Raw genomic sequence first — 72,089 nt, 5'->3', positions numbered from 1 at the left:
GCTTCCAAGCTCTCTGAGGTACATATGGCGTATTTCTGTGGTATATTTTCTAGCTCAGGCGCAATGAAAAATCAAACTGATTAAAAATAATTCTTGTTAGGTGCTTTTATGGTGTTCATAATGAATAGTTTGAATGTTTGTGGGGGCAGTAGATGATACGCTAGCCAAACACGCAGGGTACAAATAAACTGATTCAACCATCATGTAGGTTTGTCGTGCACTTTTATAAACATACTATAAATGCTTTTAAAATTTAATCATTGGCTTGCGTGTAACACCCGTTTTTTGTGCGAATTTTAATACTGTACTGACGAATGAAGCCATCATATTGATAACGATTTTAACGCAATCCATTTTTTGCATGCCGAGGTATTAATAAAATTTACTTGAACCTTTATTATGTGATTAATAAAGACCATGTCTTAGCCCCTCCACTAAATCGCTCAAAAAGCTTTGATTTTTTTGTTAATTGTAGAAGATCATGTCTCTTAAGGCACGCATCTGCTCTCATTGCATAATCACTGATACACTGATTTCAAAATATCCCTTTTTCAAAACAACTTCAATGATGAATACAATAATTACTCATCTGTCAAACGTTCTATCATATCATTTATGTGTTGTATACCATGTTTAAAATATATGTATTAATAATATTCTTTAACCCTCAGAAAGGCAAGTGGTCACAGAGGCACGGCTGGTTACAATAATTATCCTCTAATTTGAATAAACTTGTAATTATAAACAGAAATGATGGAGCTTTTTCGGGCTTTCAATTCTCTCACTGATAGAAAGCCAAAAAAGACTTAATATCACCGGGTCTTAGGAGCAATGCTTGTTGAAGCCACGATTTTAGCTTGCCTTTTTGAAGATTAAGACTGTCCAAAGAAAAAATAGACTGCACAATGATGCGTGGGCGGCACTTGAAAACTTAATTTGCTGTAATGAACACATAAAAAGGAGAGATGCACAGTAAACTGGCTTGAGCTATTTTAGCTTTAAAAAAATCGCAATATAACAAAACGAGAGAAAACATAGATTTGAACTCACGTCCTTTAAGTTGATCTGCTATAACGTTACTAAATAAACTATATATACATTTCGAAATCGACACAATATAGCCCATCAAGTAAAGTATGAAAGTATTTTATCATTCATTCATTTCAGGTGTTCGGCAAGGGAGAGTTGAATAGTAACAGCAACTAAAGAATACGAAAGTTTAGCAACTTTGATAACCATTGAAGTATCTAGTTATTCAAACGCGAAGACGCGACAATTGCCGATGATCAGCAGTTCTATCAACTTCCTCACACTTTGTGATGATGTAATATTGTAACTTACAACTTGTAAGGCAATGCAGCAATGTTGTTCTTACAGAATAGTTTTGTCTCTTACTGGCTCGATCGACAGTCACTCGGTTTTCATGTTTTCTCGAGCATCTGATGCTTAGAGCACTTGTCAACTTTTCCCATTGTTACAACGTCTTTCGTTGCGATTTTAAGTTCCAATTCTGGGTGTTCAACATATTGAATGTAAAATGAATTCTAGGAAAAATATATCCAGTATATCCATCTATAAGAAGGCCCACTACCATCACTTTTACAAAGGGTAAATTGCCTATTTTCATCCTATTAAGGAAGGTACCTCACTAATTCATTAATTACTCGGCCTACAATCGATGGAATGCGTATGAATTGGCATCAAGAGCTTTGCTTCGTTGATTAGAATCAATCTAATAACACAAATGCCCTGAAAACAATGAAATGCTCGTGTTTGAGCGCAACGAAAATTCGGATTTAGTGCCTCAATTGTCGCCCAATGCGTTGAACAAAGATGGCAAATAGAAACAAGGTGAAAATAAACTCATTACCCTATAAGTTAATGGTATGGGCAGGGCCGTCGAGAGCCGCGCCGGGCCCCGGGGTTCGAAGTACTGACGGGCCGTACCATATATGACTTCTTATTTCAACATCGATTAGAGGAACTATACAAATGCAACCGTTTCAATTAAATTATTTTTTATGAAAATTGTTTATTTGATACGATTCAATGCGTTAGCTTACCAGAGTCGTCAGTATTTTAAATAAGTAATAGATGAAAAAATAAAAATAATAAAGGAATATTTGTTTGTGGCTGGCCATTAGAATGACTTGCGTCCGATTTGCCATTGCAATTGGAAACCTTTTTTGCGACATTGCCATACAGTCCATATCGCCATCGTTCATGCTCCCTTGACGCACGTTAATGCTACCATCGTTAATGCTGCTCAGAATCCGAGCTTAGAAAAATTAACCACCCTTCGTGAGCTTGAAAGAGAAATAAAATTCTATTTATGCCCGCCGCGATGAATCGAAGGTTTGTTTGTTTTCCTCGTCCGTCCGCTCTGAGATCATCAAGCAAAAGTGCACCAGATATAGATTATGCAGTTCAGTTATGCTCGAAAATGTAAAAGAACTTCTGCCTTCAAACTGTCCACATAATAACAAATGAATGCTTTGGTTTGTGAATGAATTTATATTTCCTCTGCACTCAACCATTCGATTCTGCATAAAATTTCAGTCAGTTTGGAAGTGAATGAATGAGGGAAGCATTGAAACTGAATATTGAATTCAGCAAATTCATCAGAAATTGGCAACTGAATGTAAAATTTCGCACCACCGATGCTGCCTTGTTTCTTATTGTTGGTACATGTTGATGATTTTGAGGCACTGGATGCAGCTATTGCAGTTGTCACTATGACCTGAACGAATTTTCTTTATTGGTTTCTGAACATGGTAAAATCGGTTTTGGAATCAGTTGTTACATTTGCGCCAACATTCAGAGAGAAAACATTCCGAATGCGATGAATGGGATCCAACAGCGAAGTCTGCTGTTAGAAAGACTGAGACAGAGAGTTGTGAGAGAAAGAGTTTCAACTTTTGGTGAATACTAATAGGTAGAATAAGTATCTAGTTCAATTCCCACATTTTTCTGCATCAAATGTGTACATTGGAACCTCTATTTACGGACCAAGCCAAGGGTTCGTAAATTGAATTAGTTCGTTTTTTGGGATTTAGATCGTAAAAAATTCGCTTCACATTCTTATCAAAATTCGTTGGTTGAGCAACATTATCGATAACCCTAACAATATGGGTATTTCCGGAACGGGCTTAACAAGTACATGATGAAAATGGATATTTGGCACCTTTTTGAAATCCAGAATGGAGACTTCAGATTGAACAATAATCTCGATAACCCTAACAATTTGGGAATTTTTGAAACGGGCTTAATGAGTAGATGATAGAAATGGTACCTTGGAGCTATTTCAAACAATATCTGTATAAACTATGAGGGTATTTTTAAGCGGGTTTGCCGAGTAGATGAGCGATGCCCTTTTGAAGGCCAATATAGCGTCTTCTGGTTCAGAGAAGGTTTCTATAATCATATCATCCGCATCACAAATCAATATACCTATATCTATTCTATGATTATCTTTTTTCGAAAATGTCAATATTTTAGGTTATAGAGATGTCTTAACTGGAATTCGCCATCTTGGTTTTCAAAGTGGCTTCATTCATTGATTTTCGTCATCTACTCGTCAACCCCATTCCGAAAATATCCAACTTTTATTAGTAACATTAGCTAAGTATATGATAAATTGTAAACAACTTCATACTGTACACTTTGACAAACACTTGCGATAAATGAAACCAGAATGGTTCTATTGCACTGTTGAATGAATCTAATTGGGTTACGTTCACGTACTTCAGAAAACCGGAACGATTGGAACGTAGTTATTATTATTGAGAGGGAAAAACCCGCGGGAGTGGATTTTCAAAAGCTCCTTCTCCCGTAGGCACAAAACCTCTATCTTTTAGGTATCAACATTTAACAAACAAACCAAATGATACAATGACTAACACTAAACACTGCTTAAAATAAACACTTCTTAAACTCTATCTTACATAGGTAAAGTATTAACATTAACATAAATAATTGGCTAACACTATCAGGTTTGGGAAAGGGTGCGCGAAAACAATTTTTTTAAAGAAGTGCGAGACAAATTGAAGTCAAAGACATTGTAACATTGATTGAACACTCTACACATGCTACTGACGGGTTCATTTTTGCCATAATTAGTACGAGACACTGGAAGACGGACAAAAGAGTAGGAACGAAGGTTTCGGAGGCGAATATCAATGTTGAGAAGACGGAGTAAATCAGGGCAGTCAATGCGAGACAATAACAGATCAGAGACAAAAGACGCTTTGGTCACATTGCGGCGCAAAGACAGTGTTTCAAGACCAATGAGGTTGCAACGATCTTCGTATCTGGGCAGATTGTAGGGATCGCTCCAAGGCAGGTGGCGCAGCGCAAAACGCACAAATTTACGCTCAATACTCTCGATGCGTTGAATGCTGTTCTTGTAGAAAGGAGCCCAAACAACGGCGGCGTATTCCAGTGTGGAACGAACGAGCGAGCAGTACAACGATTTTAAGCACTGTACGTTAGTGAAATGCTTAGTAACCCTAAAAATAACTCCTAGATTACGCGAAGCCTTAGACGAGATAAAAGCAATGTGATCCTTAAATGTAAGCTTTGAATCCACAAGAACCACTAAATCTTTCACTGTAGTTTCTCTTTTTAATTTGTTTTGCAAGATAGTGTAGTCGAATGTTACGATGGAGCGTTTTCGTGCAAACGTAATCACAGAACACTTCGAGGCATTCAAAACCATCCTGTTAGTCATGCACCAATTAGCGAAAATGTCTAACTGAGATTGCAAAAACAAAGCATCAGAGTAACTTTTAACTATATGGAATAACTTATAATCATCGGCATAAGACACCTTGAAGCACTTAATCAATGAATCCAGATCGTTTATGTATAGAAGGAAAATATAAGGACCGATATGGCTGCCTTGAGGTACGCCGGACGTTACGTCGAAGGATGAGGATAAATGATTCCCGATTTTAACAGACATTTTACGGCCAGACAACTAAGATCGAAGCCATTCCAAAAAACTGCCGCAGAAACCGAGACGTTCCAGTTTCGCAATCGTAATTTGATGGTTGATTTTATTGAAGGCGGCCGACAGATCGGTGTATATTGCATCAGCCTGCAATCGATCCTGTAGCGAGCGAGCGATAAATGAGGTGTAGGCTACTAAATTAGTGCAAGTAGATCGCCTGGGAATGAAACCGTGTTGAGTTTCTGATATGTATCTAGAACAACAATGTGTCAAAAACTCGAGAACGATGAGCTCCAATAATTTCGATAGTGCACATAAAGATGCGATTCCTCGGTGATTGGGAACTTCGCTTTTGGATCCTTTTTTATAAACCGGAAAAACGTAAGATGATTTCCAGATGGTAGGAAACACTCCGGAACTTAACGATATATTGAAAACGACGGACAGAGGTAGGCAAAGCGACGACGAGCATTTTTTAATGATAGATGATGGGATTCCGTCAGGTCCAGGAGTGTTGGAACACTTGAGTTTTATGCAAGCTTTTTGTACAATATCGGAAGATATCGTGAAATTAGGTCCAATACTAGTCCTACGGGGAATGTTGTCGGCTGCTGCGGAGACTTGTTGATTATTAAGAGTATCATTGGTAAAAACACAGCTGAATTGTTGGCGAAATAACTCACAGATGTCCGGCAATGAAGTCGCTTCTAAATCACCCAGCGACATAGAAGTGGGTAAACCTGACTCACGCCTCTGTTCATTAACGTAATTCCAAAACTTTTTTGGATTGTTACGAAGGTGGCTCTGAATACGATGAAGGTAGGAATTGAAGAGAGACTTATTAAGTCTCTTGTAACAATGATTTAAGAAGATTCTGATTCTTTGGCATATCGGTATTTCGAAAACTTTTTTAGAGCTGACCTTTTGGCCAATTTAAACTTTTTTAGTGTATGATTCGACCATGGAGGATATTCACAGCCATGATTGAGTTTTTTAGGAGTAAACTGGTCGATAGCATAAATCAGTACGTTCGAAACAATTTCAGCCGCTGCGTTTGAATCAGATTGTGGCAAGATTTCATTCCAATTGATACGAGACAAGAAAAGGTGCATTCCTCGAAAATCTGTCTTGCGATAGGCATATGTCAGCTTCTCAGCGGTATCTTCGAATGTACAAGGTACACATTTTCGGAGAAAACAATGAAGAGCAGGGTGGTGTTGGCATAGTTTAACGAGAGGAGCTGGAGCACGACAAACGGCAAAGTGATCGGATAGCTCCTGGCTTCCAAAGCAAAGATCCAAAATACAGTTGTTGTCATTAGTGACGTCACATAGTTGAACTAGCCTCGCGGTGCTGTAACCGTCGAGTAGCTGAGTGATACACGTGTTAGTTGATGAGTGTGATGAGTCTGGGTACAGAAATGATGTATTATTGCGAACCCAATTAATGCCGCTAAAGTTGAAGTAGTTGATTGTAATATATGTGCAGTGTCGACAGAAACAATAAACTTCATCAATTAAATTAAAATAAATTTAATTCAGTTAAAAATGCGGGCCCCCAAAATAGACCCGGGCCCCAGGGTAGTTGCCCCCCCTGACCCCCCCTCTCGTCGGGCCTGGGTATGGGTAACGGGGCGTTGGAGCGGGACAGAACGGTTCGAACGGTACATATTATAGACAGCAACGCAATGTTCGCGCTAAAATTATAAAGGTGAGGGCGATTGAATCCCAATAACGACCAACAAAAAAAATTTTTAATATAATTTTTTTTTCAGGGTGAATAGGCAATTTTGTTACCCTAAAGGGTGAATTTCTGCAGAATTCCACAAATGGCGCGCAGTATCTCAAAAGGTAGACAATCAGTGTTTGCCTCTAGTAACGTTAGGAGAAAGGTGACTTTTTTAGCCTCACAAAATCATGTTTCCATAAAATCATTTTTAGTGACTGATTCTATTTAATAAGTCAATTGTTATTTGGAATATTAAATACGACCTAGGCCTACTATTTCGATACTGTAGACTAATTATTGTGATATGACAATCTGATAAAATTAGAAGTTAACAAAAAGAATACTGGGCAAATTCGAAAAATTAGATTCCTCAAAGTACAATGTCAGTCAATTAGATCAGTTTGAAGGTATTTGTAATTAATAAACAATTTCGCAAATGCAAAAATATATTACATAACATCACATTAATATATTGACTTGCGGTTTGAATATTGAAAAAATCATGATTTTGTCATAAAGCCCTAAAGCTTTGGCGGTCTGAGGGAGTGGGAGCTAGAAAACTGGAACTTGTGCTTCTAATCAAACAAAACATTACGCTGTTCACTACACTACAGTGATTAAATCATGACAATATTTTAACCGATTTGGTTAACCCAACATTTATTCATACATAGAATCTCGACATCAACATACCATGATCAGCCTCTTCATGACTTTACAAGTGTTCTCAACAAATTCCTTTGTTGGTATTAGAATAAGCTACAACTTTACGGAATAGAGTAAGTCTCTATTTGAATTTGTTTGGAATCGAAAAAACGCGTTTGGAAATAACGAAAATTTTCCGAACTAACCGCAAAACCAATGGTTTAGACGCTATTAATACAGAGCACAAAAATAACATTTTAAAACTCAACACTGTTTATGTTCACTTACCAACCAAAAGTTTACAATTTCGTTTACCATAAGCAATTTCGAAAAAATATTCTGCTTAAAATTTCAGATATAGTAAGTATCTCAGAGCTAATGAGTATTCAATAGAAAATTCAGCCAAACTGCAGCAAGTTCTACTGCCCATGATCACAAATCATTTAGATAAAAATTAATAATCCCAAATATATGACAAATATGTGATCATGAGCAGTATATTGCAGGTGAGTAAGTTTGGCGATATGTGTCATTAAACACCAGAAAGACAGAGTCTGCGGACCTGGAGCGCATTTTGATTGAACCCAAAAATGTTTGAACGGAGCATCCAGCGATAATGATAGTAATACCAAATACAAATTCACAAAACATATTTGTATTTGGTAATACCATCATAAACCTAAAAGCTTAGAATATAACTTTGTCAAAAATGCAATAACAGATATGCCATAACCGGGAACTTTCCCTTATTAATTAATACTATCGATTCCGCTTACAGGCAGCAAAAAAAATCAAGAGCCAAAACTAACCTTCAAATCTGGCTGTTTATGACGATAACATCTGAACATTAAGGCCACTTATGTTGCTATGCTAGTTGCATAAGTCATTTTACAACAATTTGAAAGATACCTGTAAATTTTCATTGAATCTGATGTAGTAAAACGTGTCGTTCAAATATATCTCTAACAAAAAGCATCTTTCAAATATAACAACGCGATATGAACATCATATCGTAATTAGAAAAAAAAGAACCAGAAAAAAACAGGGAGGTAGCGGAATGGGCTTAAACCGGCCAATTACCACCAACCATTTGTTTACTCCGTAGCGCGTTTTCGAACCATATCGTACCAACAGACAGTCACTTGGTTGAAATATAACATACATGAACATCTTCTGAGTGCCATAAGTTCACCGAGTTACGACTAGTAATTTTAGGGGAATTACGAATAAAACCGATCCCCTGCGACTTTCTCCATAAATAAATTTTTTCTTCATTTTATTATGACAGGTTATTATTTGTTCGATTATGTACAGCATTTGAAGACAAATTAAACTTTCATTAGTACGTCAAATGTCACAAAAAAAACAAAACAAACGACAGCAATGTTAATCGTCCGGATGTTAGATTTTGCTGGTGGATGTTATGGTTTTAATCAAATTAACCCTCTAGTTCCCAACACCGCTTCTAGGCGGTCTCTTTAAAAATCTAAATAAAACTACTAAAACATGATTGTCTGTTGTCATCCGCACTAGTATTTCTTCCCAACGCTCACACCTTTCATACACACACATTGTTTGAATAATCGTAGCTTTCTGTTAAAGGAAATTGAAGCTCAAAGTTGAAAATTCGCTGAAAACGTGGAAAAAAAACTATTTTGTGTTTAGTGGTAATCAAATTTTAACTATTTTTGGAAATTTTAACAACAAAATTTTTTTTTGGGTAGCCTGTAGCATTTTCCTTTTTTTTGTTTTGCTGAGCTGTAACAAAAACATGCTATCGTCGAAAGCAATCATCCCTGCAAAGTTAGGCTCCATTTAAAAAATTCCATCTGGTGATTAGGGACCATTCATAAATTACGTAACGCGTTTAGGGGGTACGAAAAGTTGTGACATATGGGGGAGAGGGAGTAAGCCAGATCGTTACGAAACAATTTTTTTTCGAGGAATTTGTTACGTAATAGGGGAGGGGGGATAGAGAAATTTATGACAACTTGTTACATGGGGGGAGGAAGGAGTCAATTTTGGGCAATTTTTGCGTTACGTAATTTATGAATGGTCCCTTACCTATCATTGAGAATGGCATTGGCTTTAAATTTCCAAGCACAAACGTGATTGGAACACTTCAGTGAACCACCTGTTTCTTCTCTTTTTTCTTTTAGACAATACGGTGCACATGCGCCGGGCATGTCATGCTTGTGGATAAGGGCCATTAATAAATTACGTAACGTGAAAATTGCCCAAAATTGACTCCCCCCATGTAACAAATTGTCACAAATGTCTCCATCCCCCCCTCTTCTATTATGTTATTCATTGAATTTTTTTTCTTCGGTGAAAACATATTACGTAACGATCTAGCTTACTCCCCCTCCCCCTATGTCACAACATGTCACAACTTGTCGTACCCCCTCCCCCCCTAAAAGCGCTATGTAATTTATGAATCGTCCCTAAACAACTGTTTTCTTCGTTCCTTAGAGCGTTTCAGTAGTTCTGTGTAAGGGTTGGGGTTTAGAGATAAAAAGAGGCATGAGTTCTCGCTCCTCCGAGTTTTGTTAATATTTTTTTCATCAGCTTATATGTCAAACATAAAATTTCAGAAACAAATAATATAGGGGAGCCCGGGGCTAGTTGGCGGTTGGGGTAAGTTGGCGGAACCCCTTTTTCTCTGTTCCTATTAGACATAAAGCGTCTCTCGTTGTGTACCTTAAGTAATGTGAAACGCATTATCCAATGTGTTTTTGTTGCGAAACATTATGTTTTGTAGAAGCTGTGGACGAAATTGTGTTTTTGAGCATAATTTGTAAATTTTCTTGATTTTAAACATTTTGTGTAATTTAAGGTCCCGAACGATTATATTTTTCGGTAGTGCGTGAAAAGAGGCTTCAGCATCCGTATAGATATTATGCCTATTCATACCCAAAAGTAATTTTTTAAATTCTTTTTTATAAAATATGCGGTTGGGGTAAGTTGGCGGTAACGCACACGGGGTAAGTAGGCGGTACTATTGATAGTGCAAAAATAGTCATCATATATTTTTATTTCTGGAATTCACTCCAAAGTAAGAGGAAACTTTTTCTTGTGTCTCTCGTCAATGAAATGGACAATTATTTCAGTAAAACGCCTGAAGAATTTCGTAAATTTGCTTTTGAATATGGAGTACGCGTCGAAGTCAAAATGACAGGGTATTGAAACTGAAATATAATGAGATATGCCGAATACTATACAGTTATATTGAAAAGACAATCGGCACATTCCATATGGACCACTTATTTGATTGTATTCCTAATGAATTGCTTATTTTCTGGCAGTTCGCCAACTTACCCCATGCATACCGCCAACTTACCCCGAGGCTGGGGTAAGTTGGCGGCTTTTCCGCGTTACTTTTTTGTCTCTAGATATGAAGACAACGTATCAAACATTTTAATAAAATTCAGAGATGTTGCCAACAGTCTACTTTTTCATGCAACGTGTTCTATTTTGCAAGATCTACCAAAGTCAAAGCAGTAAAAAATGAAAACTGAAAACACCGCCAACTAGCCCCGGTCTCCCCTACCGTTAGTAGCACAGCTGGCTGGTTGGCTGGCTTGATTGCAGAGGGGAAAGGAGCTCTCTGGCCCGGAACTTCATTCTCATTCAAAAGTTCGGTATGGCTTGACGTCGCAGGTGAATAACTCTTACGTATGCGTTGGTGACCAACTAACATAAAAATAAATTCGCGTTAAACAATTACCAAGACTTGAACCGACAATCAATATCTCACCAAAGAAACCCCTTTACTAACTGCGCTATAGCAATACATGATAGTGTCTTCGCAAAGTGACATACATAAGCTTCGCTTGAGCGTGAACGATTCAAGCGTATTGAGCTGCGGCCCGTGCATGGCATGGGTATCGGACATTGCAAGTTGACGTCATATGAGTAAAAATGCTCGAAGATATGACACGCTCACTTGCACTGAATCGGAATAAAAAAAATTCGAAGTCCATGTAAACAAGCTCGCTGAGCTGTCATTTTTTCGAGCATTTTTACTCATACGACGTCATCTTGCAATGTCCCATACCCATGCATGCACGAGCAGAAGCTCTGCGCTTAGATCGTTCACGCTCAAGCGAAACTTATGTATGCCACTTTGCCATCACGCTGTTATGTTTCGCGTTAGCTCAGTTAGTAAAGGGGTGTCTTCGGTGAGACAATGATTGTCGGTTCAAGTCTCTTGGGTAAATTATTTTAACGCGAATTTCTTTTTATGACAGTATGGTCACCAACACATACGTAAGAGTAATTTGCCTGCGGCTTTAAGCCATATCGAACTGTTATGAGAAATAAGTTCTTGGTCAGCTAGCTCCTTCCCCTCTGCAATCAAGCCAGCCAGCCAGCCGGTGCTGTGCTACTACGCGGTATGTTAGTTGTTTCTGAAATTTCATGTTTGACTATACTTATACAGCTCATGAAAAAAAACAAAACTCGGAAGCCCGAAACTCATGCCTCTTTGTATCTCTAAGCTCAAACTTTTACACAGAACTACTGCAACGCTCTTTGGAGCGAAGAAAAAAGTCGTTCAAGAACAAACATGACATGCCCTTCCCCCAGCATTGGAAAAAAGAAAAAACAGGTGGTTCGCTGAAGTGTTCCAATCACGTTTTTGCTTTGAAATTTAAAACCAATACCATTTATAGTCTAGAGAATTCGTTGTGGTGGTTCTGACATTGTGCCCACCAAGTCCGCTCCCGTCTTTTTCGCGTTTGCACGCACGATTAAATTAACCCTTGTGAAGGCAAGCTAAAATCCTAACATTAAAGGGCAAGCCGGGCCTCTCAGGCCCGTCTAAATTCAAGCTCCTTTTTGCCGTTCTCATATAAAAAGGTTATGCAATCGGTCGAAATTTCGACTTTTTAACCGAGACCCGCAGGGCCAAATCTCTTATACCATTCGACTCAGTTCGTCGAGATCGTAAAATGTCTGTATGTGTATGTATGTATGTATGTATGTATGGATGTATGTATGTGGCAAACAATCTCACCGATTTTTCTCTGAGGTGGCTGGACCGATTTGTACAAATTTAGTCTCAAATGAAAGGTGCAGCCTTCCCATCGGTCGCTACTGATTTTTTTATTGATCTGACTTTCGGTTCTGGAGTTACGTGTTGAAGAGTACAATCACACGGCAAATTTCCATAGAAACTGATACCACCATGATGTCCAAATGATGCAATATATATTAAAATATGTGACCCATTACATGGCTTTGCATGTCTAGATCATTAATGACCTACCGAAGGCAATTCGACCACATTGGCCAGCTATGGCGGTTCTTGATGCCCCGGGGGAACTTACCAAGTTCCTAAGATAATGTCATACCTATTTCTCAGCGAATTCTTTACCGATTTTTACAAACTTGGTTTCAAATGAAAGGTACAGCATTCCCATTGGCTGCTGTTGAATTTCTAATTGATCCAACTTCCGGTTTCGGAATTAAAAGATGATGAGTACGAACACGCAGCAAATCCCGATTTCAGCGTATAAGGCGATGGATGTAAAAAGGTCAAATTTTTTCCAAAAGGTGAGTACTCGGAAGATCACGTCGAGTATCGATTGGTTCTGAGCTCTATTTCGTTTGAACACCAATAAATGTTTCTGGGTTGCTATTAATTTCTTCTGATGCATAACCGGAATACATATTCATATTTTTCTGCATCAGATTCATAATCGGAAGCAATATCATTCACATCTTCTTCCTTGCTTTGCAAATCAGTTTCGGAATCGTCTGCTGTTGAATTTGCTCGAATTTCTTCCATTATTTCAGATTCTTTGAGACGATTGAAAACATGGGCATATCGTTCTTATAGCCATTTCAATTTTTTGTTGCTTTTACATCCTACAATTTGAATAATTGCGACAACTATAACACAAAGAATGAACAACAAAAATAGACAATAACGACAGAGTTAGGTTATGTTGTATCCAAATAATTGTCAAGTAGACTACAGTGGGTGAAATAAAAGTATTTACCCAAAAAATATGACACACGTCATTATCGTATGCTATTTTTACATTTCTTATAAAAGAAATGTATAGAATTCGCTCAAACTTTCAAGATTTTTTTCTTATAAGAAAAGGTAAAAAGATAAAATCAATCAAAACATGAAAAAAATTCCTGCTAATATGAAGATGAACTCATCAAAATGTTTTTTTTCAGATAAATATTAATGTATAAAACCCGTGGTATTCCTAGTAAATATTGCATGCACACCGGGCCTGCCAGGCCCGGCTTGCCTTTTTGTGCATGTAAAAAATTCAAACATAGCTGCGCATCACTCCATAGATGAAAATTTCACAATTCTTTATTTTTGTTATAGATTTCAAAGCTACTTATCAAAATTTCCATGCCCAAGCTTATACTGCATACACATTTTTTTGTAACTAAAAAATTGTAACGTGCCGGGCCTCTGAGACCCGGTTGCCTTTTTGAGGGTTAACTACGTTTGCATGATCGTCCTATACGATGGAATTTTTATTGAGAGGTTCACTGAAACGTACACGCCGCACCAACTGCTTCTTAAATGCCGCTGTAAAGTTGCCAGTAAGCTTTTGGTGTAACTAGCAATTGTATTTGCTATTTGCGCTTGAAATTTAGTATGTAGCGGTAATAACAAGCCTCCCATTTTGTTTTAAACGCAAGCACAATTTTTAAAACAGAATTTGATTGATTAGTTTATCTCATTTAACCAATTTTATCAATTCTGTAATCTAAAAGGACTTTTCAATCCAGAATGAACGTTGTGAATTTGGCACCATTTGCACCTGGTGTAATCAACCTGCACAAAACGTTGCATAATGCAGTGCTGTTTTCTGGAACAATATGTGTTATCCTTTAGCCCTTCTCCTTTTGTGGCACAGACCTGTTGGTTCACATTTATTTAGCCCTTCGTTATGCAAAATCGCGATATTATGACAGATGGGCTAAGCGCGGCGTATCATGGAGCGCGGCCGTTCCTTTCAATCGGGAAAGGCCGCGTGGAATTTTGGGGAAATTCGCTAATAATTAGGATGAAAATAATGTTTTATGCTTATAAAAGTTATTCATCTTTGTATGCAAAACCCTTCGTTCATAATTTAGGAAATATTTCTAAACAAATCAATCGTGCGAATGCTCTGTGCACGATTACATTTTCACTGGATACATTTCAAGATAAATGCCGTAGCTTCGTCAGTTTTAACTATTTTCACATACATGTTTAACAAACATATGACTACTAGGGTGGCACAAATTTTCATATTTAAATTTGTGTAGACAGTTTCCTATGTGTTCTAAAAAATGTACAATGCTAACTCCGGCAGATACTAGTACAGTGTACAACTTTTCCAAGAAAAGTAATAGGCTACGACTTCTGGTTCAAAATTTCTTCTGTATACTCACAGTGTCTATATCGTTCAAGAAAATTGAATTTATCTGAATACCCTGGCTGATATTGCAAACAAGTTAACCAACCTCTCATTATAAAATTATTATTATGACAGAGGAACAACATCTCATAGTAATTTTCTGGCTAATAAAATTTTAAATGGTTTAACCTGTAGGAGAAGTATGATTAAAACCGGTTTAATCCACCGTGCAGTGAGATGAGACATTTCTTACACATTTCACTATTGGATTCGTTTGCAGAACTCACGAGAAGTAGGCACCCAACTAGAGGTGGGATGAAAACAGTTTCTAGTCTTGCACGAATAAAATCTCGAATAAACTGAATAAATTATAGAAATCAACAAAACGAACGAAATAAAAAAGTAAAGCAAAAAATGAAATAATAGGTTTTTAAATTCATGAAATGAGTAGAAAAATTAATGTAAACCAAAATTATAATATACACGAATCAAATTAGATTAGGTTATTAAATAAAAATTAAGATTATATTTAGAAATAGTTATAAGATTAATAGAATAAATTGAGTCATACTAACAAATTGAATGAAATAAAACGAATAACTGAACATGAAATGCATAAAATTAAAGATATGAATAAAATGAATCAAATGAATCAAATGAAACAAATGATTCAAATGATTCAAATGATTCAAATGATTCAAATGATTCAAATGATTCAAATGATTCAAATGATTCAAATGATTCAAATGATTCAAATGAATCAAATGAATCAAATGAATCAAATGAATCAAATGAATCAAATGAATCAAATGAATCAAATGAATCAAATGAATCAAATGAATCAAATGAATCAAATGAATCAAATGAATCAAATAAATCAAATGAATCCAATGAATCCAATGAATCCAATGAATCCAATGAATCAAATAAATCAAATGAATTAAATGAATTAAATGAATTAAATGAATCAAAAGAATCATATGAATCATATGAATCATATGAATCAAATGAATCACACGAATCAAATGAATCAAATGAATCAAATGAATCAAATGAATCAAATGAATTAAATGAATCATATGAATCAAATGAATCACATGAAGCACATGAATCAAATTAATCAAATGAATCAAATTGATTTAATTCATCCAGTGAATACAATGAATCAAATTAATGAAATGAATCAAATGAATAAAAAGAATGGATGAACAAAATGAATAAAGTAAAAAATAAATGAAATGCATAAATAAAACAAACGAATCAAATAAACAAAATGAGCTGAAGTAATAAAATGAATAAAAAGAAGAAAATTGGCAGAATTAAATGCATTGATTAAAATGAAAAATTGAACAATGCTAAAAGGTTATAAATTATTATAAAGAAATAAATTGAATCAAATAAATTATTTGGATGAAATGATTAAAACTGAAAAAGTAGTCAGATTATTAAAATAAAGAAACTGAACAAAATGAATAAACTGGAAAAAATGAATAAAATGCATACAATGAAAACAATGAATAAAATAAGTTAAATTAATGATATGAGTAAAATGCACAAAAAGAATAAACTGATCAGAGTGAATCCAAAGAATGAACCGAATAAAATAAGTAAAATGAACGCAGATGAACAAAACGAATAAAAAGATGCGGAATGAAATAATTAATTAAAATGAAATGAAATATTTGAAGCTAAAAAATTTTTGAATTAAGAAAATGAATAAACCGGATTGTACGAATTTGAGAACCATTGCATCAAAAAGTTTTGAAATGTTTTGAAAATCCCATCTTCTGAGAAAAGGGTAATATGCAATGGACTTTCTAGGGCTTCCATCTTTTTTTGGTTTTATTCTTTTTGTTTTCATGCTTCTTTACTTGATAGCGTTTTAAGATTATCTGGTGTTTCTACTTTATTGTTGGACATTAATTATTTATCAGGAACCTGGAACGTTCAATTTGCTTTGGAATTCGAAGTTTACTTTTTGGTCACATATTCCCGAAAAAAAGATTTATGTACAGAATAGAATTTACTGGTACAGTATTTTAACACGCAATTGAATATAGTAAAGTGAGACAAGGTCACATGTGCTTTCAAACCCCTTGAACAGATAACGACAGGGAGAATGCGATTCGTGAATGAGACAGGTAGATATTTCAAAATTTTTATTTGCATTGAAGTAAATAGTGTGAAATGTCTAGGCTATGTCGATAGCATAAAAGCCGTGCATTCAGTTGATTGCAATGCAGTCTCTTTCCATTCATCCTTATAGCTTTCATATTGTTTCGTTCGAAATTCTCGTGCAGAAAATATGGATAAATAAGTCCTATACAGACCAATACTGTGAAAAAGAAATGGTTCAAACTACTCAGTATATCCAGATATGGACGACGATAAGTTAGAAGACACATTGTAGTTGCATCCCCCATCGAGAGTGGGTACTTTGGGAGACTTCTTTTCCTGGATCTGATTTGTGGATATTTTTGGTCTTTGATCCGTTTTTTTTCATGAAAGTTCGTACCAATACAACGAATGTGCAGCTGATATAACTCATAGTTCATTCGCCTACGCAACGTTCCGTCTTCCATCTGCAACACCTTTCGTTCGAAAACTCCAAGAGCGCGTTGGTCCTCCACGAGCATAGTCGAAGTGTCGTGGCCGTAGAGGACCACCGATTTAATCAGCGTCTTGTAGATAATCAACTTCGTGCGGCGTCGAATTTTGTTCGACCGGAGCGTCCTCCAGAGTCCAAAATAGGCACGATTTCCCGCCAAGATCCGTCATTGTCATCGGTTACCAGTGAGCCCAAATACATGAATTCGTCGACCATCTCGATTTCGTCACCGTCAATCCGAACTCGGGTGGGAGGTTCACATTGTCGTCTCTAGAACCTCTTCCTCTCATGTATTTTGTCTTCGAAACGTTGATGGCAAGACCAATCCTGCTGACTTCAGCTTTCAGTCTTTGAGCATATATTTCATTCAAAATTCAATAGAGATACGAATAGTGGAATGTCTCTTTTGAAAATTTTCATCGTCAAACTTTCATATTACCCAGTTAAGGCTCAAGTTACCTCAAGGCTTGGTAGTATGCGTAAGAAAAATTGTGTTCAGCTTTGCCACCAGATTATCCATTTAAACCTTTTCAAAACTCTAAAAGAAGAATATCAGTCGATTTATTAAATCATCACGATTCAATTCATGCAAAATACCTGCTGGAAAAACCATCGGCTTAGCTAAATGGTGCTTTTGAAAAAGTGGCTGTGATTTTTTATCACACTACCACACCGAGCTGGGGTACGCAACACAACTGCGCAATGAAAAAATCACAGCCACTTTTTCAAAAGCACCATTTAGCTAAGCCGATGGTTTTTCCAGCAGGTATTTTGCATGAATTGAATCGTGATGATCTAATAAATCGACTGATATTCTTCTTTTAGAGTTTTAAAAAGGTTTAAATGGATAATCCGGTGGCAAAGCTGAACACAAATTTTCCTACGCACACTACCGAGCGTTTAATTCTAACACATGCTTAAAAAAGGTAACTTGAACCTTAAGCCAAATATTTTTCGGATATAGCCATGAATTTCCTTAATTATAGTGTAGATACAGGTTTTGAATATAATTGAATTAAAATTGAGTTGATATAGCAGCAGACAAAAAATAGTTTTGTTTTCTCAACCTTCGCAATTACAATTAATAAATATTTCACATAGGCAGATTATCACACAACTTGGATACAAATACAGAAATAGCTAGATAGATGCGATACAAAAGAGACAAAGCGAGAAAGAGAGAGAGAGAGAGAGAGAGAGAGAGAGAGAGAGAGATGGGGGGGCGTGTGAGGAATGGCAAATGATGGTTAATGCAGTGACATTATTTTTATAGGTATATTATTATGATATATTGATTTCTTTCATTCTTGTCATAATTAATGTGAGTAGTAAAAGAAAAAGAGCTAAATTTTCGCTAGAGTTTTGGGCTTCAAACATACTTACTACTTTACTTTCGGTGACGCCACGAGTATAATTATATGAGAAATCTTTTATCTCACTACTAGGTGAATTACTTGTTGATCTGTGTATTGATATACCCTCCAACATATACCTCATGATTGAACGCAATGCCTAATCTAAGGGATAAATACTAGAACTCACTGTTTCTTTATCAACACATTATTTTGTCTTTGAAGTGAACTTATATATTGATTTTTGAGAAATAGTTAATTTATTATAAAGGTAATTCACAAAATGTTCTCAACATCGAATTCCTTGAATCACGTAGATGTGTTTTCATACCCCGATATTCAAAATCGGTTTAGTTTTGCCCCTAAAACACCAGTAAAGCAATACTCTGTATGAAACAATCTCATTTTTAGTTAGTGGAAATTGGTAAGCGAGGACTAAAAATACAAAATGTTTAATATCTCCGCCGCTCGTGCACGTGCATTTAGACAGTCTATAGCTTGCTAGAAAGGTATTTTAACAAGCTTTCTATTGATGTGCAGTTTGTCAGATAATATTGCAATTTTCAAAAGTTATTCGTAAAAAACCTGCTGTGTTTTCACAAAAACGCCCATATCTCAGAAAGTAAACAACATATCGAAAATCAAAAATAATAGTGTCAAATGGCAACGTTAGGGCTTTTATTTGAAATTAATTTAATTAAGAACGGTTCAGCCATTGCTGAGATAATTACATGACATTTTGTACATACATACATACACACATACACACACACATACAGACATTGTCTCAATTTGTCGAGCTGAGTCGATTGGTATATGAGACTCGGCCCTCCGGGCCTCGGAAAAAGTTTTCAAAGTTTGAGCGAATCCTATACATTTCTTTTGTAAGAAATGTAAAAACGAAACACTTCACCAGTTGGTTCCTGACGAGCTGGTAGGTGAATTGATCCTTCGTTTGTTTTATCCGTCACCCGCGTGACCTTCACACAAAAGAGAGCTGATATAGCTCGTCTAAACAAAGCCGTCTTTCAGGCAAGAAAACTGTTTAGTAACGCACTTCACTGCACTACCTTCACCGATATCGCAGGTAATAATTATCACTCGCGGGATTTTTTTAGTAATGCTTTACTGCAGCACCTTCGTACTACCGAAAAAACTAAACCACACCGGAGAGAACAAAAAACACTTGTTTCTCGGTACAACGTTCGGTTACGAATGTCCCTATTGTTTACATGATTTAGTTAATTATTATTAAGTTATAATATGCTTTCGCAGCTAAGTATTTTTTCAGTAGGATGTTTTAAACCTACTTGTCTTCCGAATAAGGAGCTAAACAAATCTTATAAACTAACTTATAAACTATAAAGAGAGCTAATCGTTGCAATTGAAGATTGCAACCAGAGTTAAAAATAATCGAAGCCTTTTGTTGACGACTGAAAATGAACCTGTTGCGGCTCGCGGTGAATAGAAAAAATATTCATTCAACTATCCATCTTATTCATTCAGTTGAATATCGTACAATATATTCATTTCGCTAATAATCTAGAAAAATGTTTTCAAATGCCGGTAAAACATATGAAACAACAATCATCATCGCTTACATTGTGCCAGGGCCTACTTTGAAGCGTTTGATTCGTTGCTGCACGGTTGCTTCGTGTAATAATCGGAGACGAATGAAAATGTGCATGGATGAATGGGCGTTTGTTCGTTTGACGTTTTCAGCTGCGTCACTGAATATTGAAAATGAATGCGGCTGAATATGATCAATTTTCATTCAATGAATTTGAATATTTTCAACTCTGATTGCAACGATTTTTGTCGGAAGTTTCTTATAATACTGTTGGTCATAATTTCTAATGTTTCTATGTTTGCGAGTCTGTGCAACTCATTTGTGCTAAACCAGGGAGGACGCTTCAAAATCATTTTCAGAATTTTATTCTGAATCCTTTGAAGCGTTTTCTTCCTAGTAGCACAACAACTTGCCCAGATTGGCACTGCATATAGCATTGCCGGTCTAAATATTTCTTAATAAATTAATAGTTCGTTCTTTAGGCAGAGCCAAGAATTCCTATTTATAAGAGGGTATAAACATTTTATATATTTGTTGCATTTTGTTTGGATTCCTTCAATGTGATCCTTAAAAGTGAGTTTTTTATCGTAAATCAAACCCATGTATTTAACTTGATCTGACCACGTTAAATTCAAACCATTAAATTTAATAATATGGTTATTATTTGGTTTAAGAGAAGAAGCTCTTGGCTTATGCGGAAACACAATCAATTGTGTTTTTGCCGCATTAGCGGAAATTTTCCATTTTTTCAGGTAATCATTGAAAATATTTAAGCTTCGTTGCAGTCGACTGCAAATAATACGAAGACTCCTACCAGTGGCTGAGATGCTAGTATCATCACAGACTTTTTACAGGCTGTAGGTAGATTTGGAAGATCAGAGGTAAAAATATTGTATAGTATTGGTGCGACGCTTGATCCTTGAGGGACGCCTGCTTTAACGGGTAGCTTATTAGATTTACAATTGTATTAAGAAACCTGTAGGGTACGGTTAGTAAGATAATTTTCAATTATCTTTATTATATAAATTGGAAAATTGAAATCCCAAATTTTGACAATTAATCCTTTGTGCCAAACACTGTCGAAAGCTTTTTCGATGTTTAGAAGAGCAACTCCAGTGGAATAGCCCTCTGAGATATTTGCCTTTATCATGTTAGTTACTGTCACAAGCTGATGAGTAGTTGAATGTCCAATACGAAATCCAAACTGCTCAGGAAGAAAAATAGATTTCTCATTGATATGAGACATCATTCTAGTTAGGATGATTTTTTCAAATAATTTACTAATAGAAGAGAGTAAACTAATTGGTCGATAGTCGGTAGAGCATGAGACTCTTAATCTCAGGGTCGTGGGTTCGGGCCCCACGTTGGGCGCCAATGTTGCATTTCCACATACCAATAAAGAACCACAAAATTTGCTCATACATAAATTTATTGTGACACAGTTTCACACGCCCCAAGTCATGCTCTTATCTTCTACACTCTTCCTCTAATCACTCCTCCTTCACTTTATTCCTCCACCATTTTCCACTTCGATCTGAACCTAATCTCCGCTCACTCTATCAGCTCACTCCTCGCCTTCATCCCCAGTGATGGAACGTACTCACCATCGACATGTCTGCACTCGACGTCACACGGTATCGTAGGATCGTCTCCGTCGGCTCAGGAAACAGTCGTTCGATACGGGCGGCCAATCCCCCGTCTTTTCACTCCAGTAGTGGAATGCTTCCACTCCTTGTCTTACGCCGACGCCCTGCGTACCAACGCTTGGCTCGTTCGTGTGAGTCGCGCCGAGTTGATCTGTGCCGTCGTTTATCTCAGGGTCGCCAGATGCGTTGGCTCGATCCCTGTCGAAGTCCGTTGCCTGCGCGATGAATGTGTCTGCTAGATTTGCGCCTTCCTTCGCGCCTGAAACAACAATTGTATCCACTCGATGTGCGTCGTTTGTCGCTGGCTTGACAAGTGTATTAATCCGATCCGTGCCGTTGTTTGTTTCGTGCTCAGCCCGTGCAGGAGTCACCCGGTATTTGGCCAAGAAAAACGTCCCGTTCCGTGCCGTCCGTCTCTGGAGAAAGAAAACCAAGAAAAAAAACCGCCCTACAAGGAACACAGTCAGCTAGTTCCTCTACTGATATGGTCTGATTTGGTCTTACCCTTGCCTTGGGGCGATTTGTCTGATGGTTGCGGTTCTCGCCGGAAATCAATCCTTTCTTTCAGACTCTTTTTCGGCTCGCTGCTTGCCTTGCACGTGGTTCGTGCTGAAGCCTTATTTGTTTTCTTTCCGTGTGCTTTTGCATCACTCCTCAGCGTCCTTTCTGACAGGTTGCTCTCGCGCAAGGTTTTTGCCGGCCGAACGGAACGAACTCTTCCTGTCTTTATATCAATCTTTGCAGCTTATATGCCACTTGGCTTTGTCGCATGTGCCAAGACTATGTTTGGCGACGGAGACTCCAGACACACCCGCACGGCTTAACACTGGCACATGAAATGACGACGATCAGCTTTTCTTGGTCTTGTGTCACTGCTGATTCCAGCGGAAATATTCCTCTCCATTTCTCTATGTGACATTTGTCGATGTAGAGTTTAAGCGGAAATGTCTCTCTCATTTTCATTTTCGTTTGTCGTTTGACATTTCTCGATGCGTCATTTTTCAGTGCATCGTTTTTGCAAAAGGGCGTGTGACGGTTTATTTGTAAGATGTGTCAAAATGTGAAGTGTGTTTAATCTTTGCATTCGACATGTACACGCAAAAATTGAAACGTTACAATAAGTTAAATAAATGATATGAGTAAAATGCACAAAAAGAATAAACTGATCAGAGTGAATCCAAAGAATGAACCGAATAAAACAAGTAAAATGAACGCAGATGAACAAAACGAATAAAAAGATGCGGAATGAAATAATTAATTAAAATGAAATGGTCATATATTTGAAGCTAAAAATTTTTTTGAATTAAGAAAATGAATAAACCGGATTGTACGAATTTGAGAACCATTGCATCAAAAAGTTTTGAAATGTTTTGAAAATCCCATCTTCTGAGAAAAGGGTAATATGCAATGGACTTTCTAGGGCTTCCATCTTTTTTTGGTTTTATTCTTTTTGTTTTCATGCTTCTTTACTTGATAGCGTTTTAAGATTATCTGGTGTTTCTACATTATTGTTGGACCTTAATTATTTATCAGGAACCTGGAACGTTCAATTTGCTTTGGAATTCGAAGTTAACTTTTTGGTCACATATTCCCGAAAAAAAGATTTATGTGCAGAATAGAATTTACTGGTCCAGTATTTTAACACGCAATTGAATATAGTAAAGTGAGACAAGGTCACATGTGCTTTCAAACCCCTTGAACAGAGAACGACAGTGAGAATGCGATTCGTGAATGAGACAGGTAGATATTTCAAAATTTTTATTTGCATTGAAGTAAATAGCCGTGCATTCAGTTGATTGCAATGCAGTCTCTTTCCATTCATCCTTATAGCTTTCATATTGTTTCGTTCGGAATTCTCGTGCAGAAAATATGGATAAATAAGTCCTATACAGACCAATACTGTGAAAAAGAAATGGTTCAAACTACTCAGTATATCCAGATATGGACGACGATAAGTTAGAAGACACATTGTAGTTGCATCCCCATCGAGAGTGGGTACTTTGGGAGACTTCTTTTCCTGGATCTGATTTGTGGATATTTTTGGTCTTTGATCCGTTTTTTTCATGAAAGTTCGTACCAATACAACGAATGTGCAGCTGATATAACTCATAGTTCATTCGCCTACGCAACGTTCCGTCTTCCATCTGCAACACCTTTCGTTCGAAAACTCCAAAAGCGCGTTGGTCCTCCACGAGCATAGTCGAAGTGTCGTGGCCGTAGAGGACCACCGATTTAATCAGCGTCTTGTAGATAATCAACTTCGTGCGGCGGCGAATTTTGTTCGACCGGAGCGTCCTCCGGAGTCCAAAATAGGCACGATTTCCCGCCGAGATCCGTCTCTGAATTTCTCTGCTGTTATCATTGTCATCGGTTACCAGTGAGCCCAAATACATGAATTCGTCGACCATCTCGATTTCGTCACCGTCAATCCGAACTCGGGTGGGAGGTTCACATTGTCGTCTCTAGAACCTCTTCCTCTCATGTATTTTGTCTTCGAAACGTTGATGGCAAGACCAATCCTGCTGACTTCAGCTTTCAGTCTTTGAGCATATATTTCATTCAAAATTCAATAGAGATACGAATAGTGGAATGTCTCTTTTGAAATCATCAAACTTTCATATTACCCAGTTAAGCCAAATATTTTTCGGATATAGCCATGAATTTCCTTAATTATAGTGTAGATACAGGTTTTGAATATAATTGAATTAAAATTGAGTTGATGTAGCAGCAGACAAAAAATAGTTTTGTTTTCTCAACCTTCGCAATTACAATTAATAAATATTTCACATTGGCAGATTATCAAACAACTTAGAAATGGATACAGAAATAGCTAGATAGATGCGATACAAAAGAGACAAAGCGAGAAGAGAGAGAGAGAGAGAGAGAGAGAGAGAGAGAGAGAGAGAGAGAGAGAGAGATGGGGGAGGCATGTGAGGAATGGCAAATGATGGTTAAGGCAGTGACATTATTTTTATAGGTATATTATTATGATATATTGATTTCTTTCATTCTTGTCATAATTAATGTGAGTAGTAAAAGAAAAAGAGCTAAATTTTCGCTAGATTTTTGGGCTTCAAACATACTTACTACTTTACTTTCGGTGACGCCACGAGTATAATTATATGAGAAATCTTTTATCTCACTACTAGGTGAATTACTTGTTGATCTGTGTATTGATATACCCTCCAACATATACCTCATGATTGAACGCAATGCCTAATCCAAGGGATAAATACTAGAACTCACTGTTTCTTTATCAACACATTATTTTGTCTTTGAAGTGAACTTATATATTGATTTTTGAGAAATAGTTAATTTATTATAAAGGTAATTCACAAAATGTTCTCAACATCGAATTCCTTGAATCACGTAGATGTGTTTTCATACCCCGATATTCAAAATCGATTTAGTTTTGCCCCTAAAACACCAGTAAAGCAATACTCTGTATGAAACAATCTCATTTTTAGTTAGTGGAAATTGGTAAGCAAGGACTAAAAATACAAAATGTTTAATATCTCCGCCGCTCATGCACGGATTTAGACAGTCTATAGCTTGCTAGAAAGGTATTTTAACAAGCTTTCTATTGATGTGCAGTTTGTCAGATAATATTGTAATTTTCAAAAGTTATTCGTAAAAAACCTGCTGTGTTTTCACAAAAACGCCCATATCTCATAAAGTAAACAACATATCGAAAATCAAAAATAATAGTGTCAAATGGCAACGTTAGGCCTTTTATTTGAAATTAATTTCATTAAGATCGGTTCAGCCATTGCTGAGATAATTACATGACATTTTGTACATACATACATACACACATACACACACACACACACACACATACAGACATTGTCTCAATTTGTCGAGCTGAGTCGATTGGTATATGAGACTCGGCCCTCCGGGCCTCGGAAAAAGTTTTCAAAGTTTGAGCGAATCCTATACATTTCTTTTGTAAGAAATGTAAAACCGATACCAAAAGCTTTAGATACCTTTTCTGAGTTGTCACAAAACCAATAAAATTATATTTTTTGTTTAGAATACTTGTTTGGAAGGTTCTTGGCAAGACCTATTTTTGTGAGGTCCTCAAAAAAAAATTTAATAAAAAATAATTTTCGCTGCACTTTATCATTGAAAATGTAATATGTACGTGTGTCCAAAGTGAAAGTAAGTGTGATGTATAGATAAGTATATGTGATACAAATATGTGCATATTGTAGCTTCATCACGTAGTAAAAGGAAGAGAGTGCAAAAGTTTAGTGTTATAAGCAAGAGTATTTCATCCTATATGATTTTTTCATGGTATGGATGTTTTCAAATAATCCTTCCGAACATCATTGCAACCTTCATAAGATATTTTGGCTGAAAGTTGAATGAATAGCGCGCAAGTCTCGGGCAGAATGACAGATAATATTTCGTGCCGTGCCGTTGGACCTTTGTCCAACTGAAAAACATCTGAACGCCAAAATCTCATGTCAAATTTGCTTTGACAATCTATTTATTAATCTTTTACACTACTAACGTCTTCTTTGGAGAGTTTTTGACATTTGTCAGTTGGTCCAACTAGCGAATCAAATTCGTTAGTTGGACATAGGCTGCGGGCCAACCAGTGAATCACGACGGTATATTCCTCATTCATGACTATAATACAACCCGTGCGAAAACGGCTTTCGTTGATAATGGTTTGCCTCAAGGCGAGATGGATGTCGCAATAAAATCACCTCCCCGACTAAAAATGAACCCACCCTCCGCAACCGGGCCATTTGTAAACTTTTCCGGACCGAAGACAAGAAATGTTTGGATCTATTGCAGATTTTTCGAGTTCTGATGAAGCAATATTCGGCGGTGACAGAAACATCAATAATTAGCCCTGATAAGCTTCTGGTGGAGGAAAATAATTTGAAGCACGCAAATTATATTGCTGGCTACAGGCCTTTTGCAAAGGAGTATAGTGTATATGTACCATCTAATCGGGTTGAATGTGACGCGGTCGTCCTCATGTTAGCTGTTTTACCCCTTTATAAGACAGTGGCAACTATATAGTCACCTTTTCTTTTCCTGCATGGACAATACAATTAACTCGATTTTGAATAAAATACTCTACACCTAAGTTGGTGATCAAAATTTGTAAAAACAAGTATTTTTTATCCGAAAACGCGGTTCTTGAGTTGCAAAAAATACAAAGATCAAAATAAAATGAATCTAAATAGGTGGCAATATTGTTGTCTCAAACCCATTCCAATGAAGGCTTTGAATTACTTTTGAAATGTTTCCCTTCTTTTTGAGCTTGCAACATCAGCTATGGATGAAAAACAACAAACAAACAACACTAAGTCAGAGAAATCGGGATAAGATCATCCAAAAAATACCACCGCCTGTGGTCTGTCCTAGTGCCTGAGAGCTAAATGGTTTACGAAAACGGGAATCGGTAAGCAAAAATTCCTATTCCTGTGAGAGTACCCCGCTCAGCACCAGCTAAATAGGATAATTCGAAACGACTAGCGCCAAGAAAGGTAGTTGTAAAGACATGTCGGTCATTAAGGTCAGCACCTCTGGATCGTTTCGCATCTCGGCAGGTGACGATATTTACAGTAGACATCAGCAAGTTAGATATAGCGCGAAAGTTGGACAGCAAGCAAAAAACAACAGCAATGGGAAATCTACGAACAATTAACACAATATAAAAAGAGTAAACACACAATCCCTACTGAGGTAATACCTAACGGTGACTGCGTAAGTTGAAGGCTGGAAGGAACAAGAGGTTTAGGTTTAGTCGGTAAGCGTACTACAAATCACTGCAGTAATCCGCACTGCCACGAGCCACAGGCAGCACTGTCTGTTCAAGATTCCTTCTCGATAAAAGACATTGTCCCAATTTGTTGAGCTGAGTCGATTGATACAAAAGAATAGGGCCTCCAGACCTGAGAAAAGATCTTCAAAGTTTGAGGGTTGCTATACCCTTCTTTTGTAAGAAACGAATAAAACCAATCCCCTTAAAAATGTCCTGAGCACTGGCCTGAACAGAGATGGAGGTAAAAACAGTGAATCTAGCAATAACAAAAATGGTTACATAAAAACGGGCATAACGGTAGCTAGCTTAAGCTTTCGTTTGGATTTCTTCCTATACTATCCTTAAGAAATAGAGTTTCATAAAATGTGTTTACCGGGCTGTGGCAACTATATCGCCACCTTTTTCAAAACAGTTTTTATTACGAAATAAATGTAGATTCTAAACTAAGTGAAAGAACCGTGTTTCCATTAATATAACATTCATTATTAGCCCCAAACTCTCGGCCTTATCAAGGGTTAAAGACCCCATGCTTCAGTCAGGGAAGATACAGGATGTTTGCATTCAACATCAGTGACAGCTGACAGGAATACGTCATACGTCAACTTAGACTCTTATCGGGTGACCTTCGTCGGTTTTGCTCTACCTACCTCCTCTTTGACAATGATCGTCTACCTGTTCGCCTTTTTGTGCCACGGGTAATGAAATGCAAAAATTGTAAACAATCAGGACACACAGCCTCCCATTGTAGCAATAAGGTTCGTTGTGGGAAATGCGATGAGAATCATGTGGATGACTCCTGGGGGAGGGGTGTCGAAAAGTATCTTTACAGTGGGGGAAATCAACATAATCTCCCGACATGATGATACAGTGCGGAGAGAAACTGAAGAGTTCCCTTCAGGGACCCTCTAAGGTATCTTTCGCAGAAATGCTGCTTTAAATAGCTAAGCCACAAGTCTCTACAAAAATCTATACTGGCTTGTCTACTGACGATGGTGACTCTGATGAACACCAGGAGGGAACATCTTCTGCTGCGCCTTGAAGCAATAGAAAAAGGAGGAACTTTTCCTCTCCTAAGATTCGTTGTAATGTTCAGAAGGTGTCTCTTCAATGTCCTCCAAAATAACAGTACTTACTGGTGCAAAACCGAAGCAAACAGCTCCTGGTCTCCGAAACCTGAGCTCAGAAAAGAAGTTCCCAGCACTGTGGACCGAATTGTTACAGAACACCCTCTTAAAAGCATCCTGGTAAGCTTTCTCACTGCAATAAAACATTCTTAATGCAGTTGACTGCAAAATAGCCCCTCCTTTCAGCGATTGTATCCTTCGATAGCTAATTCGAACGAGGTCACGGATTTGATCACTGTTTAACAGTAGCATTAAAAAAAAACATTATCCCGAAACTCGATCCTTTTAAAATTTATTATGCGAAACATGACGTACTTCAGAAATAGATTTTAATTTTTATTTGCTTGGATCGAGAACACTCTTACGGAAGAGTACTTTTGGGGTTCAAAACGTGCTATTTTTTCAATAGAATTAACCTTCCCTCGACACCAGGCATTGAAGATCTTGCGACATTGCAGAACTCTTTCCCGCACTGAACTTAGTTTTAGTTGATTTTAACTCCCACGGCATAGCATGGGATTGCTTTCATGATAATGATAATCGAAATCTACCTCACTCCAAAAACTTTGTGATAACTCCATTGACAATTTTGAACACCGGTGAAATGACACGGATCCCTGCTCTACCAGCGCGCCCAAGCTCCTTAGACTTGTCCCTCTGCTCGACTCGGTTAGATTGCATGTGGAAGGTAATTCCTGATCGACACGGCAGCGATCCTCTGTTAATTTTAATCACTATTGCTAACGGCTTAAGGCCAACGAGTACAATCAATATTTCGTCTGACCTCAAACGAAATAGTGATTGGAAGAGCTAAGCATCCTGCATCCGGTAAACTCGAGTCCATGCAAGACCTTCCTCCGGAGTGCATTAAGCACTTTAAAAAAATCACGAACTTAGCTCACTTTTTCGCCACAACTTTGTATATAACCACTTCATAGAGGTATATTTCAGTCCCTAGGGTGGCTCAGCTTGTTGAACAAAGCCTATGTTAAGAGTTAGCATATTATGTACTAGACTACCGCCCCAATACCTCAACAGTAACAGTTCCAGGGGGTTCGTTTAGGGCGTATGTTTAAAAACAGGGCATTGCCATCACCAAACAAAATTCACATCAGATTTACAAACCATTTTGTAAGTTTCTATCACAGGGTGTCTACTATAAAGTAGCCTTGCTTTATTGGTATTATTGAAATATCTCATGAAGTATTCAGACTCCCATATGAATCTTTTACACCATCTTTCCAACATGATTCTAAATATTTAGAAAGTAAAAAATTGATCGAGATATAAAAATATTCAATTTGTTTACACTAATTTCCGAACTCTTAAGTTCAATAAAAAATCCAACTTTAATTTTAATTTCTTTCCATATATTGTAAAGTTTACGAGTTATCATTATGGTTATTATGGTATATGTACAATTTATTGAATAATAAGGTTAACAAATAACAATTGACACACTTTTTTGTTAAAGGGTGTGAGAAATTTTTTTCGAAGAAATCGGATATTAATTTTTATGTGGAATGCACCCTTCATAGCAAAAAGCACCAATTTAGTACTTTTCGTTATGTTTGCATTCACGCCGCTCATTTTCCGGTCCACTTTACGTATAGTGGCGTTATAGTTTTCGTACCCCATCAATGTCGTTGCGCCCCATCCAGGTTGTTGCGCCCTATCCAAGTCGTTGCGCCCCAGCTTTAAATTGGCGACTAACCAGCAAATATTCTACAACAACAGCGCTGGGGCCCACTGTGGGAGCAGGTGGTTGGCTAACAGCTCAAATACCTTCAGTTTTGCCAAGCCTTTATTATCAGTTAGACATTAGGTCGAGATTTCGATACCAAAACACTTATGTTTCCTATTCTATTAACCGTCATACTCTATCCACACTGAGTCCATATCACCGACGCCAGAGAGGTAGCTTCACTATCTGGACCCTAGATATCGACCCATCAATACATGTACTGGGACCAACGGCTTTACTGCCCTTGCGAAGGAAGAGGTGACCACAGATTTTACACCTCAAAAATCTCAACCACCTCAGTTAAGATTTAACCCAGACCCGCAAGAATAAGAAGCGGTCGCGCTTTGAACCACCGGCGTCGTCGAAATTGAAACGATAGACAGTTTCAGTTATTGATATCATGCTACGGCAAGTAGGACTTAGTGCGCAAACCAAATCGTATAAACCAAAGTGAAGGACCAAGCAGATGTTTTGAAAAATCGATTATTCTACATGTTTTAAGGGGTTACATACCTTTTTATTTTTCAAGAAATCAAAAATATGTTATTACCTTATCTGAAAGTACAGCTCCTCGAGAATATCTTCCCAAATTTTTATAGAGATCTGAGAAATAAATCGAAAGTTATAGCGCTTCCGTCCACCAAGAGCAGTGATAACTTGAAATTTTGAACTCGATTATCTCGAAATGTCGTTTTTCCAAAAATGGTTTTTCAGTGATCACGATTGCCGAAAAACCACTCAACCGATTTTCTTGATCGTATTTAGTTTTTCTCGTACCTTAACGATTCCTTTTTAATGCATAAATTTTTGTATAGTAGATGAGCTTAAAACAGCGATTTTTTAGGAAAATCCCGTATGCAGGAAAAAACATTAATCATTCAACTAATCGTTAAGGTACGAGGAATACTCATAAATCAATGGAATTTTCTGAGTTTCGGGATTTTTGTTGATCTATTGGCTTTCATTCGTGATCACCGTAGACCTTTTTTATTTAAAAGGGTTTCGGGGAAAAACCTGACATTTTTCACACAAAAAGGTATGTGACCCCTTAAACATGAAATCTTTCAACAATATGGGCTGGAAATTTCAAACAAATTGGACCATTATTCATGGAGATAAAAACATTGAACTGAATCGATTTCAATCTACAAGCAATCGTATACAAAACTTTACAATCACTTTTCTCGTAACTATGTCTTTGGTACCATGAATATCTCAAAAACCATTCAAGTTCTCCTCTTTCAACTTTTGTTTCAACGCTTATTAAATTATTTTTATGTACGCGGTAATCATTTTTATGTATACGGAAATACACCAATTCGATTTACTCATGTTAGACCAGCAGTCGACGAGGTGGCACAGTTGCTAAAAGCTAGGTGAAACAGTTACTGGAGCTTAATTTTAAGCATACATACAGCTACACCACGTCCGTAATCGTATACTGGTCATGATGAGAAGTTAAGCCAAGGCAGAAAACTTCATTGCCAAGAACAACATGTAATACTAAGTCAAACATGATAACTTTAAAATCCAGATCCCTGTGTACATCGATGACGTTGAAAAAGAAATACGTTCGCACGACCTAACAGCGCGCACCAAATCAGATCACAATAAAAATTCATGTTGAAATATGGACAAATGGCACTCGTTACGAGCGTTACTCGGAGAAACCTTTTAACTAGCGCGCACAACGGCGTTTGTGTGATTGGTATGTGGCTAACCAAACCAATCTCTTCCTATTTGTCTTTTAGTCAACAATACCATTAACTATAAGAAAATAACGCTGGGCCCCTACTCTAGTCAGATTCCTACGTGCCAATTCTGTAGCCAGATGACATTTTACGGAAAGCCATGTGCCGATACCAAGAAGAAAAATCAACCTACCACAATCAACATCAATAAGCAGCCTTCGACATACACTGCTAAAAAACAATCAAAAGGCCACTCAATAACTGATGCATTTTATCTTTAAACTAACTGCCAGTACCAACTGAGTGGAAACAACTATTGTACCCAGTGCCTCTAAAGCAAAAACCAGCAACTCCAATAAAGAAGCAAACATCGATAACAATACGACAAATAGTATTGTCATAGAGTTATGAGTAATCGTTCGTCTTCTCGCTATGCTAATCGCTGACAAACTATTCTGTCAATGGGCATTATCTGCTAAACATAATACGGAAGAGTAGCGTATATGAAATATTGAGCACAGTCGATAAGCAGTCTTCCCAAATGAACATCGTACACAATGTTGACTCCGGTTCTGTGCTCACATAAAACCTACGTTTCGTTGTGTGATTGTCCTTTTCAGCTGCTTTCAGCTCACTACACTGCTCCGATATGTAACCACTGCAAGCAATAAGCTCCTAGTCGGATTCTGCTCATCAGATACTAAAGTATTCATCGGAATTTCTTCAGATTTTTTAAAAGCAATTCTTTTTTTTCTTGAAAACTAAACGTTTTACTTCCAAATATGGCATATATACTAGGGCAAATAACCTAGTAGGTGTCGTAATTATATTGCTTTCTTTGCAGATCACAGTCAAATGTATTGTTTTAGGGTCATTCACAACCAACATTTTAATTCCTTTCGGTTTTTCTTATATTCTTTAGCTAAAAACAATTGACACGTATTTTATGTTTTGGCTGAATATGATATTTTTTCAAGTTTAGATTATATTAGGAACTTTTGAAGATTTTGAACTTCAACATTCTTCAATCACTGCCAGTTCGGAAACTATTCGATGTATGACAAAAAATATTTTTAAAAATTGGGTCTCCGCATAAGCTTACCGAAAAATTCACAAAAAATTACTTTGTTGCATAATTCATGAAATCAAATTATTGTGAATAAATATAATTTCTTAAAAGTTTAACCAATTTGTTTACTTTTTTTAAATATCAAGAATAATGTTAGAAAGATTGTGTAAAAGTTTGAGAGTGGATCTAAAAATACTTTTTTTTGAAATTTTTTTAATTAGAACGCATCTTTACATTTTACAACTAAAGTTTGTATGAAATTTAAAACAAATTTCCAAATGAATATAAACATGCCCATCATTTTTTCATAACCAACTGTAACCTAAGAATGCATCAATAAAATCAATTTCTGTTAGTAAACATGGACTACCAATTCAAACTACGACATTTTCACATTACTAACTTGACAAAATACCAAAGTAGGCCAGAATACAATCCGCTCAATGCATCCAGATATTACATTCAACACCACCTATTCGCGCTGTGCTTCTATTATGTGCAGCATCCCCTATTACATTGCAAACAAAGCGTGCATGCCACCTGGGCTGCCTGCCCAGTCGAGGGTACATCACTAGATATTTGAATTTTGCTTTGTGTGGATCTTCCCGCGTGGATATATCGTCCCCTGCGATAGCTGCAATATTGCTGCCAGCGCTTGTCGATCGCTCTGAACCCGCTCTGAACCCGCTGAGTATTGGCATTTTGTTATATGCGTTTCGTCGGGCATGTTGCTTACTATCGCCCCAGAGATGTAGTGTATGTTATTGCCATCGGTGCTCGTTGGTCGTCGGGAGACGTGCCATGTGCTGAGCACCCAACTCAACTGATATTGATTGTACTAGTATGACACTGATATTTTGGTAGTAGGCAAAAGATAAGGGTCATTTGAATGCCGGATGGTGAATTTTTTGTCGTATCTGGTACCACACATAACTTCCAAACTGACCAATACAAATTAATACTTTGGAATGGTAGTCCATATGAGATCCTAGAAATATGGACTACCATTCCAAAGTACTGATTAACTCAACAGTGACAATATTTTTTGTATCCCAAAGTAGGCCAATAAAAATTAATTTTTTTGAAAATTGTACCGCTGCGTAACTCTTTGTACTACGAAGTTCCGCTCCCCTTTTGTAATGACTAACGACCTATCTTTCAATATACGGGTCCTTTACAAAATTTCGGAAGGAAAGTCGTGTAAGGTTTGGAACGTTTATACCTTTTCCTATAATGCGTTGATTTAATCTATTTATTTGCCGATTTGTCGAAAATAAGTTCAACAATGTAGTATAAAATTTTGAGGTGTGCAAGGCATGGACTGGAATCGTAGTCACGGAAAACCTCTTTGAAGAAATGCGTTTTGCGGAAATTGCTATAGCTTCGACAATTATTAATATATATATATTTTATTTTCTCAAGTGGATTTTGCAAATTAGACATTGTACTACGCTAAACGTATAACAAGTATTTCATAAAAATATGGCTACATACCTTTATAAAAATTCAAACATTTTCCCTCATCTCAACATATATAACCCCTCCATGTTATATATGTTGAGATGCGGGAAAAAGTTTGAATTTTTATAAAGGTATGTAGCCATATTTTTATGAAATACTTGTTATACGTTTAGCGTAGTACAATGTCTAATTTGCAAAATCCACTTGAGAAAATAAAATATATATTAATAATTGTCGAAGCTATAGCAATTTCCGCAAAACGCGTTTTTTCAAAGAGGTTTTCCGTGACTACGATTCCAGTCTAACAACTCAACAGAAACCATCAACCTAAAAAAAGTTCATTAGTATATGTACCTCTGCACTATGGGTCACAGGGGCGGTTTTTTGGTACAAAAATCAATAACTCCCAAACCGTTCATTTTAGAGAAATTTTGTCTGAGAGAATATTTGTGGGAATAAATTTGGCTTTCTTTTAAAGTAAAATGTAACTAGGGTGGTCCACTCGAACATTCTTTTCGAAAAATTATTTTTCGAACGAAATGGTATAGCAAGGTACTTACTTCAGCAAAGTTGTAGAAAAATGTTTTTCAAGAAACATTTTCAAATGCATCAAAGTTATAGCACTATCGGTTTTCATGTTATAATTATTTTTATTCTTTAACTTAGGGTGTTTCTGAAAAAGTCAGTTTTTTAACTATAACTTTTGAAGTAGTTAGTCTATCTTAATTCTCTCTATGAAATAATTTGAGTACTTTTCATTGCGCATATTTTTGCTGAAGAGTGTGAATCGATATCATTTTTCGTTATCGAGTTACGATCATTTTTTTTAAATAAAAATGATAGTTTTCAATAACCTCTAACTCAGAAGGTTGCAAAAAGAAGCAGCTAAATTTGTTCTCTTTCGAAAATTCCATTTTTTCGTCACGGCAGTTAAATTACGAACAAGTCAAAAAAAGTTTTGAGATTGGTTGAAAACCGGCAATCGTAGTCACCGCAAAGACGCTTTTGGGAAACATGATTTAGAGATAATCGCGTTTAATGTTTCAAGTATAAGCAATACCTCCATAAGGAAGCAAGATGAAAAACGCTATAACTTTGCGTCCACTGCTCCGATCTCTATATAAATTTGAGGTAACATCCTTAAGAACCTGAGCTTTATTATAGAAGAATAAAAGAATTTCGATTTTTTGGCCGACCTCAACATATATAAACCCTTAATTGACGATAAACTTTTGAAAACTCTTTCGAAAACTATTCCGAAATGACGAATAATTTCAGCTCATCTTGGTCAGAGCCGTTAAAATGGTGCACCAACCGAAACTTAAATAATGAAAAGTTTTAAATATACGATCGCTACAGATTTGTTTCGTTATCATTCGTTTTGAACTGTTTATAGCGTATAGGGCATCTCCTCAAATTACCGAGAAGGAAATATTTGTGAGTCGTACATGGCATACACGACGAAACCTCGAATTTTAAAAGACTTGACGGTAGCCAGCTCGTGATTGGTTACCACTAATTTCATACACCAAGCCGAAAATTTTGAATAAAAATAATTGTGATTTTAATCGGTTTCTATTAGTCAACCTTGTTGAATGACCGGAGAATACATTTCAACTTCGCGAGAGAAGGTAAATAAAAATAAGTAATAATTATAATTAATAAACGAGGTCCAATGGGAATAAAAATCTCCCACCCAGAGAACATTTTCTTTGGAAAACAAATTAGCCCTTATCAGCGCTGTGTATATTATACATTGTATAACCATCAACAAAGAATTAAATTTGATTTTTTTTTCCTTCATCAACTATTATTTTCATATCCGACGGGTCGAAATTGGCATATACATACTGGAAAAAACGATTTTAAACCATTTAACTGAAGCTCATTCCTGGTTGATTCTCCCTAATCACATGCCGCAAATCTTGAACAGTTTTTGTTCGAAGCTCCACCTCTTTGACGATGGAAGTAAACTGATTTCTTTCGATGGCCAGCCCATTTGGCTTCGATCGTAAACTGAACCGACAACGGAACCGGGGATCGTATGTAACCGTAATGGAATATCTCGCCGCCGAAATATTGGAGCTGTCAGGAAACGCAGCTGCAGCTGGCCATTCAAGAAGGCTGGGTTAAATAATTTGCTCTCTGGCGTGACCATTGCCCAGGATGCTGTGTTGCTCAACATCTATACCATTCAATTGCCCAAAAAGACCGAAAAGAATTAAGTTTTTCTTTTTTGGCAGGCGAAACGATACCGAGAAAAAACCGAGCCTGTTTCTTTCAGGGCGACCATTGTATTCATATGAGTTTTGATTTGATATTCCTTCTCTCTTCTTGGTTGCCGTATCATATGAGTCAAAATCTGCCAAGTGTGCAAACAATTTTTTGTCGGTCGAGCTTTTTTTAATTTTCTTAGTCGATTTGTATAGGTGTGAAATTTCAACTCCACGGCTATCGACAAAAAATCCAAAAGCACTGGTCACTATTGCTGTGGAGGGTAAGCCGAGCAAGGATAGCCCTCTGCCAAAGTTAACAGGAGAAGTAAAGTGGGTAGCATACTGCGATATCTTACGGAATTTTTGCTAGGCTTAAATCACAGTGGCTAGGGAGGTTACAACGCTTTTCGCTGTGGTCAACAGTTGTTGACCGTTGCAGGTGCAGCCAACATTAACACCAGATGAACTCATTTGAAACAAACAACTTCTATTAAAATTATTTGTTATCTCACTAGACCCTGAGAAATTGATGTAAAACCCGGAGACCCGTAGATCGTCTTCGAAAATCGGAGTCTCCGGGTCAAACCCGGAGGAGTGGCAACCCTAAGTATAGCTCATTTATCGAGAATAAATGTAAAGTACAGAGCGAACTATCTTGTTTCTATCTTCTCAATATATAATACATGTGTGCAGGCCCGACGAGAGAGGGGGTCAGGGGGGCAACTACCCTGGGGCCCGGGTCTGTTTTGGGGGCCCGCTTTTTTAACTGAATTAAATTTATTTTAATTTAATTGATGAAGTTTATTGTTTCTGTCGACACTGCAAATATATTACAATCAACTACTTCAACTTTAGCGGCATTAATTGGGTTCGCAATAATACATCATTTCTGTACCCAGACTCATCACAACTCATCAACTAACACGTGTATCACTCAGCTACTCGACGGTTACAGCACCGCGGGGCTAGTTCAACTATGTGACGTCACTAATGACATTCAACTGTATTTTGGATCTTTGCTTTGGAAGCCAGGAGCTCTCCGATCACTTTGCCGTTTGACGTGCTCCAGCTCCTCTCGTTAAACTATGCCAACACCACTCTGCTCTTCATTGTTTTCTCCGAAAATGTGTACCTTGTACATTCGAAGATACCACTGAGAAACTGACATATGCCTATCGCAAGACAGATTTTCGAGGAATGCACCTTTTCTTGTCTCGTATCAATTGGAATGAAATCTTGCCACAATTTGATGCAAACGCAGCGGCTGAAATTGTTTCGAACGTACTGATATGCTATCGACCAGTTTACTCCTAAAAAACTCAATCATGACTGTGAATATCCTCCATAGACTTATCCAGCTGCGTTGGTATTGTGCCGTTTTGACGTTTGAATTGGGAGGAAAACAAACCGCTTCTGGGCTTAAGGGGAGGGCGGTAGTATAAAAATGCGAAATCTCAGTGTGAGTAATTTAAACGTCAGATATCTCAATAGTCGAATCGTACACTAAAAAAGTTTAAATCGGCCAAAAGGTCAGCTCTAAAAAAGTTTTCGAAATACCGAACCGATATGCCAAAGAATCAGAATCTTCTTAAATCATTGTTACAAGAGACTTAATAAGTCTCTCTTCAATTCCTACCTTCATCGTATTCAGAGCCACTTTCGTAACAATCCAAAAAAGTTTTGGAATTACGTTAATGAACAGAGGCCTGAGTCAGGTTTACCCACTTCTATGTCGTTGGGTGATTTAGAAGCGACTTCATTGCCGGACATCTGTGAGTTATTTCGCCAACAATTCAGCAGTGTTTTTACCAATGATACTCTTAATAATCAACAAGCCTCCGCAGCAGCCGACAACTTTCCCCGTAGGACTGGTATTGGACCTCATTTCACGATATCTTCCGATATTTTACAAAAAGCTTGCACAAAACTCAAGTGTTCTAACACTCCTGGACCTGACGGAATCCCATCATCTATCATTAAAAAATGCTCGTCGTCGCTTTGCCTACCTCTGTCCGCCGTTTTCAATATGTCGTTAAGTTCCGGAGTGTTTCCTACTATCTGGAAATCATCTTACGTTTTTCCGGTTTATAAAAAAGGATCCAAAAGCGAAGTTCCCAATTACCGAGGAATCGCATCTTTATGTGCACTATCGAAATTATTGGAGCTCATCGTTCTCGAGTTTTTGACACATTGTTGTTCTAGATACATATCAGAAACTCAACACGGTTTCATTCCCAGGCGATCTACTTGCACTAATTTAGTAGCCTATACCTCATTTATCGCTCGCTCGCTACAGGATCGATTGCAGGCTGATGCAATATACACCGATCTGTCGGCCGCCTTCAATAAAATCAACCATCAAATTACGATTGCGAAACTGGAACGTCTCGGTTTCTGCGGCAGTTTTTTGGAATGGCTTCGATCTTAGTTGTCTGGCCGTAAAATGTCTGTTAAAATCGGGAATCATTTATCCTCATCCTTCGACGTAACGTCCGGCGTACCTCAAGGCAGCCATATCGGTCCTTATATTTTCCTTCTATACATAAACGATCTGGATTCATTGATTAAGTGCTTCAAGGTGTCTTATGCCGATGATTATAAGTTATTCCATATAGTTAAAAGTTACTCTGATGCTTTGTTTTTGCAATCTCAGTTAGACATTTTCGCTAATTGGTGCATGACTAACAGGATGGTTTTGAATGCCTCGAAGTGTTCTGTGATTACGTTAGCGCGAAAACGCTCCATCGTAACATTCGACTACACTATCTTGCAAAACAAATTAAAAAGAGAAACTACAGTGAAAGATTTAGTGGTTCTTTTGGATTCAAAGCTTACATTTAAGGATCACATTGCTTTTATCTCGTCTAAGGCTTCGCGTAATCTAGGAGTTATTTTTAGGGTTACTAAGCATTTCACTAACGTACAGTGCTTAAAAACGTTGTACTGCTCGCTCGTTCGTTCCACACTGGAATACGCCGCCGTTGTTTGGGCTCCTTTCTACAAGAACAGCATTCAACGCATCGAGAGTATTGAGCGTAAATTTGTGCGTTTTGCGCTGCGCCACCTGCCTTGGAGCGATCCCTACAATCTACCCAGATACGAAGATCGTTACAACCTCATTGGTCTTGAAACACTGTCTTTGCGCCGCAATGTGGCCAAAGTGTCTTTTGTCTCTGATCTGTTATTGTCTCGCATTGATTGCCCTGATTTACTCCGTCTTCTCAACATTGATATTCGCCTCCGAAACCTTCGTTCCTACTCTTTTGTCCGTCTTCCAGTGTCTCGTACTAATTATGGCAAAAATGAACCCGTCAGTAGCATGTGTAGAGTGTTCAATCAATGTTACAATGTCTTTGACTTCAATTTATCTCGCACTTCTTTAAAAAAATTGTTTTTGCGCACCCTTTCCCAAACCTGATAGTGTTAGCCAATTTTTTATGTTAATGTTAATACTTTACCTATGTAAGATAGAGTTTAAGAAGTGTTTATTTTAAGCAGTGTTTAGTGTTAGTCATTGTATCATTTGGTTTGTTTGTTAAATGTTGATACCTAAAAGATAGAGGTTTTGTGCCTACGGGAGAAGGAGCTTTTGGAAATCTACTCCCGCGGGTTTTTCCCTCTCAATAATAATAACTACGTTCCAATCGTTCCAATGGTTTTCTGAAGTACGTGAACGTAACCCAATTAGATTCATTTAACAGTGCAATAGAACCATTCTGGTTTCATTTATCGCAAGTGTTTGTCAAAGTGTACAGTATGAAGTTGTTTACAATTTATCATATTCTTAGCTAAATGTTACTAATAAAAGTTGAATATTTTCGGAATGGGGTTGACGAGTAGATGACGAAAATCAATGAATGAAGCCACTTTGAAAACCAAGATGGCGAATTCCAGTTAAAACATCTCTATAACCTAAAATATTGACATTTTCGAAAAAAGATAATCATAGAATAGATATAGGTATATTGATTTGTGATGCGGATGATATGATTATAGAAAACTTCTCTGAACCAGAAGACGCTATATTGGCCTTCAAAAGGGCATCGCTCATCTACTCGGCAAACCCGCTTAAAAATACCCTCATAGTTTATACAGATATTGTTTGAAATAGCTCCAAGGTACCATTTCTATCATCTACTCATTAAGCCCGTTTCAAAAATTCCCAAATTGTTAGGGTTATCGAGATTATTGTTCAATCGGAAGTCTCCATCCTGGATTTCAAAAAGGTGCCAAATATCCATTTTCATTATGTACTTGTCAAGCCCGTTCCGGAAATACCCATATTGTTAGGGTTATCGATAATGTTGCTCAACCAACGAATTTTGATAAGAATGTGAAGCGAATTTTTTACGATCTAAATCCCAAAAAACGAACTAATTCAATTTACGAACCCTTGGCTTGGTCCGTAAATAGAGGTTCCAGGTACCTATTAGTATTCACCAAAAGTTGAAACTCTCTCTCACAACTCTCTGTCTCAGTCTTTCTAACAGCAGACTTCGCTGTTGGATCCCATTCATCGCATTCGGAATGTCTTCTCTCTGAATGTTAGCGCAAATGTAACAACTGATTCCAAAACCGATTTTACCATGTTCAGAAACCAATAAAGAAAATTCGTTCAGGTCATAGTGACAACTGCAATACCTGCATCCAGTACCTCAAAATCATCAACATGTACCAACAATAAGAAACAAAGCAGCATCAGTGGTGCGAAATTTTACATTCAGTTGCCTATTTCTGATTAATTTGCTGAATTCAATATTCAGTTTCAATGCTTCCCTCATTCATTCACTTCCAAACTGACTGAAATTTTATGCAGAATCGAATGGTTGAGTGCAGAGGAAATATAAATTCATTCACAAACCAAAGCATTCATTTGTTATTATGTGGACAGTTTGAAGGCAGAAGTTCTTTTACATTTTCGAGCATAACTGAACTGCATAATCTATATCTGGTGCACTTTTGCTTGATGATCTCAGAGCGGACGGACGAGGAAAACAAACAAACCTTCGATTCATCGCGGCGGGCATGAATAGAATTTTATTTCTCTTTCAAGCTCACGAAGGGATGTCAATTTTTCTAAGCTCGGTAGCATTAACGTGTGTCAAGGGAGCATGAACGATGGCGATATGGACTGTATGGCAATGTCGCAAAAATGGTTTCCAATTGCAATGGCAAATCGGACGCAAGTCATTCTAATGGCCAGTCACAAACAAATATTCCTTTATTATTTTTATTTTTTCATCTATTACTTATTTAAAATACTGACGACTCTGGTAAGCTAACGCATTGAATCGTATCAAATAAACAATTTTCATAAAAAATAGTTTAATTGAAACGGTTGCATTTGTATAGTTCCTCTAATCGATGTTGAAATAAGAAGTCATATATGGTACGGCACGTCAGTACTTCGAACCCCGGGGCCCGGCGCGGCTCTCGACGGCCCTGCATGTGTGTTATCATGAATGTTGTTTTAGTGAGAGTAAATTAGAATGCTATATAATATATTATTATATATTAGATGATTTTACTTAATTGAAGAACATAGCAAGTTCTTCTAACTTATACATATATCGTAAGTCTAATCTCCATTTCCTCCTTCAGAAAATGTTCCTTATCACGAATACTCGGTCTTATGCGAGTCATCAATAATCACAGTAATTGGCCGGAGCATCACTTCTTGCATCTGCGACTCACTCATTTCGACAGATTACTAGTACAAGAAGAATAGTAACAATTTCCTTTGTTCTGTAGACAAGGCACACAATATAAAAATAAATATATTTGTCGTTCGTTTCGCACTGGCTTGGATAAGAGCATAAATCACAGTGAGTTTCGTAACTATTGTTTTTGGTTTTTTGAAACAGCAATCTTCTTTTTTTCAATAATTTGTTCACATCTAAAGAGCTACGAAAGTGTTAAAAGTCATTGATAATCATGCTTTTAAAATTTATTTTTAAAACACTTCGGACGGGGCTTTAGCCCCCTAGCCCCTCCCTCTGGCTAAGTGCCTGGTTCCCAACACGCTCGAAGAGTCCCGGCTACACAACAAGCGCGGTAGGCACGGCGCTCGTTGTGCGTCAATAGAAAAACACGACTAACTTTGGTCCTGTTGGAAGTTTTCATGTTTTGCCTTTCTCATATAAAGAAAGGCTATGCAATCACTGTAAAAATCGACTTTTAAACGGAGGCCCGGAGGGCCGAGTGTCATACACCATTCGATTCAGTTCGTCGAGATCGGCAAATGTCTGTGTGTGTATGTATGTATGTGTGTATGTGTGTGTGTATGTGTGTGTGTATGTGTGTGTGTATGTGTGTGTGTCATTTAAACTCACACAATTTTCTCAAAGATGGCTGAATCGATTTTCGCAAACTTAGTTTCATATGAAAGGTATAACGCTCCCATAAGCTGCTATTGAATTTTTAGTTGATCCGACTTCCGGTTCCGGAGTTACGGGTTGAAGAGTGCGGTCACCCAGCAAATTCCCATACAAACTGGTACCACCATGATGTTCAAATGATGTAAAACATATTAAAATTGATGTAACATTACTCTAGTTTGCGGGTCTGGATCACTAATGATCAATCAAAGCAGCTTTGACCACATTGGCCACCTATGACAGTTCATGACGTCCCCGGGAAACCCGCCAAGTTCCTAAGCTAATATCACACCCATTCCCCAACGAATTCTCTACCGATTTTTACAAACTTGATTTCAAATGAAAGATACAGTAATACCATTGACTGCTGCTGAATTTCATTCTGTTCTGACTCTTGCTTCCGGAGTTACAGGGGTGTTAGCAAGGATACACTGGAATTTCCCATATAAATCGGTACAATCGTAATACCTCAGAGGCTAAAAACTATTGAAATGGTCACCAAATTACTTCTAATCGCAGATCTAGATCACTGATTGCCAATCAAACATTCTTTGAATATATTGTCCACTATCGACGATTCCGGAAGTCCGGAATTCCGGGCATATTCCACAAATAAAGTCACATTGGTTCTTCGGTGATGACTGAACCGATTTTCTCAAATGGAAGGCAAAATATGCAGCTGAGTATTGCATCAGAGCCCCTCCGCCCCCCCCCCCTCCCCGCCTTGCCCGTACATCTCCCTCCTTCATCACTACCGTCCCCTTGGACCACCCTCACGCCCGCATTTCCTTCATCCACCCCGTATACCAAAATAAGATGAAGGATTTCTGACGCATCCTCCACTCCCACTCTACTAACCCCCCATTCCCTCCACTTTTAAAACCATTCCACCAAAATTTCAAAATATAATCACATGAAGATAACATTGAACTCATGCTGATTAAGCTAATTAAATACTATTCTTTTGCCTTTCTCATATAGAAAGGTTACGCAATTGCTCCAAAAACCGACTTTCTAACCGAGGCCCGGAGGGCCGAGTCTCATATAACATTCGACTCAGTTCGCCGAGATCCCAAAATATCTGTGTGTATGTATGTGTGTATGTATGTATGTATGTATGTATGTATGTGTGTGTATGTGTGTGTGTATGTGACCAAAAATGTCACTCATTTTTCTCAGAGATGGCTGAACCGATTTTGACAAACTTAGTCTCAAATGAAAGGTGCAACGTTCCCATAGGCTGCTATTGAATTTCTAATGGATCCGACTTCCGGTTCCGGAATTACAGGGTGATGAGTACGATCACGCAGAAAATGTCGATTTTAAGAAATTCTGCAATGAATGTATAATGGTGAAAAATTTTCCAAAATGTGACCACAACTGCTTCGATTTGTAGTACTAGGTCATTAACAGCCATTCAAAGTCTCTTTGGTCACATTGGTCACAATCATCGGTTCCGGAAGCCCCGGCGGAAGTATCTAAATTCAGAATAACAGTCACATCGGTTTCTCGGAGATGGCTAGACCGATTCGGCTAAACTTGGTCTCAAATGAAAGGTATTGCGTCCCCGTAAATGGCTATTTAATTTCATCCCGATCCGACTTCCGGTTCCGGAGTTACAGGCCTGGGCGTGCGATCACATAGTAAATTGTGATTCAAACCGATACTCCGATGAAAGCAAAAAAGGTAAAAATTTCGCTAAAATGTCTCTCAAACAACTTAAATTTGCTGTTCTAGGTCACCGACGACCAACCAAACTTTCGTTGACTACATTGACCACCATAGATGGTTCCGTAAGTGCCCGGGAAAAGCGGCCACCTTTCAAAATTTACGAACTCACATCAGTTTCCCGGAAATGGTTTGGCCGATTTTCACAAACTTAGTCCCAAATGATAGCTATAATATCCCCACAGATGTCTATAAAATTTCGTACGGATCGCTTATATGGGTCCGGAAATATAGACTAAATCGTCCGGTCACATATGAAATTCCCATATAAGCCGGAACTCAATTTTTTTTTCAAATTTCAGAAATCGAATTCGTATTTTTGATGCCAAACATCTTAAAAATGCATGAAACGTCGAGATTTTATGTTATCTCGAAAAAATTTTTTTTATAAAGATCGACTTTTTGGGACTTTGCCGATTTCGCACCTTTTTTCAGTTCAATATTACCATGGCTGTTTTTTCTTTTTCAAAATTTTAGAACTCGAATAATGATTTATTTTCCTGTATATAGTTGTCATGTGATGTATAATAATAAAATGTAATATATGCATTTAAAAGTTTTTAATGAATATAAACAACGCACACATTCTCGTGATTCATGATTGAGAAAGGCACAATTGCACCGCTAGGTGGATTAAAATAGGTTTTTTATTTTTGCACATGATTTATTATGAAATATACAACAATATTAGGCCAAAATAACATTGAAAATCTGTTGAGAAGTCACCACTGTAAATAATTTTTGCAGTAAACTCTTTTTTTGTCATACAAAATTTAAATTTTTAACAACTCATCACTTTTAACTGGTGAAAAAATGAGCAGGATCGATGTTTATGTTAAAAAAGTAAATAGCCATAACTCTGAAAATCATTACATGTTATTTGTTTTCCATAACTTCACAATGAAAAATAAACAATAATCCAATAGCATCTCCATTTTACCGGTGTTTTTGTCATATTTAAGGAAAATTATGATGGAAAAATGTGTTTACAGATAAAAAGTTGAAAACATTGATTTTGATTACCTTTTAATCTCCTTACGACCTTTTAGTCATGTTAGGTGGCACTTAAAGTATCGACAAGTTCGAATAAATGACAAGCATGGATTATTTTTTCACTTAGCATTCGTATTGCTTAATATTAGAGCTTATGTTAAGGGGGGTAAAGGTTTCAGTGTGAAAAAAAAACACTTTTTTTGCGATTTTTTTTTAGAACTTTGCGTGAAGCAAATTTGTCCAAACTTTGGTACATTATCACTATAATTCATTTCAATAACATGCTGTAATTTTTCTATGCAGAAATATCGACAAAAAACTCGACGTGACGACGAAGGTTTTTGTACAACGTCTCTGGAAAAACATGATTTGCGGTGCTACCTGCCATTCAAAAACCACTAAACCGATTTCTTTCAAACTTTGCATACACCTTCTATATTAAAAATACCTAACCCCTACGTTGATTTTTTGAGATAATTTTTCATTAAGGGTGTGTTTACTAATAAAAAGGCGGAATTTTTCGTGAAAAACAATAATTTCTATTTAACATGAGTAGAAAATCGTCCTAATTGAAAATTTATCTAAAAAACTCAACGTAGAGGTTAAGAATTTTTACGTAGAATGCGTCAAAGTTTTGAAAAAACCGGTTAAGTAGTTTTTGAATGGTAGGTAACACCGCAAATCATGTTTATCCAGAGACGTTGTACAAAAAGCTTCGTCACCGAGTCGTTTGTCCATATTTTTGTATAGAAAAATTACAGCATGTTATTGAAATGATATACTATAATGTACAAAAGTTTTGATCAATTCGCTACACGCAAAGTTCTAAAAAATCGCAAAAACAAATATTTTTGTCACACTGAAACCCTTAACCCCCCCCCCCCCCCCTTAATACAAAAAATAAACAATCGGACGCATGACTGGATAAAATCGTCTATCGTTAGCATTGTCGAAGCCTTGACCTTGGCTTATTATTGTTTTTGTAGATCCTTCACATTTACGGCTAATGCGTGGTAAACATTTCTGTTTACTTTACGTACACTTCCTTTTAAATTTGCTTATTTCTATTTATGTAATTTTTTTAGATGAAATAGATTTACTTTCTTGTAAACACTGCCAGATGCCATTTCACTATTCCAACAGTTTATTTTGTTACTCAATTTCTTTAGTGTAAGTTGTCAAAATCAAACAATTTGAAGCTGCAACATACTCTCGAACAATTCCAACACAAACAACCCCAATTGTCATGTCTTGTCTTAGCTTTTTCCATATTGGTTTAAATAATAAAGAAAAAAAGAAAACGAGGCTCCGGAAAAAATCACTATGAATCTGTACCCTAGAATCTGTCAATTTGGTCGCCGTAGCACATTTTTGAAAAAATACGAGATGATGCTCTGCATCAATTTTTATATAATACTATAAACTGAAGATTTAATTTAATTTAAGGTCCCTGAAGTAAAATTTTTTCGTTAACGTTGACATATCAGTAGGTACTTGTTGGAATCTGCAACGAATAAACCAGCGAGTGATTACTAAAACATTTGCACTGTGCGGATGTATTTACCGTTCATCAATAAATTTTTTCCTCAAAAGAGTCATCAATTCCTTTAGATCCTTATCACCATTCTCTTCTATGAGACTGAACAGCCCTTGTATAAAAAATGTACCCCTAAGGGGATCTCTAAATGCTGCCGTACCTGCAAAAAAATTCATTTGAACTAAGAACATTTTATCAAATCAGTTGATTTTGGGGCACCTTCATAGGTACTGAAACATTTCATTATATCATTCTTGTTTGTAGCGCTCCGAATGGCATCAGTTTCCATCACCGCTCTTCCTTTGCAAGCTTGTATGATGAATATTTTAGGCTTATTTTTCAGTGTATCGTTTAGTAAAGTTAGTTCCACGATTTCCTCTTCGAGATTGAACATACCATCGCGGGCCTTAATTAAATCTTTGGAGTCACCGTGACTCATTATAATAACTAGCAAACAACATATAGAGCTGAAATTTTTCTTGGATACTGAAAGAATAATTAGTGAGCAACACATTTGAACTACAATGATAAACACTTACTATCAGCCATTTTTTTTCTCACTTTGTCGACTGTGTAGTTTTCGCAAATATCTAGACTTTTGACGCGGTACTTGGTGAAGAACTTCTTTAGTAAAGCTAAATCCTTCTCGCTGCCCTCGCGACTCGCTGAGCAATCGTTTAAAAATTTTGTGTGGTGGAAAATCAAAACATAGGCCTTGCCATCGCGGAGGTTGTACCGCTCCAACTGCAGTCTGGGTGTGAAAGGTCAGGGACGGTTATGAAACGAAGAACGTAATAAATATAGATAAGAGAAACATTAGGTGAGTCACATCACAGCCATCCTAAGACTGGAGACAATAAAGAATCAATTACAGGAAACACCCAACAAACATTTTGCTATGAACAAATTGAACTATTTAACGCTAAATAATTTTAAGATGTTTTTTTCGCTATATTGTTTTAAAAAAAGGCATAATCCACCTAGCAGTGAGATGAGACATTTCTTACACATGTCACTGATGAATCATTGATTAGTTTGCAGAACTCATGCGAAGTAGGCACCTTACTAGATATGGACGGAACACAGTTTCGAGTCCTGCACGATTAAATCATCGAACAAACTTGCAAAATATAGAAATAAATAAATCAAACGATTTTAAAAAATTAATGAAGTGAAAAAGTTGAAAACATGTTATTAAATTCACTAAATGAGTAGAATGGTCCATATAAATCGAATTATTAAAAGAAATAAATCAAATTTGTTATGCTCATTACATGAAAAATAAGACAATTTTGAAAAACCTGTTTTAATCCACCTTATGATGTAATTCTGACATTCTCATTCCTCCAAACAATGATTTCATGGCTGGATATTTTCAATATAATTGTGGAAATATCTATTACATTCTTATGTCGTTTTTCATTGAACAACACCGAGGCGGTGGATTGCACTGATTTTTCACATTCTAGCAGCAGTGAGAATGAAACACATCTAGTGGCCTGCATTTCAGCGTGAAAATGCAACGCCAGTGCAATTTATGCAATGAATCAATGTAATTCCAATGAACAAAACCCATTAGGGTAAATGGGTATAATACGCCCCACCGGGGCAAAATGCCCTTTTTCAATTCCCAGGATTCCTGAATTATCTGAAAAGTAAAAATGACTGATAACAGTATCATTTCATGAAATCAACCTACTAAGTTAGTTTGGTATTTTTTATATGTTGCAAAACAGTAATGTACACAAAAGTTTTAAAAGTGCTACTTTGATGTAAGCTCCCACTTTTTCCAATAGCATTACAACCAATTAGAAACAGGCGGATTTGATAGAACTATTTCAAGTAGTTTACTAGAACATTATAGTTACTATTTTAGTTTTTAGCTTGGCTTAAAACTATTTGTACGGGTAGAATTATTCATGCTTCCACAACAGCTCATCACCGGCTAAAACGCCCCACTCATTGCTGAGGGGCATACCATCCTCTTGTTGTTACTCTTTAACTAGGGGCATTTTGCCATGGGTGAAAGAAAAAACTATAATTTAGGCATCTTTGAAAAATGTTTAATAATACGTGTATCAGGATGTCTTTTATAAAAAATAAAACGGGTAGGTACTAATTTCTAACTAATATAACAATAAATTAGAGTAGTTGGTGCGGAAATCATAGTGTCGAATGGTGAAATACAGCTATTTTTGCTTAAGGGGGCGAATTAGACCTATTTACTCTAGTACACCTTGCACTTATATATAATGGCCGTCAACCACGAATTTGATAAGCTACGTGTCGACGCTGAAACATTTGAAACCCCCCGCAGCCTATTTTGGTATGCCTGTTGGTTGAAGGCGATGGGAATAAGAGAGTTGTGGGTCGACGTGAGGTGGGATGGGGTGGTGATATGAGGAGGGTGCGATGGAGAGGGATCTAACGGGGTTTGATACGGTGATGAGGGCATAACCTTTCTACATGACAGGCCAAAATGTGTCAAATCTATCATGCCCTGAAAAGTCAATTTTCATTGAAAAAAATTTAATAACATTTGGCATCGAAATTGAAAACTAGATTTTAAAATCTTCCTTTACTCCCCACTTCCAACATTTTGCATTAGCCAATGTGGTTAAAGTGACCTTAGTTAGTCATTATTAATCTAGACTGGTACATCCAATTAATGTTGCACCCATTTTAATAAGTTTTGCATTATTTTGATATCATTCACTTTTCTTAAGGAGGTACTGGTATACCCCAATAATACTTACACCTTCTCTTCGTTTAGCGTACGCACTATCGAAATGTACGTACTATCGAATAATAAAACTAAATTTAAAAATGGCCAACGCATATTTAATATATGCAGAAAGAAATCCAACAAACCAGTGAAATATGCCACTAAGTTTTAGCAAAGCAATCGCGATAGAACACTGAAATTAATCGCGATAAAATTACAACGATAAAATGTATCACGATTAAATTATAGTATAAACATTTTTTTTTACTTTATGACATTTTGTATATCCAGTAAAAATTATGACCAGAAAAAGCTTCGTTCTTTTACGTTTAGATAATTGGCAATGAAATTGTGTCTTTGCTTTGATTACCGAATGTTTCTTTAAGTACGCAGAGACTTAAACATAATGTGTATATTTAATAGTTCGATAAAGATAAAGTCATAATTTTTATATATTCCAATATGCCAAGGAATTTGTCTATATTAATATCTTGGTTGTATCCAAGGTATTATTTAGGTACCCATCTCTAGTTTACGTTGTGTGCAATGGCTCACACAAACTGTGTTCTTCAATGCAAAATTTTCAAAAAAAAATTTAGATTTTTTGTGTTTTTAACGGAAAATAGATCGAACGTTTTTCAATACACTTGAGCTAAAAAGTGTTGTGAGAACATTTGAAATAGAGAAATTATTGGTTTTCTTAACGCATGCATTTTGGAAAACTTGTGAAATCTTACCCATTGATGATTCAGTTTTTGGCTTACGTGATGTGACACACTAAAATTTTTCTTGTCTAATAATTTCCACATCTTCAATTAATCAAAACGTTTAGAAACAATACCTTCCAACACCTTCAAAACTTGGTCCGGGTGATCCGTTGCTGACAACTGCCGGTTTGTGCGATTTTGGCGGATATTTTATTCTATTTTCCATGTTGGTGGTACGAATGATCGAGTCTTTTATTGGAGAGCTGCCTTGGGGTAGGAATAAGGTGTTGGCTGTTTGGTTAAATAATGACCCATTGTGAACAATTCTTTCTGCTGATTCTTTCCGGACTTCGACGCTCGAGGCTTGAACCGATTGGTGGTTAGTAATTTTCCAAAAGCTGTTCGAATATGTTTTGGTGGCCTGGACAACAATTCTAGAGCTTTGCTCCTGTTTTGTATTGGAACTGCACTGCATTGATTTTGACATTTTTTTATTATGCTGTTCTTCGTTGATGCAATGTACGTTATACCTTCAGCAGTTTAATATCACTGAATGCCAGTCGAATACACTGATAACAGAAAAAACACCCAAATGCGCTGATGACAAATAACATAGTCTTGTCGCGATGCAGGAAAGTCGCTTTGAGACCGTTAAGTGCTACTGCGAGGGGTACATCTACGATAATAGATAACGTGGCTATAGATAAGTAGACGTGCTACTGAACAGCCACTAGGCCATACTGTTCATGCACGGTTGAGAATATATTTCTAGCAACAGATGACAACATATTTTGTCGACGGTGTATAAAAAAGCTTCAACCTAACAGTGCGATGAACTGTCTCTAATACCTTTTATAAATCTCTATCTAAGGACATTATATTGAGTGAGAACAGTTGCAACATGATGTTTTGCGGTTTTTGATAACACCGAATACCTGGGATAGTATCAAAGCTCATAGTTACGATAAAATCAGCATAAGACAAGATCAGCTCGAGATAATCAATGATAAAGTTTAATAAAATTGCATTTAAGGTATTATATCTATTTATGTTTCAAAAAATAAAGTCTATTCGCGTTTTTTATAAATTCTTATATTTTTTTTTGTAATACTATTTTTCATATGTCGTAGTAAGGTTAAACGTATATGTAGTAGTTTTTGTATTATAAATGCTTTCAAACTGACAGTAATACGGCTGTTTCCACGGATCACCTTATTTTGAGCTTCGTGTGCGGTGGCAATGATAAATCAAGAACGACTTACCTATTAATAACCATATTATTAAATTCAATGGTTTGAATTTAACGCGGTCAGAACAAGTTAAATATTTAGGTTTGATTTACGATAAAAAAAACTCACTTTTAAGGATCACATTGAAGGTATCCAAACAAAATGCAACAAATATATAAAATGTTTATACCCTCTTATAAATAGGAATTCTAGGCTCTGCCTAAAGAACAAACTATTAATTAATAAACAAATATTTAGACCGGCTATGCTATATGCCGTGCCAATCTGGGCAAGTTGTTGTGCTACTAGGAAGAAAACGCTTCAAAGGATTCAGAATAAAATTCTGAAAATGATTTTGAAGCGTCCTCCCTGGTTTAGCACAAATGAGTTGCACAGACTCGCAAACATAGAAACATTTGAAATTAGACGAACAGTATTATAAGAAACTTCCGACAAAAATCGTTGCAATCTTCAATTGCAACGATTAGCTCTCTTTATGGTTTATAAGTTAGTTTATAAGATTTGTTTAGCTCCTTATTCACAAGACAAGTATGTTTAAAACATCCTACTAAAAAAATACTTAACTGCGGATGCATATTATATCTTAATAATAATTAACCGAATCATGTAAACAATAGGGATGAAAAGTCACCACTTGTGGCTGAACACCCAATATACTAAATTAGAAATATAATGCAAACAAAACAATAGAATCAAATAGAAAATAATAAAAAAAAATTGATATTCGGGAAAAGACTTTAAAAAATGGGCTTTTCCCAAACAACAACAACAACAAATTTCATGTAGACCAACACGGGTCAGATGAAAAATGAGAAATAAATGAAATGAAATGATTATCGATGTACTGCCGCGAAAAATTGGTCCCTATTTCCGGGAGTAGGTTTCTACATCCGGTATGCTGACTTATAATGTTGCAACTATTCGCTAACAACTAAATGGAAAGATTTGAGTTCCTTTTTAGCTAGTACACCGAAGACCCGTTTTTATCAGCCTTTTGGTGTATTTTGGTTGACCAAACGTGGGCAACGACAACACATATTTATTTATTTCCTTTAATAAACCGAAGCTGTTAAAATGTTTAACATTATTCCGTAAACATAGCTGCATAACCCTGACTGGCTGATGAAATCGGGTCGAAAAACTAACAAAATTGGGGGCTGATAAAAACGTGTTTGCACTGTATAATCAAATCTTCCAATTTTTCACATTAAACTCATTGCAGTATTTTTTTCCAAACAAGTTTAAGAGAGAATAAATATACGTCCATCTTCAATCATTACCTACTTTGTACGAAAAAACCCATCGATTTATGGATACAATTTCAAATCGATAAAACTTTCGACTCCGTCAATGAAATATTTTCAAATTTACAGAGGACATACTTGAATACTACATCTACCGAGTAGATGGACAAATAATTTTGTTTATAAACATATGGGTGTATGAGTATACTTGTGCTTGAAAATTAACATAAAATTTCAAACCCCAATATATCTTGATTCTCTCGATGGTTGATTTTGAAATTGACTGAGAAGGTGCTTGGACACTATATCTCCTGAATGCCGAATTGATGGTCACTTTTTTTTGTTAATAACGGCTTTGACACACCATGATCCTACATCATTTTCAACGCATTGAAAATACTTGTTCATTTAACCGTGTTATTATCTATGTAGGAATATTGAGTGGATTATTTTTAGATACTCGCCGCCTCTCTATGTCTGTGATGGAAGGATCAACGTGTGATGTATTTACTTATGTGTATTTGAGTTGTCAGAAAGTTTCTGGTAATAAATAACCGGTGGGACTTAACGCGTGTGCAACGAGAAGGTCCTACCGAAATGCTAAAGCGGCAACCTGAAAGGTCAGTTGAGTGTGGTGTTTGTGATTGCTCCAATATGCGGCGAAGCGATGGAAGAAAGTTGATAAATCGCTTCTAGATGGTCAATGACGAGTAAATTTTTCATGTGACTTAGGCTACCCTGCTTCCTTATTTGTCAAACCAACAGAGGAAGGCACATCCCTGGTGGACAGGCTGCTTGCTGTTCAAAAGGGGGAACTAACTCGATTTGCAGACAAATAACAAAGTGCTATAAATTTCCCAAACTCCCACTGCTGATTCTATGCTCCTGTAAAAGCTAGGAAAAGGAACTGTAGTTTTCCATTTCGTTACACCTGAACGAAACCGAAACTGCTGCACGAAATCAGTTTTTGCAAATCTAATTTTGCCAGTCGGTTATGCATAAAAGTCTACTGTTTCTCGTTTTTATCCCATTGCAGTATAATGTTTTCATCCAATACGACTTGTTCGATATCAATTTGGGAATTGATATTCCCACGGCACAATTGTTCACATTTTCATTTGCTGATTACAAAAAGAACAAATTAATGGTAGAACATGTCATTAAACCCAAATATGATTATTATTCTATCGAATCAATACATACCGTGAATTGATATTCACCACAAATGCTTAAGCACTTCAAAAAGTTTGCAAACTCAGACAAACCACTCATAGTCAAGGGGATACCATTCAACAATCGTAGATACATGCACCAACCACATGAACGGAAGCTGTATAAGTTTCCATTTGCCACAACACCATTGGGATTATAATTCTGAAGAAAAAAACAGGAAATGTCTTCTCTTCCAAGGTAAAACATTCTAGAAGCACGTTCGTAAACGTGCAGGCTACAAAGCAGAGACTCCCCATTCCCAAAGAGTGCTACGATTTTCACTATCATGCCAGCACAGTTCTCACTGATGAAATCAGTAAGCGGGAAATTGGGACAATCGACAATTTTGCGAAATGAATTTTGCAACTTGAGGTGAACCTCGTTTGCTTGTGCGACGTTTATGTTTATGCAGTGTCTATTATACTCAAACACACATATTTTCAAACCTATATAATCCTTTTAGGAAAGTTTTTTTTCCAATCTCATGTCCCTCATGTGGCACTAGCTTCAATCTAATATAGTATTAGAATGTTCGAATTTATGAGAAAAAAGAGGACATTACAATATCTTCACAAATATACGGAACTTTAATTTTAATTCTTTTTTAACATTATATTAACCATAATAATCCATACATATTTTGACAAAAAAAATCATATATGAAACGCTAATTTTCAAAAGTTTCATTTTATTGGGGAAACGGGAGAAACTTTCGCACTTCCAAAATCGTTTTCAACGATAAACCACATTTATTTATTAGTAATTTAATGATTCATGTTTTCAGGAAAGAATTAGATCGAGGCATTGAGCCTGTAGCAAATTTACTTCACTGTACCTAGCGCTTTACTTTATTCTTTAAACGCAATACGCAAACCCGGGGAGCAATCAATTGCTACCAAATTTTGCCCAGGCATTTGGGACCACAAAGGGAACTCAAAAAGTGCTGTGCTGTAAATGGCGTATGTCGAGCGACTCTACTTTTCGATCAATGCATTATGTATGGAAAAACTAAATTTTTCTTAGGAAGTTTTATATGTTCTGCTTTATATCACGAAAGCGCTTACTCAAATTCTCATGGTGATCTGAGAGCTAGAACTGAAATTTCAGTTCTATATAACAGGCTACCTCAACGCGATTATTTTGATTACAACTTTTTTGAAAAATGACCTCACAGTGAGCAATATATCTCGGATACTATTGAACCAATCGATCTGAAACTTTGCTGCATTATTTATATTCACAAAAGACAGTGATTGAACAAAGACATTTTGATTTGAACCATAATCCTGATGCAAAAAAGAACAAATCTAATACATCTCAAAACCCAATTTTTGCAGGCATTTATTTTTTGCAAAACCCTTCGTTAAATTTTAACCAGATATATTATGTTAAATGAACCCTTTGATAAAACCAAAAATTGGTGTAGCTTAATGCAATAGAAAAACAATACCTTAGAAATGGGGTGTACCAACTAATGTTGCAGTGAATAATAATATACACTATACAAAGAATTTTCAGGTGGAAGGATTGTAGTTCCCATCTCATTTTCCGAGATATATTTGAGGTTGATCCAATGGCAAATAATGGCAAATAAAATTTTGTGCAAAAACAAATGATTAAGGTCCATCCAAGTAACAATCAAACTGCTTGAAGGATCTGTCATTGTTTTTTCTTAGCTTTAAGAAGGATTCACTGAATCCGATGATTTAATTATGTTTTTATGCACTTGTCAAGTTATTTGATTTGTATAATGGAACACTTGAAAACAATTACTCCTATGAGGGGTTTGATAAACACTAAGGAGGTATAATAATTGTCGACAGATTTGTGTACCCTTTGTTTACTTGATTTTACTATTGTAACTATAAACCGCAAAGAAGCTACTTCAACAATACCATTTGAAATTATCCCTGAAAATCTCCCTACTAAGTTTGCACAAGACAAATTTACACAGGTTTATTTCGTCTTTAAGGTTTATAGCAGCATTTCTGTACATCCGTTGTCATTACTATTTATTTATTTTCCCTGGACGATTATCAAGATGGTAAATAAAGGGTGGGTGCTTCAGAAAAACAAAATATATAATTTGTTTCCGTCCTGTTTTCTATTTCGACGAATTTCGCACTAAATCGTATTCTGAGTTGGCAGAACACTCTCAAATTTTAATGAAACTTTCTGTACATGAAGACTCTGTCATTTTCCATACTTTGTATTTCCAAAAATAATCTAGACTGTCTTTTAAAAAGGGCAAACTTTTTCGGCCATTTTTTCTCCACGGCTGGAAATCTATCTCCCGTAATTTTTAACCTAGATCCAAAAACTAAAGTTTTTTTGTGATCAAATAAACAAAAAGAATCAAAACAACAAAAGAATGTTAAATGAAAAAAAAAAAAACATAAAAATGAAATCATTCGTAAAATGAAAAATCATATATTTAAAATAAGTCAAATATTTTAAGTGAAAAAAATAAACAAAACGAAATTAATCCATGAAATGAATGGCCTGGAAAAAATGAATATAAAGAAGAATAAAATTTTAAGAAGGTTAGTGATATGATGTAAATGAATGAAACGAATTTCACGAATTCAAAAATCACTGTTTCAGAATATTCTGAAGTGTTTGTGAAAATCCCATTGCAAAGAGCACGTTTTCGTTCTTCTTTTCTTGGCGGCGTTTTAAGATTATCTGGTATTTCGACTTTATTGATGGGGTTTAATTAATCATCAGGAAATCTAGTAATCAGAAATTCGTTTTGAAATTAAAAGATGTCTTTTTGATCACAGATATCTGAAAAAAAAAATTTCGAGCAGAATAGAATTTCCATATTTTAACGCGTAATTGGAAATAGTAAACTGAGATAAGGCCACCTGTAAATAGTATTCATTTGCAATGAAGTATATAGAAAAGAGTGTCAAGTGTATATGTTATGTAGGCAAATATATTATTGTCGATGGTACAAAAGCCGTACATTCAGTCGATTACAATGCAGTCTCTTTCCACCCAACCTTATCACTAGAGAATTGTTTCGTTCTGAATTCTCGTTCCTAACAAGGACAAAGGACTGGTTCATACTACCAGAATAAGTATTTAAATTCATCGAAAAGCCAGTGACCATTGAAAGTGTCCCTGGACTAGTTTTGAGACACGAACATTCTTGACATTACAAGTCGTGTTTTTTCGCAAATAAATATGCCTTTAGCCACATTTATTATGAAAAATGTATATTGGGGTTTTCAGTACAACTCAGTATCAGTTGTAGTTACACAGTAATATGTATGACATAAATTCAGTGAGATCAACTATCTGTCCAATGCATAAACTGTGATTGTAATCCTCGTTAATTTACGTGTAGAATACGTCGTACTCAAACGAAGCGACTATTGAATTGTCCAATGTCCAATGTGTGGCATTGAAGCGTCCTTCTACTGAGATGCAAGTATAGTTCGATAGTTCAGGCGTCTTTGGGCGCCATTTTTCCCGGATCTAATTTGTGGATATTTTTGGAATTTGATCCGTTATTTTTCATAAAAGTGCATTCCAATACAATGAATCTGCATTTTCAATATTATTAACCCAAAACAGGTGTTCTCAATTTTCAAATGACTTATTTGAGTATATGTGTCATTCAAAATTCAACAGATACGAAAATTTAAAAAAAGTGCACGTGGGATGTCTCTTTTCAATATTTTTGTCTTCAAACAACCGCATTACCCAATTTAAAATACCCAAGGATTTCCAAATCATAGTATATACAAACGCTCAGTATAAAATTGGATTAAATTGGAGTTGATGTAGTTTTCGGTTTTTGGTCATATGACTCTTCTTAGTGCAACGTTTCGAAGGAATAGCCGCTCATCTTCAGAGGCAAGCAGAGTTTGAACATAAATTAAATAATTTTTTCTTATAAATTATTTTTCAAATTTTGCCAGGACCACAAATATTTACTTTTTTAAGTAGAATGTAATATTTGGTTTGTTTCCGTAAGTGGCTCTGTTCTACACTAAAATGGAAACAAAAGACAAAAATACGTTCGTTTTCTTTAAGCTGAACAAATATATCGCAAGATTAAATTAGTTTGGATGCTAACAAATATTTCAGATTAGGCGAAGATCTTATGACATATGTTAGAAATGTATTTGAAAATATCAGGATAGATCTGATTCGTGACAGTCGTGACATAAATCTTGCAAAAGAAGATAAACTTTCACTAGACCTTTGTTATTCAAAAACACAGTTACCATCGGTGATTATGTTAGAAATCTATTTTCTCACTACTAGGTGGATTACTTGGTGATCTGTACATTCATATACCATCCAACGTCTATTCCACAACTGAGCGCAATGCTTAATCCAACGGATAAATACATCAACTCTGGACAAATTTTCACTTTGAAGTGAATTTACACATTGTTTTGTATTTGAAGTAAACTTGCGTATTAATTTTTGAGAAATAGTTAATTGATTTTTAATTAAATTTATAAAATGTTTTCGGAATCGAATTCTTTGCTTCACGCAGATGTGTTTTCTCACTTGAGTATTTTCAAAGATATTGAAACATTTTTTAAAAACAATAGTTTTCAAATCATCTATAAATCTAGTGGAGACAACGAGAGACAAGTGAACTCTTTTGAGTTTTATAGTGTTGATGTAGCATTTCTAATTGCAACTAAAGCTGGCTGCCCATTTTTGCCTGTTTAAAAGTTGTAACTATTAAAACTTTTGCAAATTTTACCAAAAATTACCCAAAAACTTCTAAGTCGCAAGAGATACACCGAGAATCTCTTCTGGAATGATATGCATCTTAACAAGACGAATAACTGTTTGGAACATGCTGAAGCTTTATCTACGATATTTAAGAAGTTACGCCGAAAAACAAATGTTAGGTGTCATTCACAAACAACGATCAATAAATTCGAGTGTACTAACATAGAGATTTTTGATTCCCAGTAAAGATGTTCGCAAATAAAGTTCTTTAGCATTTCTGTAGACGTTATCCTGTTTTTCATACTTAAAAAAAATGTTGCCAATATCTTACTTCAATGGAAATTAATCACTCTAACTATATCATCAAAATGAAGATCTTCGATCTTCATAAAACATTAGAACATTTTTGTATGCTTCATCGTTTTCGCGTTGTTAATTTTTCGCACGTTTTTGGCGAAAAAAACCACTGTGGTACATTGTAAAAGAATGGAAAAACGTAGTATTGGAAATTGTGTGATTTTGGAATAATAAGTTGAAAATTGCCATTTTTCGCGAACTCTTGAAATATCAAAAATCGGCTGAAAAATGTCAACGTGGCATTTTTTTGTGCCGATGGTTCCAGAAAATGTTTTTTTTTTTACTAAAAATCAAGCTTTTAAAGGTGTACAACCTATGCAAGGTCACTTCTGAAGTTCAAAATCACTCTTGCATCGGGTTATATTAACATTCATATTTTTGCAAATATTTCATGAGCAATATTCGTCAATATAAGAAGGTAATGTAGTAATGTTCAAATAATTTTGTTTTGAAGAAAAAATTCATTATTATTCAGTAAACTATCAAAAAATATTTTAAATTGATTAAAACGTCCTGATGAACCGATTTATTCGTGCACCAAATTTCGAAAAATATAATAAATCAAAAATTTCAGAGTTCGATACACTTTTCAAACCTGACGTTGTATTCTACTCGACCAGGCCTACAACTTACAGTAGGCTACTGGAAAAGTTTAGTATCAATTTGGCATGTAATAATAATTATGCTCAGTATTAAAGAGTCCGACTAGTGATCCGAAATAGGTATGGATATTTTGAATATTGTAACTCTTTTTCACAATTTTAAAATATTGCACAAAGCATGTCAAAACTGTCAGCTCATTATATACCGGAGTCACTTGACACCGACAATCCCAACCGCAGTAAAACCATTAATTAAAAGTCGTATCGCGCACTGCTGTGTTGGAGGACTATTAACTAACATGAAAGCAATGAAGGACAACGCGTTGTATGGAACTAGACTATGCCGACTGCCGCTGTATAGGTAGGAGATCGCAGGAAAAAATGTTAGAAAAACAGGCGTAAACAGCCGCTGCTACAGCGACCTAATGTATGCCAAAGAAAATTTAATTGAGATGGTGTTGAAAGCTAAGAAAACTCAAAACACCATGTGTATTAGGGTGGCATATCAATTTCTTAAATTTTTCAATTTTCCATTTTGATTGGTCAAGGAAATTTATGCAAAATTGCTGTTGAAATAATTGATCGCAACTAATTTTAACTAGAATATTATCTTCTGAACACGGATTTCCTTAATTGGTGTACCACCCTGGATCGTATAGCTTGTATAGCTGCTTCCTGTCTCCGTCGGGGTCTAAATAAATCCAATGTATATTGGCTGAAATGGACTTGAACCCCACTGCGCTGCCATCCCCAATAGGGCAATAAGGGAAGCCTTTACAGAGAGGAAAAAATATTTATAATTTGTGTCCATCTTCCTGTTTGTATTTCTGCCTCTTCTGCGTTGTGCGAACGTACCTACTTCAACGCAAAAAGCTCGGGTAATGAAATATAATAATTATACTGCATTACATTCTCGGCGGCAGCATAGTTTATTTATCCTAGACTTTGACTGGAAGCATTCAGCTGGACGGAAAACGTACTTTTTATGATTTCAAGACATGGAATAAAGTCGTTAGAGTTCTGAAGTCAGATTGACGTAGACCACGGAATTAGAGGAACTCCAACGAACGCCTTGGCAGTAAGAGTGAATTGTAGGCCGAGCGGGGTTTTATTGCAGCATGGTTCGGAAGAAAATCTTTTCTCGACTCGAATAAAAATCGCAGAACAAAATAACCGATGCTGCTGGAAGAAATGTGGAATTATGTGCGCTTGGCTTGGCTGTTCATGTACTGAGCTTTAATATTAGCTTGTAATCCTGTGGTAAACAATGATGTTGATGATATTTTGGTGACCCGGTACTAGTTGGCGGTGCTTTTTAAATTTTCATTTTTTACCGTTTTGATTGAAGAAAAACTTGCAAAATAGAACACGTCGCATAAAAGGGCGGACTATTGTCAACATCTTTTATCAAAGTGTTTGATGCATTGTCTTCATTTTTAAAAACATGCAAATGTGACGTGGAAACCCCGTCAACTAACCAGGCGCACAATGTTTTAAAACGTCGTTCTTGTGCTCAAAATCAATAGCGTCTAAACCGTTCACTTTTCAAGCATAGTTTGTTGGGAGAATTCTTGTATTTATGATATGCATCTACAGGAATACATCTTTCAGTGATTAAAGCACTTTCTAGTAATATGTGAACTTTATTTTCTGAACTGATTAGGATAGAGTCTTTGTGTTTTAGACAAATTTGTAGCAAAGATTACTACAAAAGACTTCTGCAGACATCATATATCTAACTTTAATAGTTTTTAAGTTATTTTTTTAAATTTTGATTATAGAGGTTCTAGCCTCATCTATTCTGCATCAGGCGGAGGGTGTTTCCATCGGAGCTGTCGATGCTATCGGCGAAATACCCGATGTAAAGCGCTTGTTTTGGAATCTGCGATGCTTCAACGGCTTCCAATGAAGCGCCTTTCCAGGGCTTGATCGCAATTGTGGCATCCTGCAGCCGCTTAGCTCTATCTTTATCTACACAGGCGATTTCGAGATACCCTTGTTTGTAGATGCACTTCCTAAACTTGGGTCTCGTATTGCTTGAGCTCTGCTCCATGACACTATCGATCAGCTCGCATCGAGTTGCATTTTCATGGTTGAGGGTATTCGCAGGGTACCCAACCGGAATGATGGCCAATGAGTACGACTTGGCCATTTCGTTGAAAGTTGTACGCTGCTCAGTATTTGGTTTCTGTCTAGGATCCTGATCCTTGATATTTCTCGCTTGCGGTTCCTTCCTGCCGTCACTGTTGTTGGACAACTCCATGTCCGTGGAACGCTGTCGCTTAGATGGTGCCTGCACTATTGGTATTTTTGCAACTTCTAGCGCTTCAGCGGGTTTGTGGCCGTTTCGTAGCAGCCATCCATAGCGTTTCTTCGCCGCTTCGCTTATGTGACAAGTTCTTCCTGTTCCTCTTGTTTTGTTCTCGGAGCCCTCCGGTTGTCCCGCCCAGCCCGGGGACAACTTGACAGCTGCCATATATTGCACTCATAAGCAAATTTTGTGGTGATTTGGTGATGTCATGGCGGCTCGAATGAAGAAAAATTTGAAAAAGGCGCATCCCATTTATTATTTAAAAAATATTCATTCCACCATACCTAAACAGAAACATCGATTCCACTGCATCGATTTTGTTGGCTAGCAAAAACAACACATAAATTTGTAGGTGTAAAGTCTAAATATTGTAAATGTTATTTCCCACAACAAAGATTACAATCTGATTATGATTCATATTTGGGTCGATCAAAATATTAAGAAAGTTCAGTCGTTGACATTTACAAGGACGTAATGATTTTTTGTTTTATACAAAACAATCTAAACAGGGACTGGGGAGTACACATGCCCCCCCCCCCCCTTCTACTTTTCTTTTTTTGACTACGTCTATGATATTCAGCAATTCATTCTGAACATTTCATTTAAAGGTACCAAGTCTCTACAATGAATATATTCTCATTTATTTAAGTTGGTAATGTCGATGTCGGTGGTGCACAGGCTGTGTTGGAAAAAAGTAATCAATTTCCGCATTTGGATTTTACTATAAGTTTTAAAATCGTTATAACTATTTTTTGAAAACTCGTAGTTAGTTACGGTCTTCGACAAAGTTGTTAACCAAGGATTGAACTGTAGTTTTATAAAGCTGGTTTTTCATATTGAGTGAAATAGCGATCTTTAATAACGCAAATGCAAAAGAATTAATTTCCCCATATAAAATCCCATACAAACTTTGAACGCAATGCGCAAACCCGGGAAGCAATCAGTCGCTACCAAATTTTACACAGGCATTTGGGACCACAAAAGGAACTCAAAAAGTGCTGTGCCCGCTAGTTTAAATCATTTCCCATACAATCGCGAGCCACTCTAATGCTCAGTGGCTGAAATGTGCATTCGGTTCGAGCAGATTGAGTCGCTTGGAGGATTGGTGGTCTCCGAGAGCAGATCGTCGCTGTTGTGCTATCTTATGACAAACGCCATTTTGGGGTAAACTGAGTTAGATATGCCACATCACTTGTCTAAAAAATCTCTACAATGTGGCGTTTTCAGAATATTGACATTCTGCTTGATTACTGAGCTATAGCGAAAAACGTGCTGCGAAATTTTATAATTTTTGCTTCGAATGACCGTGTCTGGGTATTGGCTCAAGTTATCTTGATATATAAGATGCTTTTATGTGTAAAACTACACCCAAAATCCGACGGGTATGTTTCTATTACTTTTGGGTAAGATTCTATTGTCTTTTCGGTAACAGACCACGCAATTGCACATTGCGGTATTAAACTCATATTCCCCCAAAGGTAGTAAACGGTGGAATGACGAATTTCGGTTGTTGTTCATGTATGTGCATCACACAAGCAAACACTTTTTCAGTATGTGTCAACCTCGGCTCTGTCCGCATGTTGGATAATTCGATTAATTTCTATGATAGTATTAGTACCGAGTCAAACCAATCGGAATCCTGGAGGATATCCAACCAAATTCAGGCTGGAATCTGCCCCAATATTGGCAGAAACCAGTGGGAATTACGGATTTTTTACTGGGTGGGGTGGTTAGCGAAATAAAAATTTTAGGCAGTTTCCGGATCCGGCTTAGTTACCACATCCGGCACAGTTCCCGATCCGGACCAGTTCTCGGATCCGGATCAGTTCCCAAATCCGGATTAGTTCCCAAATCCGGACCAGTACCCAGATCCGAACCAGTAACCGGATCCGGACCAGTACCCGGATCTAGCCCATCCCCTTTTCCCCTTTCCAAGTCCGGACCTGAACGAGGCCCAGACTTGGTGCTTAGATCCAGACAATTGTCTGGATCCAGACCCTCGGTTCGGATACGTGGATCCAAACCATAGGTCTTGCTTCCCGTACATGACGGGAAGGACTGTTCATCTTTTGTGCAGTCGCTACCTTGCTGTTAACGTCCGTGATAGAAAAGAAATTTCAATTTAACACCGGCCGAAGCACCCCACCACTATTCCGAGTCGTTTTTTCTGACTGTGCTTTCAAGCTAACCGAGTGTGAGCCGATCTTCAAATACGGAATGTGTCGTGTAGAAAAAAACGAACCTCGTCTTTATCTCTATTGTATTCACTTCGCTTGATGCGCAATACAATGACAAGCGAAGTGCTCCACACTTCCAGACAATACGACGCGTTAATATTTATTGAATATGAATTGATGAAACATGAGTGCGACACACAGAAAATTTGAATGTGTTGGTATGGCCGTTTGGGGAACTTTTTGTTGGGACCGTTTTAGCATGAAACGTCTTGCTATTAGAGCAATTTTTTCTTATTACCGTAAAGGTATTACGGCCGAATTTTGGGTGTATCTGAGGAACACAATGGCATAATCATTTTTAAAACAAAAATACACTAATTGTGAGAAAAATGCAATTTAAGTTTTAAACTGGAAATATAGCATATTTGGCAACACTGTAACCAAAAATAACTATTTTTTCTAGATTCCCTGACTCATTTCCTTCAAAATGCATGTCACCGATTGTCTATAGATCAAATTAAACCAAAGATATGAATAAAAGTTAATAATTGATGATTTTTTTCTATGGAAAATTTTCCATGCACGATTATGACACGCCATACAAATTTTGTCATCACTACACACCTATGACACGTATGAGTGCGACTTTTGTTTACAGTCAAAACTCGCAACTTAGTCAACGGATCTTCGTAATATTTGAGAGATTAATACAGAATAGATAGAAGCATCGATTGTCTTCTTTGAATTGTTTATACCATTTATAAGTTTAAAGATATTCAATCTCAAACTTTAAAAATCGTTTTTCTCGAAATGTGCAAAATGGCGCTTGTCATAAGATAGCACAACAGCGACGAGATGCGAATAACTCTGAAGTATCCAATAAAGGAAGATTGTATCTGTGAAACTGAAAAATATTGTCACTAGGGTTCGTCGCGGTGCGGATGTGGGCGGTAAATGGATAGTCCGCACCGCAACCGCAAAAAAATAATAAAACCGCACCGCTTACCGCAACCGCACTACATTTACCGCACCGCACCGCGCGGTAATGCGGTAAATGCGGTAAAATTCTGTATTTTTGAAAAGTCTGTTGAAAAATTGTTAATTTTTTGAATAACCAAATATAATAAAATATTACTCTTAATTACACGTACATTAACTTTGACGGACTCCTCAGAATGTAACGTTTATTAAAAAATGTCAACTTGGCAAGTTTTATTAATAAAATGCCGTACATTTTGAGATAAATACTTTCGAAACAAGGTAAATCTTAGCATAGCACTGAAGTCATATGAAATGTAGCTGTACTTAGGGTTGTGGTACCGTAATACCGGTACTGAAGAAAAGCCAGTACCGGTATTTTCGGTTTATTGATTCCAAGTGGCCTAGATTTCGAAATAAAAGAAGGTGCCGCATACGAAAAATATTTTCTGCTGAAATGAGTCATGCCATTCCGAATCAATTAAAACAATAAACATGTTTTTTGATCAGCACAAATCAATCATCTGAGAATAAGGTCATCAGTTTGAGCATTCAATTTCATTTTGAGGCTCTTTTCGAATTTGAAAAAGGGCTTCAGTACCGCAGTACCGGTTCTCGCCAAAAAGGGTCGGTACTGCGAACCCTACCTGTACTTCATCATTATACATACAAAAACGTTCTTCCGCAGCAATCAGTAGGAAAACTTTTAAGTTCTCCAAATTAATCAAAAGTTCTCCAAATTAATCAAAATTCACAGTTGAGAAAATGTCATCGTAAACGATTCCTAATTCCACGATTGCCAAGAGGAATCGGGAGAAATGATGCATTTTTAAATTAGATTTGACAGTGCAATTCAATTGTTTTTCAATGATTGTATTGTGCATTTTATATACTTGAAAAGGTTCGCTTGTAAATTTTTCAAAGTGTTCAAAATATGTCATAAAAATAATGATGCAAATTATATTGGACAACTTATAGATTTTATTTCTTAGTAACAGATTGTTTTATCATATTAGAATAAACAAAATGTAAAAAATCAAGTAGCGATAGGTCGAATACAGATTATATTCGGATTTCTTTTCCAATCATTGTCAAGTCCATGGAAATTAGAGCAATTAAATGTTTATTATGTTTCCCTATTGTAAGGTAATAAGTTTCGTCGTTCTTAAATGGTGAAAGTCAAAGTTTTAATTCATTTTTTAATGCAGACTGCAGACTTATCAATTCTTTTTTTAAGTGCTGTTGCGGTAATACCGCGCGGTAAATGCTCATTTCCCGCACCGCATCCGCAAGAAAAAGTGTCTTACCGCACCGCAGTTTTTGCGGTGCGGATGCGGTAAATACCGCGCGGTTGCGGTAAATACCGCAACCGCGACGAACCCTAATTGTCACTACTCTAGCTTATTTGTACATCATAACAACTACCAATATCGACTATTCAGAACAGAGATTTTCAAATTCTGTTATAAGATCGAGAAGAAATATAGCACAGTTGTAGTGAATAAAGTATTTGCGAAGAAGGGCCAATACTGCTGGCATCTTTTATCATATTTAGAAAAGAATAGGAACAAGACAAAAGGCGGTTCTAATCCTAAATTGGTTTAGGAACACACTGCCAGGAGAATATTTTTAGAAGTAAACAAATTAGAGGACATCACACTTTTTGAGACACATGCACAAAACTTTATCGTCCTCCTAAAGATCGGTGTTTAATTGGCAGATAGTCGCCATTTCGCACGATTTTGCAAAGTTTGCCTCGCAGGACGGACCGATATCCACCCAGGCACAGGTTGCAGTCGTTAAAAAAACTAGATTCGCTAAGTGTAAAATAGCGAAGTTTTCAGCTTTTCAGGAAAGAATTTTTAATCAAAGTGGAGTTTTGGAAATTTTAATTGCAAAGAAGGGGTCTGCCAACATAGCAAAATGGCAAATGCTGCCTCTTTTCAGGAAAGAGTATTTAATTAAGTAAAAGCCAATGAACAGGCCGTTGAAAATTGACAATTTCTGACATTTTAATTGAGCAAGAGAGTCTTTGTATCAAAATGATTTTTTTTTTGCTTTTCATGAAAATTCTTATAATGAGAAGATAACCATTTACATGAAAAAATCGCAAAAAATGACAATTTTGGTATTGTTGTCCCAGAATCGAATAATGTTTCTTACCAAACTGTATATGACCGCATACTGTTCGAAAGGTCTAGTTTTCTTTGTTCAAAAAATGTTACAAAACCGGAAATCGGCTGAAAATGACAACGTAGCTAATTTTGTTGTGGCAAAGGTCCCAAAAAATGTTTTTTTTGCTTCAAAATTTCGTGTGTACATTACTTTGTATCGTTTTTGCTATACTAGTTCATTTTAAAAATTTAAAATCGCTGTAGCACAGTGTGATCTACAAAAAGTTAACAAACTCTAAATAGTTGAAACATTTTACCATTTTAACTATTGCTTTTCAACGGACAGTAACTTCTTTTAACGAATAAAAAAAACCTCCTCGAAAAATTAAAAAAAAAAGCTTCTACTGGGCACATTGACAACCCCCTTGTGCATATAAAAAGTCCAACAGTATTCATTGTTAAATACGATAACCAAATAGCTGTTAATAGAATAAATTCAGATTTTTTTACACGGTTTCTCAAAATAACACGGATTTTTTTGCACGGTTTCTCAAAATAGCACGGATTTTTTGCACGGTTTCTCGAAATAGCGCGGATATTTTTACACGGTTTCTCGAAATAACACGGATTTTTTTACACGGTTTTTTTTGCACGGAACGCACCCCCCGTACAAAAAAAGGATTTGGTGTATTTGATAAATCTCTTCTGCGGTAATTAAACAATAAATTCACGTTGCGATCAAGGTGCCTCCCCAAGTAACAAATTTAGTTTTATGGGACACTCGAAGATATCTTCAAAATTAGCTCCATAAAACCGAACATAAAACCAATTACTCTACAACACTGCTTCAAGATAACCATAAACCCCTTTTAAGACGAAAAAGGCCCATTCTTAAGATGGTTCTCAAGAGTATTTTCCAAGGTTTTCTTAAAGCTTTTAGGTCTTATCTATACATTCTTATAGTGGTGTTCAAGAGCTGCTTAAAACTAATATAAGACTACCATAAGTCTTGATAGTTTTATGATATTCTTCAAGAACACTTCTAGTACGCTATGAAACTTTGCATGCGATTGCCAGTTTTCCGTTAATATGCAGTATAAAAGTGCTAAAAATTCAACGCGCCGTCAAACAATCTCTAAAACATTGATTTTCATGGGAAATATTAAATCGTTTCGAAAATTCAATAATATGTGTAATTCAGTGAGAATCAGTTCAGTATATGAAAAAAAGTTATTATTTTGATTCTTATGCAAAAGCCTACCATTTCGAAGCGTTCAAAAATATCCACGACGCCATTACTTGTCATTGGATTTAACTGAAACCGCCATAAGATCTTATTAAAACTAATTATTCTTGCTCAAGAGTAATAGGAGTTTTTCAAGATCGTGATAAATTCATTTTTATTTATGATACACTTGAAGAAGGGCTGTTGGACTTGAATAAAACTAATAGGAAATAAGAAGACAGAAAGATTAGATGGAAGATCGCCATAAATCCAGTCTATTTAACATTGAAAATGTAAAGGTTGAAATAAAAATGCCTATGATTAATTATTATGGAAATTACAATTCCATCTAAAAGTTGTTGATTTATTTCAACAACGCATGTTAAATAGAGCTATATGAACAACTAACGACATCTCGCTATATGTGCAGCACCTACAGATTTGCAAAGTTAAATGAATAATTTATAATTATCGAGTTTGCTGTTTATACATGATTGAGGTACATGTCACGTCTTCTCCGTTGGGATACGTCACATATCCCATCAGTCGTTACAGTTTGTTTGTTTGTTTGTTGTAGAACGCTCTTACGCAAGAGTATTTTCACTTCGTTTAACCCTTGTGAAGGCAAGCTAAAATCCTAACATTAAAGGGCAAGCCGGGCCTCTCAGGCCCGTCTAAATTCAAGCTCCTTTTTGCCGTTCTCATATAAAAAGGTTATGCAATCGGTCGAAATTTCGACTTTTTAACCGAGACCCGCAGGGCCAAATCTCTTATACCATTCGACTCAGTTCGTCGAGATCGTAAAATGTCTGTATGTGTATGTATGTATGTATGTATGTATGGATGTATGTATGTGGCAAACAATCTCACCGATTTTTCTCTGAGGTGGCTGGACCGATTTGTACAAATTTAGTCTCAAATGAAAGGTGCAGCCTTCCCATCGGTCGCTACTGATTTTTTTATTGATCTGACTTTCGGTTCTGGAGTTACGTGTTGAAGAGTACAATCACACGGCAAATTTCCATAGAAACTGATACCACCATGATGTCCAAATGATGCAATATATATTAAAATATGTGACCCATTACATGGCTTTGCATGTCTAGATCATTAATGACCTACCGAAGGCAATTCGACCACATTGGCCAGCTATGGCGGTTCTTGATGCCCCGGGGGAACTTACCAAGTTCCTAAGATAATGTCATACCTATTTCTCAGCGAATTCTTTACCGATTTTTACAAACTTGGTTTCAAATGAAAGGTACAGCATTCCCATTGGCTGCTGTTGAATTTCTAATTGATCCAACTTCCGGTTTCGGAATTAAAAGATGATGAGTACGAACACGCAGCAAATCCCGATTTCAGCGTATAAGGCGATGGATGTAAAAAGGTCAAATTTTTTCCAAAAGGTGAGTACTCGGAAGATCACGTCGAGTATCGATTGGTTCTGAGCTCTATTTCGTTTGAACACCAATAAATGTTTCTGGGTTGCTATTAATTTCTTCTGATGCATAACCGGAATACATATTCATATTTTTCTGCATCAGATTCATAATCGGAAGCAATATCATTCACATCTTCTTCCTTGCTTTGCAAATCAGTTTCGGAATCGTCTGCTGTTGAATTTGCTCGAATTTCTTCCATTATTTCAGATTCTTTGAGACGATTGAAAACATGGGCATATCGTTCTTATAGCCATTTCAATTTTTTGTTGCTTTTACATCCTACAATTTGAATAATTGCGACAACTATAACACAAAGAATGAACAACAAAAATAGACAATAACGACAGAGTTAGGTTATGTTGTATCCAAATAATTGTCAAGTAGACTACAGTGGGTGAAATAAAAGTATTTACCCAAAAAATATGACACACGTCATTATCGTATGCTATTTTTACATTTCTTATAAAAGAAATGTATAGAATTCGCTCAAACTTTCAAGATTTTTTTCTTATAAGAAAAGGTAAAAAGATAAAATCAATCAAAACATGAAAAAAATTCCTGCTAATATGAAGATGAACTCATCAAAATGTTTTTTTTTCAGATAAATATTAATGTATAAAACCCGTGGTATTCCTAGTAAATATTGCATGCACACCGGGCCTGCCAGGCCCGGCTTGCCTTTTTGTGCATGTAAAAAATTCAAACATAGCTGCGCATCACTCCATAGATGAAAATTTCACAATTCTTTATTTTTGTTATAGATTTCAAAGCTACTTATCAAAATTTCCATGCCCAAGCTTATACTGCATACACATTTTTTTGTAACTAAAAAATTGTAACGTGCCGGGCCTCTGAGACCCGGTTGCCTTTTTGAGGGTTAAAGATTTAAGGAGGTTTTATGGTAGCATTCTTAAGATACATTATGCTTCTACAAGAATGTCTTAAAGCTATCTTTTGGTTTTAAGGAGGTTGGAAAGCGATGTCTTAAGAGGGGGCTCAAGATTCTCTTAAAACCTCTCATAAGACTAATTACTCTTATGAAAAATGTAGTTTTATGGATATTTCTTCAAGAGTTCTTGAAGCACTCTTAAACCCCGTCAAGCATATAAAACTAAATGCCCTTTCCAAAAGCAATGTTAAAACCAGATTCACTATTTAATGCCTTGATAAAACTACCATAAAACCTAAATAAACCAATTAGCATTTTGATTGTTACTTGGGTCTGGAGCTTACAAAAAAAATATTTAAGGAAACTGGATTTAAAAAAAATCCCAGATATTAAAAGGACTAGCGGTTTGCCCAAAAACACAAAGAGTGATTCCATTTTTAGGAGCTAGCATCAAATCGACGCTAGCTTAGTCCGCCCACCAAATTAGTGTCGGATTCTGATGAGATGAAGTCGAAACGCAAGTTCCAGTTCCATCCATCCATAAT

The 72,089-nt window shown here is 36.5% G+C and overlaps 2 protein-coding genes across 2 annotated transcripts; both read right to left on the bottom strand.

The window, feature by feature from the left end:
- Nucleotides 1-19,205: 19,205 nt before the first annotated feature.
- LOC131687314 (uncharacterized) lies at nt 19,206-42,667 on the bottom strand. The gene is made up of 3 exons (XM_058971391.1): nt 42,664-42,667; nt 22,384-22,623; nt 19,206-22,327 (listed from the first exon to the last, which is right to left on the bottom strand). The coding sequence occupies exons 1-3, from the start codon at nt 42,665-42,667 to the stop codon at nt 21,861-21,863; spliced, it is 711 nt and encodes a 236-aa protein (XP_058827374.1). The 3' UTR covers nt 19,206-21,860.
- Nucleotides 42,668-47,193: 4,526 nt separating this feature from the next.
- Nucleotides 47,194-51,590, bottom strand: LOC131692895 (caspase-14-like). Its single transcript, XM_058980268.1, has 5 exons — nt 51,171-51,590; nt 48,144-48,355; nt 47,824-48,090; nt 47,632-47,764; nt 47,194-47,571 (listed from the first exon to the last, which is right to left on the bottom strand). Exons 1-5 carry the CDS (start codon nt 51,521-51,523, stop codon nt 47,499-47,501), a joined length of 1,038 nt encoding a protein of 345 aa, XP_058836251.1. The 5' UTR covers nt 51,524-51,590; the 3' UTR covers nt 47,194-47,498.
- Between the last annotated feature and the right edge of the window lie 20,499 nt (nt 51,591-72,089).

The sequence above is a fragment of the Topomyia yanbarensis genome, chromosome 3, assembly GCF_030247195.1.
Source record: "Topomyia yanbarensis strain Yona2022 chromosome 3, ASM3024719v1, whole genome shotgun sequence".
In the NCBI taxonomy this organism is placed as follows: domain Eukaryota; kingdom Metazoa; phylum Arthropoda; class Insecta; order Diptera; family Culicidae; genus Topomyia; species Topomyia yanbarensis.
Note: the sequence above shows the minus strand (reverse complement) of the source record. Positions and strands in the feature narration are given on the sequence as shown.

Coding starts and splice junctions, on each gene's coding strand:
- LOC131687314 (XM_058971391.1), bottom strand. Junction 22,328..22,383: donor CAAATCGCCCCAAGGCAAGG/GTAAGACCAAAT, acceptor TGTTCCTTGTAG/GGCGGTTTTTTTTCTTGGTT.
- LOC131692895 (XM_058980268.1), bottom strand. CDS start 51,523: ATGTCAAAATCAATGCAGTGCAGTTCCAATACAAAACAGGAGCAAAGC. Junction 47,765..47,823: donor ATGTTTCAGTACCTATGAAG/GTGCCCCAAAAT, acceptor ATTTTTTTGCAG/GTACGGCAGCATTTAGAGAT. Junction 47,572..47,631: donor AAAAAATTTATTGATGAACG/GTAAATACATCC, acceptor TATTCGTTGCAG/ATTCCAACAAGTACCTACTG.